The sequence below is a fragment of the Miscanthus floridulus genome, chromosome 17, assembly GCF_019320115.1.
Source record: "Miscanthus floridulus cultivar M001 chromosome 17, ASM1932011v1, whole genome shotgun sequence".
Classification (NCBI taxonomy): Eukaryota; Viridiplantae; Streptophyta; class Magnoliopsida; order Poales; family Poaceae; genus Miscanthus; species Miscanthus floridulus.
In genome coordinates, this window is record NC_089596.1 from 60,599,163 (window position 1) to 60,671,251 (window position 72,089).

At 43.9% G+C, this 72,089-nt stretch overlaps 1 protein-coding gene, 1 non-coding gene and 2 pseudogenes across 4 annotated transcripts; all 4 read right to left on the bottom strand.

Annotated features, from left to right (window-relative positions):
- Window positions 1–24,735: 24,735 nt before the first annotated feature.
- On the bottom strand, window positions 24,736–24,844 carry LOC136519191 (small nucleolar RNA R71). Its single transcript, XR_010774752.1, has one exon. It is a non-coding gene; the product is annotated as a small nucleolar RNA R71 (small nucleolar RNA).
- A 12,539-nt stretch (window positions 24,845–37,383) lies between these two features.
- Window positions 37,384–46,126, bottom strand: LOC136518581 (putative E3 ubiquitin-protein ligase LIN-1). 3 transcript variants are annotated; one of them, XM_066512252.1, is made up of 18 exons: window positions 45,224–46,126; window positions 44,135–44,195; window positions 43,785–44,027; window positions 43,364–43,446; window positions 43,150–43,231; window positions 42,050–43,062; window positions 41,831–41,972; window positions 41,319–41,564; window positions 40,923–41,220; window positions 40,622–40,743; window positions 40,207–40,326; window positions 39,441–39,572; window positions 39,241–39,363; window positions 39,041–39,151; window positions 38,767–38,913; window positions 38,563–38,688; window positions 37,965–38,081; window positions 37,384–37,873 (listed from the first exon to the last, which is right to left on the bottom strand). In XM_066512252.1, exons 1-18 carry the CDS (start codon window positions 45,925–45,927, stop codon window positions 37,856–37,858), a joined length of 3,888 nt encoding a protein of 1,295 aa, XP_066368349.1. In that variant the 5' UTR covers window positions 45,928–46,126; the 3' UTR covers window positions 37,384–37,855. The 3 variants fall into 3 exon arrangements, with proteins under 3 accessions (XP_066368349.1, XP_066368346.1, XP_066368348.1); XM_066512249.1 differs by having other exon boundaries at window positions 37,386–37,873; window positions 42,050–43,231; XM_066512251.1 differs by having other exon boundaries at window positions 37,388–37,873; window positions 42,050–43,231; window positions 43,364–43,443; window positions 45,224–46,125.
- Window positions 46,127–47,756: 1,630 nt separating this feature from the next.
- Window positions 47,757–49,507, bottom strand: LOC136515676 (uncharacterized; annotated as a pseudogene).
- An 11,679-nt stretch (window positions 49,508–61,186) lies between these two features.
- Window positions 61,187–72,089, bottom strand: part of LOC136518743 (mitochondrial zinc maintenance protein 1, mitochondrial-like) — a 12,389-nt pseudogene continuing 1,486 nt past the window's right edge.

A 72,089-nucleotide genomic window follows, 5' to 3' on the forward strand; every position in this document is an offset into this window, starting at 1 on the left:
AAAGGATTCCTCTAACTTCCTATATGCCTCATGAGTCATCTCAATATTCTTGATTTGCTCAAATGTTCTCTCATCCAATGCATCATGAATAGCACTAAGAGCAATGTCATTGTTTTGGAGCAATACTTCTTTGGCGGTGGTGGGAGCTTTGGCATTGGCAACCTCAATCTTGGTCTCCACCACCTTCTAAACCTTGCTATTGATTGACTTGATATATGTTCTCATCTTAGCCTTCCAATAAGGATAATTGGAGCCATCAAATTTGTAACATCCCGGCCCAGGGCTTAACAGGATTAATAGGATACTCATACCAACAAGTTGCAACTTCTTTTCTAGAAGACCATCTCTAAAGAACTCTAAGGTTAAGCGTGCTTGGCCTAGAGCAATTTCAATATGGGTGACCGATTAGGAAATCTTTTCTAGGTGCGCACGAGTGAGGACAAAGTGCGCAGAAAAGACTTGTGTGGGTCTATGAGGGCAGTCTATGTCCTAGAAAAGCTGCCAGATGTAAGCGGGCCTAGCCTCATAGAGGCGGGACATTACAGAATGGTATCAGAGTCGATTCTCGCGGTTTCACAGGCGCGTGTGTCGTAGTTGTGCAGGCATGGTGCACATGGCTGGAGTGGTCCTAGAGTGGTCACACAGCATGGCACATGCGCTGGCACTGGACACACTGATGTGGCCAAGAGGGGATGTTCCTGGCTTGGGATTGATTGACGAGGACGTTGGTCTCTTAAGGGGGTGAGGATATAACATCCTGGCCCAGGGCTTAACTGGATTAATAGGATACTCATACCAATAAGTTGCAACTTCTTTTTCGGAAGCCCATCTCTAAAGAACTTTGAGGTTAAGCATGCTTGGCCTAGAGCAATTTCAAGATGGGTGACCAATTAGGAAATCTTTCCCGGGTGCGCACGAGTGAGGACAAAGTGCGTAGAAAAGACTTATGTGGGTCTATGAGGGCAGTCTATGTCCTAGAAAAGCTGCCAGATGTAAGTGGGCCCAGCCTCATAGAGACGGGATGTTACAAAATTGGGGTGGCTTCTTGGTATTGTTGATTTGAGCCATTTTGACACCGAAGGTTGTTAAGCCTCAAATCACAGTGACCACGGCTCTGATACCACTTAAAATGTCCTAATGGCTAGAGGGGGGGTGAATATCCTATAAAAAATTCTACAACAACACTTAACAAGATGGTTAGACAATTATGAAGTGAAGCGAGTGTTACGCTAGCCTTCTCAAAATGCAAGCCTCCTATCCACAATTCTAGTCAATATGATCTCTAATCCACACAAGAGGCTATGTCACTACCACTAAGTTAGTGAGCTCTCAAAGACTAACTAAAGAGCCTCACTAACCACTAGACCCAATACAACCTAGCTCTCAAAACAAATTACACTAAAGAGCTTAGCTTACACACTAGGAATGTAAATACAAGGGTGAGGTAGTGAGATTATACCGATGTGGCAAGCGATGATCAATCAATCATAATGAATACCAAGAAATCCTTAGGATAAGATGACACAAGATTTTTCACCGAGGTTCTCTTTCTTACCGGCAAGCTAGTCCCCGTTGCAGCGATACACTCACATGGAAGTTCACGCGCTAATTGGATTCACATGCCAAACCCACAACTAGGTGCCACACAACCAACACGAGATGAGGATCACACAAGCCACGAGAAATCCACTAGAGTACCTTTTGGATCTCCACCGGGGAAAGGTTAAGAACCCCTCACAATCACCATGATCGGAGCCAAAGACAAGCACCTTTCTTCGCTCGATGAACCTTGCTGCACTAAGCCATCTAGGTGGCAGCAACCACCAAGACAAACAAGCAAAACCCATAGTAAAACACAATCACCAAGTGCCTCTAGATGAATCACTCAAGCAAAGCACTTGGATTCACTCCCAATCTTACAAAGATGATGAATCAATGATGGAGATAAGTGGGAGGACTTTGGCTAAGCTCACAAGGTTGCTATGTCAATGCAAATGACCAAGAGGTTGAGCTAGAGCCAGCCATGGGGCTTAAATAGAAGCCCCCACAAAAAGATCCATTGGACTCACACTGCATTTCACTACGCAGCGACCGGATGCACCGGTCGGGATGACTAGACGTGCATCACCCTACGTCCGATCACAGGATGACTGCCACGTGTCCCCCACTTCAAATGCCAGTCGTTCAATCTCAACGGCTAGTAAGTTCTCCCGTGCATTCTAAGTGATGACCGGACACGCCAGTCACAAGACCGGACGCATCGATCAGCGACAGATTCCATGCGTGCATGCCAAGGCCAAGCCTTGACCGGATGCGTTGTTTCCCATGGTTGCCTGGCATTAGGTCATTTCCAGTAAGCTCCCTGAGCGATAAAACTATGACCGAACGTGCCAGGTCGACAACGACCGAACATGCCCCAATGTCCGCTCTTCTTAGCCTCAACTTCATGGCCCACGTCACCATATGTCACACATGACCAGACTCAAGCTCAGCGTGTCCGATCATGATCTTGCACCAGTGTCCGGTCGAAGGCTAAAGCCGCACCATGGCTTCCACTACTGAACGGACATATAGGACATGCGTCCGGTCACAAGAACTAGCGCCTCCTCAACTCCAACTTCTCCACCCTTGATCAAATGTGTCAACCACCAAGTGTATCACCTTGTGCATGTGTGTTAGCATATTTTCACAAACATTTTCAAGGTGTTAGCTCTCCACTAGATCTAAATGCATATGCAATGAGTTAGAACATCCAGTGGCACTTTGATAACTGTATTTTGATATTAGTTTCACCCCTCTTAATAGTATGGCTAACTATCCTAAATGTGATCACACTCGCTAAGTGCCCCGATCACCAAACCAAAAAGCTCCTATCAAGTTTCACCTTTGCCTTGAGCTTTTTATTTTTCTCTTTCTTCTTTTCTAAGCCCGAGCACTTGATCACCATGGCCTCTCCATCATTACCATGATCTTCTCCATTTGCTCCATCACTTGGAATGTGCTTCCCTATTCTCATGATCACAAGAGTAATAAGTTAGCACCTAGGGTTTCATCAATTCACCAAAACCAAACTAGAGCTACCCTCGTGTTGTGGTTGGATCATGTGTCACTTCTTCATTGGACCAAGTGTCATATTTTTATTAGTCACATGGCGTGACCACAATACCCTATGTGTTTTTCTTTTACTCGACCATGTGTCTCGATGTTGTACATCCGCGTGTTAGTATTTTATTAGGTCATGTGTCGCGCCCTGAGCTACCTAGGTTTCTTTTTCTAATTCAACCATGTGGTAGAATGGATTTGTACCACATATTTTGTTTGTATGGAATCACGTGCCCTATCATGGCTGTTACACGTGTCATTCACTGGTTCATCCACGTGTTAGATTCTCATTTAACAATGTGCCTATGCCGAATCTACCATGTGCACACCAATTATTACATTAGAGAAAATGATTTTAGATCTACACTGTAGCACAAAATGGCTATATGCATAGTTATATTGAACCTGAATCAAATAATAGTAGTTTAGCTCAGCAGCAAACCACTGACAGAGTTCACATATCAAGACACCAAAATTTCACATCAAAACACCAAACAAACCACATGTTCACTGCATCAACAAGACTGAGAGTTACCAGCGCTTAAGAGCATAATATGCTCATGGAGCTTATTATACTCCTCCTGTTGTTGTTTCTTGAACTTCTCAAACTCCCTGTCAGTGTTTTCTGCCTTCCTCTTCAGTTGATCCACTTGTTCAGCGAGGAGAGCTAAACTTTCCTGATGAGCAACAAACCATTCCTGAAGTCTAGAATAGCTTGTCCTGATACCAGCATTCTTCAAAGAAAAGGTGTTGCAGCTGGCCTAGGAGAGGACCTTGGAAACAACATTAGCATAAGTAATGCACAGGTTCTGCTCATATAGTTTTCATAGCTTCTTGCAAACACCAAGGAGTAAACATTAGGAAGAGGACTTAAATTGTAGAACCAAGAGATTATTTCAGTATAAGTAATACATAGGTCTTCCTTAGCCTACTACCGATAGAGATTCATAAGCACAATGCATAGGTAACATATTAAATGTTGTAATATTACAACTTCAAAATGATGGTGACACTTTAGGCTCCTACTTTTTCTTCTTTTATGCCAATGGCTTTAGTAGATTTCAAGGAAATCAAATGAAGTTACTTACCACTGCTTCTCTTGCAGCATCGCTCAGTCCCGTGCTGCTATTGGTATGAAAGTTGTTGAGGATTCCACTACATTAACATCTTCATGAGGTCGATCATGTTCTTCAATGAGCACTTCTTGATCGTGTCCTGCGTCCTTCCTGTTTTTGTCCTTCTATTAAAATTGCACATGGCTTTCTGTTGACACAAAAGGCATTGAGTATTTGATATAAAAAGAGTAATACAACCATCACTTACTTATGCTTGCAGGTGGGCAATATAGGAGCGAGATCCTATAACCTGGTGGCACTTGACTTTCGCACGGTTTCGCTTGTTCAGCTCTGAGACTGCCTATACCCATAATTGTGTTAGATTGCACCACAAGTAGACCACATAAAGACTAGGCAAGAAATAAATGAGTTCACACACACACACCTTGTTCTTAGAACTTAACCACATGTGGCCAAGTGCACAGTACTGTGTGTCATTCATGCAAGACACATAAGAGGTCTTTCTAATTTCATCAGCGGGGACACCGTTGAAGTAAGATTGCTTGAACTTGTACCATGTCTATCGTACAATAGACTGTAATACACTCGTGCATGCTTCTTTTGTTGCTTCATCATTGTCATCAGTGGCTAGCCTCAACTGCAGAAGTGTGAATACAAATTAAATCCATTACTAAGTTGCTCAAGGCAAAGTTGAATGTCAATAGAGGATATACATACTTACAGATAGCTTGGCCACAAATCCATTGAGAAGTTCGATTCGTTGCTTGTAATGTTTCTAGTGCGGGAAAATTGGTACCTGAGACCTGACTACTACACCTGCCTCTGAGGCAAACTTGGCAGCTTGTAATGGATCATGTGGCCTTCTGTTCCCCTTGACAACCGAGATGGGCATCCTTGTTCCCATTGATTGGGTGGTTTTGTGAAACCTAACCCCCTTAGTTGCTTGCCTCGACTTCCTTGCTCTTCTTTGCAATGGTACTACATAATTTTCATACATTCAAATTATTAGAAAAGTAACATGGATATCAAATAGTGTGACTTGATTTATAGACATGTCTAAGGTAGTACCAACCTTCGTAAGTTTGGTCATTCTATTGGTGGGGAGGTGGAGTCTCCTCTTTGGCATGGCTAAGATCATCTTCACGCGACCAGTCCCTCGCATGGCTTTGTTCGCCTTGTGCATGCTGACTTTTTGACCTAGTTGGAACTACAAGATGCTGCAACTCTATTGGACTAGTTGGCTTCACTCTCTTGGATTGCCATCCCCTAGGACCCATATCGGTGCTGCCATTTGCCCTGCTAATAGGGACTTCTCTATGGCTTGTTCAACCCACAGCCTGAAATTGGAGAAACAAACTTAAGCGGCAATCATGTAAAATTGCATTGCTATCCACACAGCAAAGAATTGAATTGCACTGCTACCTAAACCAACCACCCTCCCATCCTAACATGACAAGATATAACAATCACCTCAATTGCAAGGGGTACTCACTCTTATAAATCTATATCTATATCACCATATCCCTGAACACACTTCCCTGCTTCAGGGAGATATTCCAAATGTCAACATGTAGATCACAAAGGCATTTATTGAGTTAACCTTGCGCCTAAACTACAGCATATACGGAAGCCATTACTTGAATAAAGCACATGTGAACAACAGCTTATACGGAAGCTATTATACTCGAATAAAGCACACGCGAACTACATCTCAACTAAGAAACATGTAACCCCATCACTATATATCTACATGTCCTAGGTTCAACCACTAGAGTATAGCACGCATCATAAAAGGAATTTAGGTACCTCTTCCTATTCCTAGCTATGCTGCGTCGTTGGCACCATCCTCTTGTCATCCTGATCATGGAAGTGGTACGGCCAGCGTCGATGAAGGGGTAGCAGATCCAGTGTGGCGATCATCAACGATGATGTTGGGGCTCGATCATGATAGGTGTCGACATAGGGGGTCTAGATCTAGCGTGCACCGCCACTAACGGCGGTCCTTCCACCATCAGTGGACCTGCTGTTGACGAAGGGGATCAAATTTGGCTCTGGCTCTGGCTCTGGCTAGGGTTCGGAAAGGTATGAGATATGGTGCGGCTAGAGAGTGGAGAGGGAGTCAAGCTGTTGTGCCGATACGCCTAGCTTGGGTTTGGACTGGGGTGGTAGAGGGGGCTAGGCTTTGGAGCGGGAGGAGAGATGATGCGACCAGTCCAGCTGGAGAATGGAGATGGAGGCAAAAACGATGACTCCTTATGCTTTTATGTGGCCATCACAATACCGCAAATACCCTTGTCTGCAATCGATGGCGTGGTAAACAAATTTTCCACGAGGAGGGAAAAAGAGAGAGAGATCTAATTTTTGGTTCATGTTGGCGGCACTGCTGGGTGTGGGGATTTTATTTTCGCTCAAAATCAAATTTTCACGAGGGCGGATTGCCGCCCCGTCTGGCGCCTTGTGAGCAGAGACCAAATTTGATATGACAAATAGTGATGATATATAGTACAGAGTAATACACTAATGTGTATTAACCATCAGATCACCAATATTAATCCCCCAAGTTTCGGTGGATGGTGACTCTTGACAATGTTTATGTGTCCGTGATGCAATTACGCGACACGTGGGATAGTCCGACAAGGCATTCTCTGATCAGTACCCATCTTTTCCTCTTTTTGCGCATCATTTCCGTCGCCATCGCCCCTTCGGCGGCACCCACCCTGCGCCACCTCCCCCCTCCCCCTCCCCCATCCACCAACCCCCCTCCTCGCACACTGAAACATCTTGCCTAGATCCTTCTGCGCCATGGGGATCTACTACGCCACGATGATCTACCGCGCCATCGTCTGTCAGTGCGCCACTCCTCCTACGAGCAAGCCGGTCGAGATCGCCTTCTCACCTCAGCATGATGAGGCCATCTACAATCTCCTCTTTTTTCTTCATGAATTTATGGTGTTTGATGAAATGCATGTGTAATTTTTTTCTGATTGTTGCAGATGGCCTGAGTTAAATCAAAGCGGGTAGAATTACCACATCGTAGAAAGAGCTAGAGGTAGGCAACCATTCTCTGAGAAGCAGAGGAACATGCACCACCATAGCCTAGAAAGAGCTGGAGGAAGGCTCGTAGTGTCCTAGAAGTAGAGGAACAAGCACCACCACAGCCCAAGAAGAGGCAGAGGAAGGCGAACAATATCCGAGAAGCAAAGGAAGAAGCAACCAAAGCTATGCTAGCCCTAGAGTCTGAGAATTCTCATAGGGGACTCAAATGGCCCACCCATAGCAGCAGCATGAGAGTGCTAAAATGGAACTCAGGGAGGAGGAGCTCACTGAGGAACAACTACAGCAAATGATTGAGTTCCACTCAAAAACTAGACCAGTTGCTTTGCACCTTCTTGGATCAAATCTATAGCTACTCATGGGGGCGCGGGCGCTCGCACTCATGGAGGTTCAATGTGTTCCACAATTGGTGGTACGAGGAGGAGTTGAGGAGGTAATTTGATGTGTGCCACAATTAGTGGTACAAGGAGCAGTCAAGGAGGTAATTTGATGTCTGCCAATGGTGGTACAAGGAGCAATCGAGGAGGTTTGGTGTCTGCCAATGATGCTATAAGGAGCAACAATATTGAGAGAAAGAAAGAGGTGGTTCAGTTCTATAACTTTCGATATTACAGCTTAAAGAAGATACGAAGCATCAGGTTCTGCGATATTGAGTTTTGGTTTCAACTCCTCAAAGAGCCTGGCACAAAATCATAGTTCTGGACTATGACTTAGGAGAATTTCTTCAGGAGCTACCATGCTAGAGGGACGGCACTAGTAGACCATAGGATACTGGTTGGGATGAGCTTGAGAGAGTAACCGGTATACCCATCCGACCCCTCTTTGAGCAACTCCTGGGCTTCATTCACCTTTTCAGTGAGGTTGATCGAATTGTGATAAGTTGGGTGCGTCAGTTCTATGCAATAGTGTGGATTAATCTAGAGCATGACTTCATTGCTTTTATGATTGATGGTAAGTTAGAGTGAATGTCCTATAACCACCTGCAACAACTCCTCGGGGTTGACACTTCAGACAAGAAGCTCCACTAGATATTCTATGGAGATGCTCTTCCTCCGCGTCGTAGCAGGGCTAGAGGTACTTTTCCTATAGACCAGGAGATTTGGCCACTCTTCATGGAGCCCTTCACCAATGGCTCCTTGTGTATGCCGAATATACTACGTCTAGAGGCTTATGTTCTACACATGGCTCTAAGGAAGACAGTCCTGTCCTGTGGTGGCAACAGGGAGTCATTGACCAGCTTGTAGCAGTGGCTACTACTATCAATATGGAGAGGCGAGCAGTTTGACCTCTTACACTTTTTCCTATCTAAGATTGAGGATGTGATAGCTAACACTATTAGTATTGGATGGCAGCACATGTACCCTCACATCATTAGCTATTTGCTACGCTCAATTGACTCTAAAAGGAATGGGCCAATGTACAACGAGTTGACCTACGAGGTTATGACCTACATGCCAGCTATCCAGATGATCATCGTCGTGGACAATGTGCCCTTAGGTTTGTTCAAGAGCTGTTACCCATACAGGACAGAGAAAGACATGAAATGGTGGATGTAGCCCAAGAGCAGGCAGAGCACCAGTCTGGGATTGGAGGAATCTTGCATGTACGAATGCAAGATTTAGACTCTGATGACAGCGACTACTGTGACCCTATGTTAGATGACCATGATGAGGGAGGGTTGTCCTTTGGTGGTGTGGCCGACAAAGAGATGGATGATGTTCCACCTACTATAGAGATGTTAGCCAAGCAGGCACCGCCTCCAATGTCCGTTCAGCAATCGTCGAAGCTTGGACTGATACTTGCTAGGCTAGTTATTGGTCAGGAAGAAAACCAAAAGCATATGGAATGACAAGAGAGGTGTTCGAAAGCAAGTATTGATAAGCAAGCAGAGAGTGTGGTCCTTCTCAAAGAGCAGATGAGCCAGCAATCATCTGTTTTTTGTGAGGCTATCAACCAACAAGGCCAAAAAATTGACCTGATGTGCAATGTGTTCACTGGTTGCTTTAATCAACTGTACAGTTCCACAGGGGTTAAGGCCCCTAACTTTCAGATGGTTCAGTTACAATGTGGTAGTCAAGTCAACCCCATTACTGGTTATCCGACTAGTCCTAATAATACAACTGTCCACACAGAGGTACCCATTGCAATGACACCACATAAGCAGAGTTTAGCTTCAGGTCCTGATCAGGCCGGTGATTGACCTTCCTCACCCCCTCAGGTCGAGGTGCAAGTCACCATGGAGGCACATACAGAGCCTCTCAGGGCTTCTCCAACGCCTGAGATACCTGAGCCAGCTTTAGGTTCTGATGAGGCAGGTGATCCACCTTCTTCGCCCCCTCAGGTTTAGGTGCAAGCTACCACAGGGGCACATACAGAGCCTCTCAGGGCTTCTCCAACAAACAAGATGCTTGAACCTGCTAATGCTAGTATTACTACAATCGAACATAAGTAGAGTTTAGCTTTAGCTCATAAGGTAGCTGATTGACCTTCTCCACCCAATCAGGTCGAGGGGCTAGATATTGCGTGCGATGCCACAGGGGCACATACAGAGCCTCCCATAGCTTCCCCAATAACCACAGAGCCTGATGCGACCATCGAGCCTACTAAACCTACCATTAATAGAGCTAAGTCAACCCTAGGGTCTGACACTACTACTTTAGTTCAGTAGACCAGAGAGTCCACCATTCGTCCAGGTAACCACTTCACTGAGCATGATGAGACATCAGATTTGGACGATGAGATTTTAGCATACTCACCAGAAAAGATGCACTCACCAGGCGAGTTTGACCTCAAAAACACCATCATGACTTCGATGCCTGCTTCGTCATCATCACCACATCCTTTGGATGCATAGTCACCTTGATTCCCCACCGAGAAAGGGACGTATAAGAGATTGGTGATAGTTTGATAGTCGAAGGGAGGGATGCGGTAGAAGGTGAGGGAACGGAGGCATCAAAAGTTGGATTTAGAACGATTCTTGATGTAAATAATTGAAGTATTGCTTATGACACAATGTCTATTTTGTGGTTTTGTAGTAAGTTGTATATGTTGAACCCTTTTTATCACTATGTTGCCATGTAGGCATCGAAATTTGGATTTAAATAATTCTTGATGTAATAATTGAAGTCTTGCTTATGACACAATATCTATTTTACAGTTCTGTAATAAGTTGTACATGTTGAACCATTTTTATCATTATGTTGCCACCATAAATTAAACCTAACATCTAAGTGCGATATGAGCGACATCTATCTAGTCCGACTACCTCTTGCAACTCGAGCCGTTCCTCTTAAGAGAGAACTATAGGGTCAAACAACCCCATTGCAAGTTGAGGAGTCACCCGAACACAAAATCCATTGTCGAACACATTACAATCATAGAGTAGGGGACTTTCTTTCGTGCGCAATCAAATCTTGCTTGCGCATTCAGAAAACAGTAATAGATATTGTCCGGTGCATTACAATCGCATAGCATCAGACTTTCTCATGTGTGCATTCAGAAAAGAGTAATACACATTGTGCCGACGACTAACATTTACAATGCCTAACATAGGTGGAAGCATTCAGAATAGAAATATGCGAAGTTACTAAGTTACCTACGGTGTTTCATAAGAGGGAAGGAAACTTCCCTAAAACCTAACTCCTTTTGAGAGGAGAGGCCGGATTCGGCCCATGACCTCCTAATCACCTCATCTAAGCATGTCGGCCGCACAAGCCGATCGCATCCAAGCACAAGAAGCAAACATCGTGAAAGACAAAGTGATGCGCATAAGTTGCTCTTCGAATTAAAGTAACAAACTAGCCTTTCATTAAGATTAGAATGACCCTAGATACAATCTATGGCTCAAAGAAGGCAGCGAGGATGACGTCTCCCGCATGCATGGCCACCACGATGGCCTTCTTCATCATCGACTCCGCGACACAACTGGCTTTCACCTGGTGAGGAGCATGTCGAACACATCGTACCCTTCATTCGATAGGATGACACTAATGGCAACTAACTAGGACGCCAAGCATGGTACAACAAGCTTGTCTATGAATGATGTCCACCAATTGGTCCGACTGAAAGTGAGCTCATACTGCAGCACCATCATGTCGTCGTAATCTGCTATGAAGAACCACCTGCACAGAGCACCCTACCAATTTTTTCTAGGGAACTCACCTTATAGGAGGTCAAGCATTTTCTAGGGCGAAATCTCAGACATCCACCTCATCAGGTGGTCAACCCGCACATCCGTAGCTGCCATTCCTCCCGACGGCGGCTTGTTGTGGACATTTTGAAAGGTCCTAATGGCTAGAGGGGGGTGAATAGCCTATTAAAAATTTCTACAACAACACTTAACAAACTGGTTAGACAATTATGAGGTGAAGCAAGTGTTGCGCTAGCCTACTAAAAATCCAAGCCACCTACCACAATTCTAGTTTATATAGTTTTTATCCACACAATGGCTATGTCACTATACTAAGTTAGTGCGCTCTCAAAAGCTAACTAAAGAGCCACACTAACCAAACTAACAAGCTCTCACAACTAACTAAACTAAAGAGCTTGACAACTAGTTTGCTGTAATGTAAAGAGAGTGATCAAGATGGTTATACCACCGTGTCGAGGAAGGAGCAATCAATCACAAGAATGAATACCAATAAAGACCAATCACCTCGGAATCAAATGATGACACAAAGATTTTTTTACCAAGGTTCACTTGCTTGTCGGCAAGCTAGTCCTCGTTGTGGTGATTCACTCACTTGGAGGTTCACGCGCTAATTGGCATCACACACCAAACCCTCAATAGGGTGCCGCACAACCAACACAAGATGAGGATCACATAAGCCACGAGCAATCACCATGATCGAAGTCGAAGACAATCACCAACCTCCACTCGACGATCCTCGCTGCTCCAAGCCATCTAGGTGGCGGCAACCACCAAGAGTAACAAGTGAATCCCGCAGCGAAACACGAACACCAAGTGCCTCTAGATGAAAACACTCAAGCAATGCACTTGGATTCTCTCCTGATCTCACAAAGATGATGAATCAATGATGGAGATGATTGGGAGGGCTTTGGCAAAGCTCACAAGGTTGCTATGTCAATGCAAAATGGCCAAGAGAGTGAGCTTGAGCCAGTCATGGGGCTTAAATAGAATCCACCATGAAATAGAGCCATTGTACCCCTTCACTAGGCATTGCTTAGGGTGACCAGACGCTCCGGTCAGATCGACCGGACGTAGGACCCCAGCGTCCGATCATCAGATACTTGCCACGTGTCATCGGCTTCAAATGTTGATCGCCCGATCTCAACGATCATCAGTACATTTAAGTAGTGACCGGACGTGCTGCTCAAAGTGACCGGATGCACCACCATCAGCGTCCGGTCATTTCCAGTAAGGTACCAAAAGTGAAAAATCATGACTGAATGCGTCTAGTCATGACCAACCAGACTCACCCAGCGTCCGGTCACTCAACGTCTCACCTGTGTGTTGCATATGTCATCATACATCATACCGACCGGGATCAGACCCTGAGCATTCGGTCATGAGACCGAAACCGCACGCTCATTGCTACCACTGACCGGATGCACCGGTCCTACCAAGACCAGCGTCCTGTCACTTACAGTGATCTCTGTTCACCTAGGTTTAGCCACTAGATATGTCCGTTACGCTCTGTGAAACCCTATCTTTTCTGTACAGTGCGTCAGTGAAGTTCCTAACCCTTGCTCAAATGTGCCAACCACCAAGTGTAACACCTTGTGCACATGTGTTAGCATATTTTCACAAACATTTTCAAGGGTGTTAGCACTCCACTAGATCCTAAATGCATATGTAATGAGTTAAAGCATCTAGTGGCACTTTGATAACCGCATTTTGATATTAGTTTCACCCCTCTTAATAGTATGGCTATCGATCCTAAATGTGATCACACCCACTAAGTGTCTCAATCACCAAAACAAAATGGCTCCTACCATTTATACCTTTGCCTTGAGCCTTTTATTTTTCTCTTTCTTCTTTTCAAGTCCAAGCACTTGATCATCACCATCATCATGTCATGATCTTCATTTGCTTCACCACTTGGAATGTGCTGCATATCTTATGATCACTTGATAAACTAGGTTAGTACTTAGGGTTTCATCAATTTACCAAAAACAAACTAGAGCTTTCACATTTCCAAGTCCATGCTTTAGGTAAGGAATGATGACACCATCAACAAACTCATTCCAAACGTCTGGCCAAGCCGCTTGCTTCCATGGTAGCATAATGCCATAATTTTTGTGCGCATTTTCACTAGTACACTTCAATAGGAACTTCTAGACTGTGGTTAGCACCTTGGTGAGCATCGGCTATAGCAAGTCCCGGTTGATGGTCGACATCCACGGATGCATAAATACGTTAATTGGAACAATCTCCTAGGAAGCATCGTACCTGTCGGCAGCGCCAGACAGTCTAGGCAACACTACATCATGTAGGAATTCCCTAGCATGAGGGAACTCTGGCGGTAGGTTGTGCAAGAACTGTACCAATTGTTCCTGCTGTGGGAACCTGGTGGGAGTCCACGTCTCCTTCAACCATTTCATAATGGCGTCGACCACCAGTTCAATGAGCAGCCCATCATACCACGAGGAGGTAGGCCCATCATCCAAGAGTATGTATTTGAACTTGCTCACCGCCTCCATCTTCCTATTCGGCTACTCTAGCGGATCATACCACATCAACTGCTTGAACATCTCCTATATGATAGGGACCAACATCTTGCGTGTTGTGTCCATTATGGACATCTCCTTGTAATAGGAGGGATACTTAGTCAGCAACTTCATGAACTCATTGATAACCATATCCAAGAGGACCTCGGTGTGGCTCTCCTATGGGCTTGGTGGTTGCATGACCTCGTCATCATGAGGACTCAAATTGCTTGCGCCCTCGTCATCAGATGAGGTTGAATTGTTCGAGGGATTATTGGCTGTAGGGATGATATAGGAGGCATCGGTGTGGTCGGTGCCAAGGCCCAAGAACCTATGGCACAGTCGCACCTAGATGAGGTTGACATCCTCTTGGTGGTGTAGTTCGAGGCTATGGCCAGCACTATAGCCCATGTGTTCCATTATCCGGTGAACCGCTAAGTTGTTCATAGCGGTCAGCATCGGTGCCGTCGGATAGGGCGACACTCGATGCACGCCTAGTGGAGCAGAATGGCTAGACCATGACGCTAGGCCCTCAGAGACAAATGGCATGGGTCGCCTATAATCAATGGCAGCAATGGGCATGGCATCCTCGTTGGCAACCACAGCGCCATCAGCATCGACAACCGTGGCACCACTAGCATCGACAACCACTGCGCCATTAGCATCGACAACTGTGGTGCCAGGGACAGCGCCAGTGTTGTGCTCTGCTAGCGCTGTATGCTAGATGTTGTCGCCAGTGGGCTCATCGGAGCCATGGGAAGCGGTGACAGTCGTGTGGATGGATGTCACAACAAAGTGGGAGGCAAAAGAAGTTGTGCACTACTAACTTTTTCACTTAAGTATAGGAATGTGTTGCGATAGTTCCGAACACTGGATGGAGGATGATCAGTAACTGCTGCATCAATGTGGTTGAATTGAGATTGGGCCATGTCCGTCGCATCGCCATGGGCGTCGCAACTGTCAAAGTTCACCCTTTCTTATCAGATGACATGGGTGTATGGCTGTTGAGATTATCGGGACATAAGACAGTCCGACCCTACGAAATATAGATGCTCTGGATCACTGTGAGTCAATGAAGAATGAAATACAATGTTGGCAACTATCAGGGGCTATCCAACTAGTCCATAGAACCCAACTATCAGGGGCTAACAACTAGTTCTAGTCTATAGAACCCAACAATTAGTTTGCTTTTTTTAGCCATGGCTAACTAGTCATAGTCCATCCAAATAGGGCATAAGACAATCCGATACTAGGAAATCTTAATAGGCCGAATAATAGTTCTAATGAAACAACAAAATACAGATCATGTCAACTCTTGCGCCGAGTTCACCGCAACCATCCACCATTCATCTTGTGCATCTCCACCTTGAGCTTAGCTTCATCATACTCCTGCTCCTCCTCCCATTCCTCATCCTTATCATTGCTGCGGGAGGCCTCGTTGATCACGCTAAAAAACCAGGTGTCGCCGAAGTTGAGGTGGTTGCTTGCTCGTCCCACCTGTACTTGAATGACGTGTGCACTTTGTTGTTCATGCGGGTCCTCTCCAAGGCCATGAACTAGCACTACCCAGCCATCTACAACTTGACGGCTTGCCACTGCTGGTAGCGTGCGCTACCTTGAAGTCCACTGGCATGTTCTTCGCCTCGCACAAAAAAGATTGATGAGAAAGACAACACTGGTAACTTGCAACATCGGTACGTTCTCTGTCTCGCGTGAGTGCTCACCATATACTTTGCTTTGAGGTGGTACTTCTTCAGGATCACTGCAAACTTCTTGGCTCTACGATGGGTAGGGAGAGCTAACTACCACTGGCCTTGAAGTCATGTGGGTACTACTTGCGGCAAGTGGTAAGGTCAAAGACCTTGACGTTAATCTATGACTAGCCGTCATACCGCAATACAAGAGAGAACCTTTCTTGGAGGTTGAGGGCACGGGTGAAGTGCTTCCATCCTAGGGGAGGTACAAGTGATCGCCATCGGGGAACACCTCCACCTTCCATCGGGCCAAGCTCTACTCGTCGTCTAGACAAAGCTCGAGTTTCCAGTGACCTCCGATGGCCCGGGCCATTGCAGCCGGCAGTTTCTACATGCACAACGATCAACATAGCCAGATAGAGGGACAAATTCATTCCCAAAGGCAAACCCTAACAGATCGGATTTAGAACACAGAAAATGGGCACTTACCAATGTTTCTACATACAATCCAGGAAGAAGGATCTTCATGCACTCTAGGTCACTCTGGCTCGGTCCTACCATGTCTCCTTGTAGCCCCGCCATGCCAACTAGGGAACTTGACAGTCTTGAGGAATCCTTGCTGGTATGTCTCAGTTCTTGTTCTCCTCTCGTGGGGTGGCTTTCTTTTTCTGTGTTTCTGGTGTTGTCATAAACGCAAGGAGTGCACATAGTATTGGTGCATCAGTGGAGGAGCTAACATCTACAGTAAAAACCAGTGCTGAGACTGACACCATCTCATCGGCGTAAATGGAGGAGACATGCTCTGTTTTCATCAGTGTATGCTTGGGAATGTCAATACTCCTACATCTCCAGTCGAACACGCCTTCTGCGGTATGATTGGTTGAGGTTCCTGAGGAAGTGCGACAGCCCACGTGGGGTGAAAAGACCTATCACCACTGCACCAAGCTTTCAAGTCTCAACCATGTCATGGTGGTCAATTCACTCCTATCCAGCTTTCATCCTACATTCACTTCGCTCTCAGCAACCGCGTAAGGTTTCTTTGAGAGGAGCAAGTCTCGGCAACCAGAAAGTCCTACCACCATATATTTGAACATGTTAGATAGTATTTGTGTCGTACGTATTTGTGCAAACATTTTTGCTCACAAAGGAACATTTACCATTATCTCGTTGAACACATGATAGTCCAAGCATTCTAAATCTAACCGGGCCAGACACATCTCACTCTTGCCAACTGCACCATGGTTGTTTTGTGCCTCGGTTTGGTGAACCAAACATGTATTAGTGGTGGTAGTAGTCATGAGTTGCTCTGATCATGCTCAAAATGAGTGGCTCTGATCCATTGTGAACCCAACTTGTCTTATTTGCATGTGCCTGATAAAAATTGTTGAACTTGTAACAGCCATGCAACGAGGAGTTCATATAAACAAGTCTTGTCTTGATCTAATGAACAACGGTGGAAGCATAGATGCTGCATTTTTACTGCACACGCCAAAAAGTCCCCTGTTGTCCATTGGATCTCTCGTCGAATAGTAAGTGTACCCATCTCTAGCTAGCCGATGCATGTCTCTTCAAAAGAGAAATTGCTTACCAAAGCAACTCCTCTTCACTCTTCTATCTGCCCCTTAACAGTTGTGACTACTTGGATAGGAGTGAAAAGACCTATCACAACCGCGCTAGGCTTTCAAGTCTCAACCGTGTCATGGTGGTCAAAATCTCTTAAATTTCCACTCCTGTCCAGCTTTCATCCTGCATTCACTTCGCTCTCGACAACCATGCAAGGTTTCTTTGAGAGGAGCAAGCCTGGCCTAATGCAGAATAGATGAGCCATAGGTGTTGAAAATTCTACTGCACACACAAGAAAGTCATGTCACCTTATATATGAACACGTCGAATAGTATATGTGTCGTACACATTTGTGCAAATGTATTCCCGGCCCCATGTCATAGATTATTAAAAATGTTACTTTCTTTTAGGAATTATTAAATTAAAAGCCAAGGAGAACATGGTCATGTGACCATGCCCCTACTACTAGTAATAATAATATTGGATGAAATGATGAGTGAGTGTAGTCGATCACAAACTATGAAATTCTACTGCGCATGCTAGAAAGTCCGCTGGTCGCACAATTGATGTCACCGTGCCAAGACTCACGCTGTCTCATTAGCGTAAATGGAGGAGATGTGCTCTATTTTTGCAACCACCGGTGTAATACGGTTGTGATTCCTGAGGGAGCGCGATGACACCCACCTTCGGGAAAGATAAATCTTCACGGAGTATCTTGCCTTAGAAGCCATAGCATCTCTATGTATAAATAAATCTTTATGGAGTATCTTGCCTTAGAAGCCCTAGTGTCCCTGTGTATACATAAAGCCTGGCCTTGCCCCAATTCATATTGTTTACCATTCCACATTCCACTGTGCAAAATCCCTCTCCTCTGCCACCCCATCGGTTGCCATGAAGGCTGTCGGTGGCCTGGCTACAGTCCCCGCTTCCTCTAGCGGTTCAGCGAAGGAGGGGCAGATGGTGCACCTCGGGTTGGTGTCGGCAAAGGCAACGGCGATGTCCAATCCCCATAGATTGGTGTTCCTGTTATCAAGACTCATGCCATCTCCTAGGCTGCTGCTCTCCCTGTCGCCCTCGGCGACGACGCTGACACCACCAGCACCAATGGTTCGCTCGCCACGTCGACCCAGGTATGGTCTCATTTGCCATCGCTAGGTCCACTCACCATCACCAGATCCGCTCCCCATGTGGGTGGGTCACCTGCACCATCGTGGTCCCCCTCACCATCCACCGAGGCCGATGATGAGGCTGACATCTTGGCCGAGGCTAAGGCCATGACCGACATCTTGGCCAATGCTGAGTTCAAGTCTGACAGCTCTCCGGGCTATGTCATGATGGACTCAAAGGATGATCGTCTGTAGGGCTACGCAATGCCTATTCTCCTAGGCCTGAATCTATTCTTGCGCATCAGCCCGTATGGTGGCCTGGTGTGCCCCGTCTGCCCCAACCATAAGACCCATGGTTGGATCAAGGCTGACGCTAGGGTGCATGTGCTGGCGAGGGCACACGCCCCCCTAGATGGCACCTACACCAATGACAAGAACATTGCCTGCCATTGCGCCCTGGCAAGGAACCAGGGCTGGATGACCTAAAGGGATTGTCTGGCCACATCGGTTCACCATGGTAGAGAGGTTTTTGGCTTCAACCAAGGCTGGTTTACCTTGCAGGTGTTGTATTTTGTTCACACATGTTGGTGCCCTTGTTGCATGACTTGCGTAGAGGTGTGGGATGGCACTCCTCATTAGTAATATCAAGTCATGTCAACATATGTAGTCAGGACTAGTTTGCTGCTAGGTGCCATTAGAATTAGTATGAAGTCATGTTAATCATCTGTAGTTAGAAATAGTATGTCTAGGTAGTAGTGGGATGGCACTGATGTCCTCTTGTTATTATGGTAGATGAAGGCATGGTTATGTAGGCTGAACTCGTATCGTTGTTGTAATCCACATATATATGAAGTCTGGTTTGTCGTTATCTTTCTATCTAGTAGCATTGATATCCTCTTATTATGCATGTAATGTGTGCATTTGTGCAAACATTTTGGTTCACAAAGTATCGTTTACCATTATCTTTGTGCGCACGTGATGGTCCGAGCATTGTAAACCTGAATGGGTTGGACATATCTACCACACAAGGGTTGCTTTGTGCCTTGGTTTGGTGAACCAAACACGTATCAGTAGTGGTAGTAGTAGTCATGAGTGGCTTTGATCTGTGTTGAACCCAACTTGTCACTTAGCTCTCGGCAACCGCGCAAGGTTTCTTTGAGAGGAGCAAGTCTGGCCTAAATGCAGAACAGAGTAGCCATAGGTGTTGAAATTCTACTGTGCACCTATCTATGGTGAACCCAACTCATCTTGTTTGCATGTATCTGATAAAATTTGTTAAACTTGCAACAACCATGCCGCAAGGTGTTCATTTGAACAAGTCTCGCCTAGATAGAAAGTTCGATGGCCATACATTTGGTCTCATCATGCCGGTTCGCCATGGCGGAGTATGCTGCCTCGTGTGAAGTCATGTTAATCATCTATAGCTAGAACTAGTATTTCTAGGTAATAACTAGATGCCTTTGAGTAGTGGGATGGTACTGCTCTCCTCTTATGGTCAGATGGCACTCCGCATTTGCGCAAATATTTTGGTTCACAAAGTAACATTTACCATTATATTCATGTGCACTTGATGGTCCGAGCATCATCCATCTAACCAGGCCAGACACTTCTCACTCTTGCCAACCATGCAAGGATACCTTTGTGCCTTGGTTTGGTGAACAAAAAACATATCAGTAGTGGTAGTAGTCATGAGTGGCTTTGATCTGTGGTGAACCCAACTCATGTCTTTGATAAAATTTATTGAATTTGCAAGAACCATGCAACGAGGAGTTCATCTAAACAAGTGTCGCCTTGATCTAATGCACAACAAAGGAGGCATAGCTATTGCATTTATTTACTACACACGCCAGAAAGTCCACCACTGTCCATTTGATCTCTCATCGGATAATAAAAAGTGTAGCCCTCTCTAGCCGGCTGCTGCATGCCTCTACAAAACCAACCAAGAGAAATTGCTTACGAAAGCAACTCCTCTTCACTCTTTAGTCTGCCCCTTGACTATTGTGACTGCATTTTTGGAGTGAAATAACTATAGAGGCTTTCCTCCTACATCCAATTCACTATTGGCAACCGCGCAAGTGTTGCTTTGTGCCTCGGTTTGGTAAACTAGACACGTATCAGTATACGTACTTGGCATGCTGGTCAAACTGATTAATGATCTCGCCATAGTGGTTGAAGCATGTTGTGTGAAAGGAATGCTTTATGTCAATGGCTTATGCAGTGTATATGAACCTATAGCAAGTACTAGTTGCAATTGAATGGAATAGTCATGTACACAACAAATAGTCTGCATAGTGCAGTATTGACCCCGGTGGACAAAGCCTATGTGTTCTCTGAAGCACAAGTTTATAACAACTGAGCATACAGAATACAAAGCCAGAAATCCAAAGCAAAGTGTAGTTTTAGAATACATGTTCTCCCAAAGATTATACATGAAATCTCCTACAAGTCATCGTCATCTCTAGACATGTGATCTCTGCCGCCATAGTTACTGTCATCACTGCAATACTGGTTTCCAGTATCATCTTCATCCTCATCTTCATCCTCGCTGCCTTCAAGTATGCCAACTGCTTCCCTCTTATCTCTTAGAAGGTCTTCTAAATTGGCTTGAATGATAGTGCCTTCTCCTCCATGTCTAGCTTCATGCATAACCTGATCACTATCACCCAGTAGGACTTCATGTTCGTTATCAGAACAGTGATCATCTTGGTGCACTACAGGCTCTATTTCATTCATGTCATACATATCCCTATGTTTAAACTTCTGCACAACCCACCAATCTTTGCCCAAGGCGGTGCCCTATAGATAAAAAAATCTTCCTTGCCTATGTCGCGAGAATGAAAGGGTGGTCATCCTTATACCAAAATGATTTAATGTTGATGGATCTATAATGTCTGTCATCATCAATGCCCACAGACTTCGTAGTGCCATCTAGATTGTACCAGTCACAGCGAAGAACAACCACCATCCAATGGCTTTGTACGCTGGAGTTATACATCAACTGAATAACTTCTCTAAGGACACCATAAAATTTCACTGATTGGCCATCATTTATGATGGCGGTCATGACACCACTGTTCTATGTACGTAGGGATTTCTCACAGTCAACAGTGCTATACCTGACTCCATTAATACTGAAAGCTACATAGACCCAGACTCGGGTATTAGGACCACATGACAGTGCATACAAACCATCACTAACCTTTGTTGGTTTCTCTCTATGTAGCTCCTTGATCTGCACACAAACATGAAACCATTGTCACCACTAAGTTGTGGTATAATTTTGCCAATGATCGGCCTAATAGAACTAAAATATGCTAATCACATATATGAGACTTAAACCACGCTGGAAACTCTGCTACTAGCCTACTATCAACATCATCACTTGCCCCTTATTCCTCTAAAATTTGTTTGTATATTCTGTAGTAAATATAAGCATTATTATTGGTAACATTTCGTACATAATATAGGAAACAACAAATTAGCATATAAAAAATCATACTTACTACACATATGGTCCAACCTCATCGCAGTTATTAAGCACATACCAAGCTAGCTTATTGATTTTGGCTTTATCCTTGATGTCCTTTACCAAATTCTAGCAAATGGGCTTGACACCATCATGTGATATAGTGTCATCCCGGTTATATCTTGTTTTAACATCGTCCATGAACCTCTCCCAAAATACCAACGTCTCACTTTCTAAGTAAGCCACCGCAATTGATCCTTCAGGCCTGGCCTTATTCCTTAATAAATTCTTCAACGTGCCTAGTTGCCATTCTATTAGGTACATCCATCCATACTGTATGGGCCCTCTAAGAAGTGCCTCGTCAGGTAGATGGATAGCCAAGTGCACCATAACATCAAAAAAAGCCGGTGGAAAAATCTTCTCAAGCTTGCATAAGATGAGTGGGATGTCCCATTTCAGCTTTTCCATGACTTCTTTCCTCAGAGTTCTACTGCACAGTTGCCTAAAGAAGTTCCCAAGTTCTAAAACAGCTTCATATACATCTTTGGGAACAAAACCTCTGAAGCCTGTAGGTATGATCCTCTGGAGAAGAACATGGAAAGTATGCATTTTCAGCTTGCCAACTACCTTGGGACCATCTGCACTTATGGATTTTGCTAGGTTGGCTGCATAACCATCTAGAAACTTGACACCTTTAAGGAACTTGCAAAATTCTACTGTGTGTTTTTCCGTCATGACATAGTGAACTTACGGGAATTTAAGCGAGGTGCCTTGCTACATGCCGTGATATTGAGGCCTTATCTTCATATCATGCAAATCTAACCTAGCATTCGTTGTGTCATTTGTCTTGCCCTCCACTTTCAGCAATGTCCAAAGAATGCTTTCACATATGTTCTTCTCAATGTGCATGACATCAAGATTGTGTGGTGGCAACATGTCCTTCCAATATGGTAGCCCCCACTATTGATGGTCACTAACACCCATTTTGATCATCAACATTCCACCCAAAAGCATGGTAAAGTGAGATAAATCATCATCACATGTGTAGAATTTTGTGTATAATTCATCTAGTTCTACTTGTGCTTATAGAATTATTTGTATGCAGGAAATATGACAATTTTTTGCCAAAATGGTGACAAACATGGACATACGGAGCAAGTGGACATGGCAGGTGGCCTTAGGCCCATAGGCCAGCATTGCTCGGCCCCACTTAGGTGTCGCCCGGTGCCACCTTGGCACCTACCACGTTACTGATCCATGAGAGTTGCTCCTAAGCCAATCACAAGCCTCCATTCAAGTCGGTTTGATCAACGGACAAGATTTGTTCACAGTAGATTCATGGGTCCATTGTCATACACTTGGGAGCCTCTAACCGCCTTCCAAACTGACCTACTACAAGAATTTTGACATGTGCTATATTGGTAACCACCATTGGGATCCCACCAGAGCTGGAGGATCAAGAGGCGGTGGATCCAAGGGTCGGCCGGCGCCCTCCTACCGCCGCCCTGCGCTCTAGGTCCTCCACCGACCTCCCTGCTGCCTACAAATACCCCTCCCCCTCACTATACACTATAAATAGTGGGTGTGGAGCTCGGTGGAGAAGTGTCCCATTCAATTCCAAGCTTCTCTTAGCTTTCTAGCTTAGCATTAGCTATAGAATAGTAGTCTAGTAGTGGAGTAGAGCAAGAGCGGAGCTTCTCGGAGTTCGGAAGAGTCTTCTGGGTCTGGTATAGCTCTTTTGTAATTCTTTCATTTCTACATTACTTTATTTAGTATTTATTTCAGTACTTTATTCTAGTATTGCTTGCTTTACTTTAAGTACTTAGTCATTAGTGTTCATCATTAGTGAGCTTAGGTGCTTGTTGTTTGACATTAGTAGCATAGATTATCTTATCATTTGTAGTCTTTCGTTAGTACCGGTTCCACCGTCTGGTTAGGGTGCTTTGATCTCATTTCATCGGAGCTTGGATCGAAGTAGTAAGCCTATAGATTAAGCATGGTGCTTAGGCTATAGATTACCTGTGGATACGGCTAGGCCTCCGGATAGATTGTGGTAGGTGGCAAGTGGTGACAGCCTTGTCCATCTTCTGTATTCCACCATGATAGGTCTAGTTATTAAATCGTAGGGCTCATAGCAGACCTTGTCTATTTAACTCTCCTAATTGGTAGGCGGGCTGTGCCCTGAAGTACTATCGCATTTCTCCTAATTATTTGTTTACCCTTAGTTACTAGAAAGGTATATCGCTCACTCTCCCACCTAGCTATCTCTGGTTAGCTTGTATTTAGTAGTTAGTTTAGGTAGTTCACACCCATCCTTCACTATCATTCACCTACCTAGGATCAACTTAAAGCTTTCCTCTAGCAAATCCTAGTCCTATATAAATTCTAGCCTTCTGCCTTCCTGTGGGAAAAAATATAATTTCGACACTCGGTACTCACCAAGCGAAGTGCTTCACGATAGTTCTGTGTGCTTGTGGAATCCTCCAATAGTCATTAAGAAATATCAACAAGCATTTCTTGCACCGTTGCTGGGGAAGGCAACTGGCCTCGGATTTATATTGCTAGATTCGCTAGCTAGGTTTTTAGTTATCCTAAGTAGTTTATCCTTTTTTCCTCATATCCTATCACTACCCTATACGATCATGGGCGATAAGTCCATTCGTGATTTTTCTGCACCCTTGGCTGCTAATGTAGCAACCGGACCCAATGTTATCAATGGGGTGCTGACTTTGAGCTTAATCCAGTGTTAATTATGATGGTTCAAGCTAGTCCGTTCTGTGGGAAAGCCCTCGAGGATGCAAATGCTCACCCTCAACATTTCTTGGAGATTTGTAGCACATTCACCATTAAGGGAGTGAGCCAAGAGGCTATACGTCTTCACCTTTTCCCCTTCTCTTTGTTAGGAAAGGCTAAGCAATGGTTTTACTCTAACCGCAATGCTATAGATACCGGGGACAAGTGTTCCAACGCTTTCCTAGTTAAGTTTTTCCCCATGGGAAAGACTAATGCTCTGTGTAATAAAATCTCTAGTTTTCAACAACTAGCAGATGAATCAATTCTTGAAGCTCGGGAATGAATGCAAGAGTACGTCTCTGCATGCCCACACTATGGCATGGAAGACTAGCTTTTGATCCAGAACTTCTACCATGGATTAGTGCCGTTAGATAGGAGCCATTTAGATGCTGCTGGTGGTGGTGATTTATTTTCGCTAAGTGTTACAGATGCAAAGACACTGATCGAGAAGATGGTCTCCAACCAAGGATGGAGCGACGATCGACTCCAACTTCATAAATGAGATATGCATTCAATTAAAGAAATTAATATGCTTGCAGCTAAGATCGATCTACTCGCGAAGCAAGTGGAACATTATGAGAAGGTGAGTGCCCAAGAGACACTCAAAGCCATGGATTCCCACATGACTTGTGAAGTTTGTGGAGATGTTGGACATTCGGGCAACTCCTACCCTAAAACCCAAGAGGACCTCAACTTTGTCAACACTGACAACGGGGTCTGTCCACAACATCAAGGCTGGAATCAGTGCTCCAACAACCAGGGAGGTAACAATTATTCTTCTTCTTCTCATTTGAATAATCAAGGTAATAATAGTTATGCTTTCGTTTATAAATCACTGGCTATTCTCCATGCTTTCGTCTCCTTTTTCCACCGTGCTTACCTAGGCAGAGATCTTTCACCTTCTCGAGTTCCTCAAGGACCTCCTATAAGGTGAACTTTTTCGGCGCATCTCGGTCCTCAGTTTTTCCATTAAAATCCAAGCTCTTCCTCCTAGGAAGGTAACGACGGTGTCCAAGGTAGCCTAGCTTCTTTCTTAGGCTCCTTAACAATGGATTTTTGTCACAATAAATACATGCATAATAACCATTTGTAGTTTGGCCTGACAAGGTGCTCAATGCTGGAAAATCATGTATGCACCAAAGCACGGCAACACGCAGACTGAAGCCTTTCTTATCATCATGATGTAGTACATAAAAAGTGCTGACACCCTTCCATAGTTCTTTCAGTTCATCTATAAGAGGCTCCAAGAATATATCAAAATCCTTTCCTAGAGAGGTTGGGCCCAAGATCAGTAGAGACATAAAGCAATTCGATGGGTTCACACATTCCCATGGTGGTAGGTTTAGAGGCGTTACAAGAATAGGCCACATACTATATGTCGAGCTAAAGTTGCCAAATGGATTGAAACCATCTATAGCAATGGCAAGCCTCTAGTTCCTTGGATCATCTGCAAAACTTTTGTGCTTTCTATCAAAGTCCTACCATGCGTCACCGTCTACTGGATGGCTCATTTCACTGGTATTCTTCTCTCGCTTAGTTTCATGCCATTCGATGTCTGCTGCTGTTCCTCGAGCAGCAAAGATCCTCTACAACCTTGGTATTAGAGGAAAATGACTCAAAACCTTATGAGGAACCTGCCTGCTACCATCTGCATCCTCCCATCTAGACTCTTTGCATTTTGGGCATGCTTGCAATTCCTCATGATCACCCCAAAACAACACACAGTTGTTCTTGCACACATGGATACTTTTATAATCTTGTCCCAATTCTTGAATATATTTGTGGGCCTCCTCACATGATTTTGGTACGTTGCTACTAGGGAATGCATCTGATAGCAACGCCAATAGTGCATCAAAATAGTTGTTGCTAACTTGATAGTGGGACTTGATATAGAGCAACCTAACAAGGAAGGAGAATCTTGAGAAGGTAGAACTAGAAGAAACTGAGTGCTTCAACTCATCCAACACTCTTTCAAACTTTGGAACTCTTTTAACCCGCTCTTTAGATGTCAACAGGTTTCGAACTAAATCATCAAAATATAGTAATATGTTATTGTCGTGGTCCTCCTGCTCCTCCTCCACAATCCAATCATCATGATGATATCTATGCACATTTGATGTCTCTATAATGTTAGTACCCCCTCCCTCTTCCCCATGATGAATCAATGTGGTGTATGTGGGTGACATTCTATTTATAAGTAAGTTGTCCTTCACCACCTGCCAAGTTTTAACCACCTGGTTAAGACAATGTGTACACGGGCAAGGGATGTTTTGCTCTGGGTATTTTTGTTTAACCATATCCATGAACTCTTCAACTCCTATGATGAACATCGGCGAGAGTGGTCTCCCATTAGGAATCCAAGATCTATCCATCTGTTGCAGCAAAATTATGCAAAGTCCATTAGAGTTTCGACCATTGGGTGGACAATGGCAAAACTAGCATTAGAACAAAACATACAGTGTTCGAGAGCACTAATCTGTGTATTTGTTCATATCATACTATGGGATAGTCTGGTTTTATATTTTTGTGTGACAAAAGCATTGATTTCAATTGAAATTCATACAGAATAGCATTTCTTTATGTGTTCTTTACTTTACCGTGTACAGAAAATGGAGTCCTATAATCACGGAAGAAGGTACTCATACCTTTGTTCTATGAACTGGCATGGCGCGGCTGCAATCCGCCTCTCCTGTGGCACACACCTGATCATGCGGACACCAATGCCTCCACGCTCCACCGAGAGAGCCCCGCCATGCCACCAAAAGGATGGCTGAGCCACCACAGCAGACCAGGGATCCTCCGCCTTCGCCTTCGCCACCGCAAGTCTAGCGGGCATAGATTTGTTTTCACTTGCAGGGGATATATCCAATTTAGGTCAACCTATAATACAGCCAAAAGGATACAATAGCGACTCCAAAGAGATGTCAGCACAGCCAGGCGTCTAGCGCAATGGTAAAGACCGCTCCAATCCTTGGTATAGATCCTATGTTTGACTCCTAGGTATCAGACCTTTTTTGAGAAATTAAACCCTGACAGCACACATGGTACAAGTGACACGCAAACCGTCGGGTCCATAGGTCGGATGGAGATGGAGAAAGGTTACACGTGACACATAAGCCGTCGGGTCCCACAAGTTAGATGCAGAAGGACCGAGTGGAGACTTTTATGATGAATTGCAAGCGTGAAGTGACACGCAAGCCATCGGATCCCACAGGTCAGATGGAGATGGAGAACCATCTCACAGGTACACGTGACACGTAAGCCGTCGGATCCCACAGGTTAGATGTTGAAGGGTCCCGTAGGTACATGTCGGACGGAGAAAGCACCGAGCGGAGACTTTTATGATGAATTGCAAGCGTCACGAATGAGTAACTATAGGTCCCACAGGTACACGTCGGATGGAGAAGGGTCCCATAGGTACACGTCGCATGGAGATATGATCGAGCGGAGACTTTTATGATGAATTGCAAGTGTCACGGATGAGTAACTACATGTTCCACAGGTACACGTCGGATGGAGAAAGTACCATGTGGAGATCTATGACGAACCCATTCATTACAGATCGAATATTGTTCGTCACAGATGTGTAATTAGTTCAATGACGAAGCCATGTTCGTCACAGTTTTAAAGGAGATCGTCACAGATGAGTCGCGCGAGTGATCTGTGACGAAACCTTGCGCTCTTCTGTGATGTTTTTTTGTGACGATGCCTGATTTCGTCATAGAAAGGGAGGGTTGCGGGATCATCACCACCGATCTATGACGAAAAAGAAATATTCGTCATCAAAAGCGCTCTTCTACGACGGTTTTGGATTCGTCTTTAACATTTTCGTCATAGAAGTGGATATTTCTAGTAGTGTAAAAATTAGTTTCCTAGCTAGTTCTTGTTAGTAGTAATTAGTTGTTAGCTAGCTCACTAGCTTAGTGGAGTAGAGACTTAGACATTGTGTGCCTAAAGATTTTAATCAAATAGAATTGATTGGATAGGTGGCTTGCAACCCTTGTAGAGCTAGAGCAAAATTACATTACGTCATTTGGTGTACTAACCATTTGCTCTAGTGAATTTGTAGATAAATTTTTATAGGCTATTCACCCCCTATAGCTAGGACCTTTCAACTTGGAGATCAAGATATACTATAGATAACCGATTTTGTGCGATAGATTTCCTTGTAACCGAATAGGGAACTTGCACATCAATTGAATGGATCCAATCTATAACCCTACCTCCCAAGCTATATAAGACGATGTAGGGAGCCCCCATTCGGCACCTGATCATTGATCATAGCAACCCTATGCAATTAGTCATTAGCACCCCTATAACACATGGAGCATACGAGATAAAGAGGTCTGCTCTCCACTGGACGTAAGGTACCCTGTACCTAAACCAGTTTACATATGTGTCCTGTGTGCTAACCACATAATTTCCTATACGTGATCTGCTAGTCTACATTGCCAGAGCCGATACAATTTTTTCTATTTTATTTGAAGTAAATTATTGGAGATTATTAGAGACGTGTGCAAAAATAACCTCTCTACTTTTTTGTATTTCGAATAGTCATTGATTTATCAAATGTATTTTTTAGGAACTGGGGGAGGTGCATAGGCGCATAGCGTGTGAAAAGAATGAACATATAGGTATTGTGTTGTACATTATTTATGCTCTAAACAATACATAATTGAATCCACCAAAAGCATAAATCCTTAATACTTATCTTTTTTTTTTAAATGGACGGTTGTCCAATTTTTTGATGCCACTACTTGTAGTTCGCAAGAGTAGCTGTCAGATTGCCAAAGTGACAACAAGGACCGGTTTGCTAGAGCTTCCTTGCAAATGGATTCACCTAAGAGGCTAGAGAAACTGGAGAAGCCATGTTTAGATGATTTTACCCTTTTAATAAAAAAAAATAGTTTCTCTCCTCTACAGTTTTACAAAGAAGATATGTAGAGCTAGAGTCTCAAAAAACCGTGCAAAAGAAAGGCCTAATAACTAACCGCGTGTACACAACACGATCAGCCAACCATGCAGCTCACTAATGTGCCTAGCACTCTTTAGTTTCTTTTCATGATTTTATTTGGTAATTCCCTTCTAGCTTGTTGTAGAATTGTCTGAACGAACGTTTGTTAAAAAAAACTAACCGCATGTGAATGAATAGAAGGAGCCTCTCAAATAATGAAATAGGTACTGTACTGTACAGTATTTTCAATAATCGAATAGACAATACATAACTGAATAGTACTAGACAGGAAGCATAAGTCCTTAGTATTTTTAATAAGTAATTATATGAATAACAAATAGTACTACTGCCTGTGCTGCTGTAGTAGCCGGGACCGGGGGAGGCGCCGCAATGCGGGCCCGGCCCACGTGTCGCGGCACGTGCGCACGTGGACTTATTCCGCGGCTTGATTGTCCCGCTTCCATTATTGGCGTTTGAAAAGGTCAAGGGGGGTTTCTTTCCTGCAACGTTGGACTCCCTCGCTGAAAACGTCCAGGCTCAGACACCGCACTGCCTCCTTCCTGCACTGCACGTCTGCACGCCCTTCGCGGAAGCTGCTGGCCTGCTGCTGCTGCTGACGACGACGACGACGAGTCCATTGGTCTTGTACGCTAGTGACTGGTCTTTTGTCTCCCGTCCATCTCTTGTAGTAGTACCAAATCAATACTACCATGCTCACGTATAAGGATGGCAACGGGTATATACCCGTTGGGTATCGTCGGAACGTTCTCTTCCCCGCTACGGAGAATTCATCCCGTCCCCATCCCCATTAACTGTCTCGGGTATAGATTCTTGCCCATCCCCGTACCCGTCGGGTATCGGTCGGGTAACAGATACCCGACGGGTACTGCATACCCGATAAACAAGGACACTTGGGGTCGCAGCTTTGCAATCGGAGACGTTTTTTCTTCACCCGGGTATAAGTGTTGGAGTCTCGGAGATGCCGAGGAGAAGGAGCGAGGTTGCGAGGAGGACGAGCAAAGGTGGCAGAGAGACCGAACTGAGGAAGCGAGGGGCACGAGCGCTCGTGAGACAGGCATGCTTGTGCTGCTGGCGGAGATAGTGAGGAAAAATTGAACGAGGGTTCCTAGAACACACAAATTATATATATGATTGTTCAGATTTGGACCAAAATATCTATGTTGAGCTTCTTTGGGCCTAATACTCGCATGACAGCTCAAATAGTCGGGTTCCCCAACGGGTAACGGGGACGGGTAAACAGAGAACGTTCCCGTACCCGCTATACCCGTCGGGTATGGATTCTTGCCTATTTAGATCCCCGCGGGTAAAGATATGATCCCATCCCCGTCCCCTAATGGATCAAATACCCGTCGGGTATCGGGTATCGGGTCCCCGTTGCCATCCTTACTCACGTAGGAGTACAGGCCGGGGCAGGTGGGCAACCGCGTTTTGAGATCATCCGCCTGCCGCCCGGTCAATCTCACCCTTTGCCTTGGTCTCCCTTGTTCCGTTATTCCGTTATTTGTGGCGTATTCGTTGGTTGGTTTCTGGACTGATAAATTCGACTGGTGCTGATTTGTTGTGAGAGAAAAATACTGTTAGCTAACTGATAAGCCCTGGCTAAAACAACAAACGAACAGGCTTCTGGTGTGTGTGTCTTCAATTGTGGAGTTACTCTGGAGTTTGCAGTCAAGTACCTTGGATGTCTTGACCAGACGAGTCGGCGGCGTCTGAGCCTGGACGTTTGTTCTTAGCCTGGCCAGCTCAGGAGAGCCAGAGTAGCACGGTACAGGCTTAACAGGTGCAACACCCAGTGACAAAGCCAGAAAAAAATTTAAGAGAGACTGAACAAAAGAATAGAGACTTTTTTTATCTTCTTCCTCCTACCTAATACATATATGCATAAAATTTCAAGTGAAAGCTTAGGGGGCTCCACGTGCCCAGGATCGGTAGAGGGGTTAGCCCCACCGCTGCCTCCGTCGCTAGCGACACCTGCTTGTGTGGTTTATTTTTTTCAGTAGACCTAGGCTAGGGCGGGATTGTGTTTGTTTGCCTGCGCGCTGTGGTATATGATCACCTTGGACTAACATGTGGTGAACATACCCATGCACTAGTCTCGTAAGCATTGCATCAAGCACTTGGTTGGCATCCACCATGCACGCGCAGGCTGCATCCACCCACCATGTCGAGCACGGGTACGCCGTTCAGGTGGGAGATGGGTAGAAACAACCACCCCTTTCGTTTCTCTGGAGCCGGGCTCCCATCTGCTTTAAGCAACGTGCTGGCCAAGCTCAAAACGTATCTAGGCAAACAAACAAGGCTGACACCACCCCATGGATATGCATCTAGCCCTCATTCAGGCAAACAAACACGCCTGATTTTTCGGGCCCTTGTTTTAATGGGTTATTTAAGTTGTTACTTATATTACATTAATAAAAAGAACCTACTAGTACTAGCTAATCCTCCTTTTTGTGAGCGGCAAAGTTATTACAAGTAGTGAGAGCAACATCAATAATAGAGCCAAATTGTTTGGCTCTAAATCAAGTTACAAGAGCCAAGTTAAACAATGAGCGTCTCCTATTTATCTTAAAAAAGTCTCTCTCTCCTATTTCTTCTCACAACATTTACTACCTAGGCCCACTAATGCATATGTTTTCGTGCCTTGGTGCTTTTATGGAAGCCAAGCTCTCATCTCTCCTCTCTTCTATCCTTCATATCAGCGTTAACTTGGCTATAAGTCCATTATTATACCTACTCTGTTGGATTGTTATTTTTTCTAGAAGGGAATCAAGTGATGGATTACTATTTGATAAGATGCCCTTGAATCACAAATAGCTAGCTGCGTTCCCAGTGGCCACTCGTCTTTGGGGCAAGCAAAATTAAAGCAATGCTGATGACCGACCGCCGTGCCCCGTGCTGTCTCTGCATAACAACGCTGTGGTCTGGCTGGCCAGCGAACAGTTCCCTTGCAGTCCAAATAAAACCCATCCTACTCTACTCTTTTGCGTAGTAGTACGTGGTTTGCTACCTAGCTACAGTCCATTCACTCACATAGGCCTAGTTTAGATGTTGTCGGATTCGCCTTAACCCACATGTGTTGAGATAGATTAGAGTGGAGTTTAGTTGAAGTTTCACTCCAATCTATCTTAACACATGTAGATCGATGTAAATCCAATTACATCCAAACAAGACCTAAGCTAGTTCGCTCTCTTTTCAGCACTATCTATCACCAGCGCAAAGCCCATGCTTCGGTCACCAGGCGTGTCAATGTCAAATAACCACACACTATACGTATGCTTGCATCGTTTGGTGTATAGCTTATAAGCCGTTTGTGGCTAAAATAAGCTAAAACCAATAGTAAAATGACATGCTTTTCTATAGCTTATTCCGGTGGTATGTATTCTCACAGATCCCATTTGTACAAAAAAAAGAAGAAGTTGAATCAAGCTAGCTTAGGGCTAGTTTGCCGGAGCTTCTCTTCTTAATTCTTGAGCTGTACTTCTTGATTCTCCGATTGAGTGATTTTGATGGAGAGTAGGTGAGAATCGATTCTAAAGTGATTCTAGTACTAATTGAACAGGAAGGAGTGATCGAGGAGCAGTGGAGAGCAGGTTTTTTTTTAGCTCTTAGCTACATGGGCGAAGCTTGACCTTAAAAATAGAGGGGAGGGTCACTTCATAGAATTGTAAAACAAACAATAATGAACATATACTAATTTTACTGTTTAACTAGTGCAAAATTGCATTGGCAAGGGTGGCCTAACCCATTTTAGCCTTAACCAAAGCTCCGCCTTTAGCTAGATTGTCGTGTAAATGGATAAGTGATTCTCATCAGCTCTGCACCAGAATTCAATTGCATTTTACGCGTCTGGGAGAGATTCACAAAATCCGCTTCAAAAAATCTGGCAATAGAGCTGCCAAACTATAGCATGCACTTATTTTGACTATGTTTTTTTTACTTTATTTGTACGGCTTATCTGAAAATTGCTTTCTAACACGCGCAGTATATATGCCACGATGTTTCAAAAGTTGTATGGACACGGGATGACAGCACACAATAATTGTCGTAGCCAATACCGAATAAACTTAACAGTGGTGCAAGAAGCAGGACCCAACCAGTGCGTTCCCTCTAACCAATTCCCTAGCATAGTTGGGGAAAAAGAAATACTAGTAATATACATTTCTCCAAATTAAATAGGAGTTGTCAAAAAGACGGAGCATAACATAATAATTAGTAGCAATCTGGGCCTGCTCGCAGGCAAGCTATGTTGGGTGATGATTGAACAGGGCAAATTAGTGTGAGTGACTAATAAGGCTTCCGTGCGAACCAATCACGCCGCACACTTGGTGGACTTAGCAGCCAGTGATTGCGGAAAAGAGTTAATAATACAGTAATTTGGTAAGGAAGTCTCGATCGGATCAAGCATCATGCACCCAACCCACACAATACGTAGTCAATATAAAATAAATAAGTTGGGTAGAAGAATGAAATAGCTAGCTATAGAGCGCTTTAATTTCAGCTCATCCAGCTAATAGAGCAACAAAAGCCAGCCAAAGAAGAAAGACGACAAGAGACTGACTAGCTATATATATTCTTTTATTTGTTGCATATACTCCTATACACACGAACCTTTTTTTTTTGGGTACGATGCATGCATATTCATACATGTGAAGCTTTTTTTTATCACCATACATGTGAAGCTTTAATTGAATTTGTGCGTGAATTGTGGGGGAACAGATGCCAAGTCGCTCTCCAGTCCCGTCTTTACAGCTTTTACACTATCTCCAACGGCAACACCTAAAATACAAGACTCATTTAACATTTGGGTAGCGCTACAGCTAAAAAGTTCGATACTCATTCGACATCTTTTCTAACAACAGAACAAAAAAAATCATTTCTGCAAATGGGTTTTCAGAAGAGAAGATACTTATATTTGGGTTATGCCTCTCAGGCAATCCAAAATGAGTCTTACATATAGATATTCTGTTGGAGACTGATTTTAGATCTCCTGCTACTCATTTTAAGTTTGGATGTTCATATGAGTTATATATTGGAGACAGTCTTACGACCACAGGAAGAGGAGGCACTACTTGCACCAGAAAACTAATAAAGAAGAGAAAGCAGGCAACGGCAACAAGACCGACGTGGGCATCTCATTTCACCGTACCACGTGGGCCGCTCATGGCTGCTGCCTTTATTAACACTTTCACTAAACCACGTTAACGTGTAGTCCAAAACGTAATTCTACATATGTGGCATCAAAACCAAGCTATATATAGTATATATATCTTTTTGTTTCTTAGGGATCCATTGTTCATCTGTCTAGCTCATTTCAGGATATATGTTGGTAATAAGTTCTTTTAGTAATCAAGTTTTTATTGGTAACATGATGGTAATTAGCAAGTTCATCATGAAATTTCATATTCATAATATATATTTCTTAATATGCACTATTGGAAACTAGAATATCGATCACTGTGGTCTGAATTTTTTAATAACTATTGACAAAATAATTACTTATTGCCCCAATTTTTAAAAAATAGGTACTCCCTCCATCCATGAAATAAATACAATTCTTACTTTTTAAGTAGTAAAACGATTCGAAGTTTGATCAAAGTTATATAAAAAAATATAATTGTAAATATTCATGATGCAAAAAAGTTATCATTAAATTAATTATAAAATATACTTTTTCGTAGTACACCTAGCCGGAGACCTAAATGTTAATATTATTATTCACTAATTTGACTTACACAAATCTTATAATATATATCAAGGGAGTACGTAGCAAAAATAACGAATGCACTCTGCCTGTAGCAGTATTTTGGTGTTGACATTCTAGCAGGAGTACTACTGCTCAACTACAGCAACATTATCGGTACAAACTTGAGAATATGTAATTATGTACTATATGTGGGAATTACTTATGTATTAGCAGGGGGTTGGCACTTTGACGCAGCTCGATCGGTAGCACCGACAGCTGATACATCATCTTCCACCGGCAAACAGGCAGTCATGCTGTACTGTAAGCAACAACTAGGAGTAAGCATATACCTGCACATGACATGTACGGGGGAATATTGATATTGATCCAAGTACGTGGAGCGACACTGCAGTTGCAGGCAGGACATGCATGCGCCTAAATCTGCCAAACCAGGCCTGGCCACCACGCAAGAATTTCAGTTTCAGCAGCAGCAGGCACAGTGTCATCGTCGTCGTCGTCACCGTCAGTTTGGTGAGTCGTGCTCCTACTGTTCGGTTGATGATGGTACAGTCTTTGACTCTATATATACATTAATTAACACGGGTTGGGTCGTCCCGCTGGCACCCTGCACACCACACGGACTACTGACCAAGCGTCCAAGCCGGAGGAAATTCAGGCAGGAATCAGGACAAGAGCTGTCAGCTTCAGCTGTACTAAAGTAGACGGAGACATGCGGCCTGTTCGCTGGTTGGTTTCAGCCAGCCAACAGTGTTTTCCTCTTACAATAAACCAGCACCAGCCAGCCCAAACCAGCCCAGAAACTAACCAGCGAACAGGCCGATGGCAAGGTAAGGCCTCGCTTGCTGACCATCACACTGTTCACTCGTTGATTAGTCATCAATAGTATTTTCTTCTTACAACAGTCGAACTTATCAGCATAGAAACCAACCATCGAACATGCCGCATATAGCATACCATGTATGCACACACACTACTCTACATCGATGTCTTGCGCACATCGTCGATCGCTGGTCGTCGCTAGGAAGGATGAGCATGGATTTTTGAGAAATAATACTACTCATACTGTATATGTAATCGCCGTCGGTGCCGTATTCGGTATTGCCCATGCCTAACGCAATTGAAAGCAATCAGGAAAGAAAGCACACAAGTCACAAGTGGACAGGTCCTGCACTGCAGATCTGCCAGGCGTACTCCTATCATCATTCACCAACCGCAACCAGTCAAGTCACACACAGGAAACAACGAAACCGACTCGGCAGGGCAGCAGCAATTGGCAGCGCATGACACACGTTGTTGCATTGCACGACAGGCAGGCAGGCAACCATATGCGTGCGTGCAGCTGCAGCTGCAGCGTGCGCCTCCTCCTCCTCCCCCTCCTACACGCACGTTTGCTTGGTCACTCACGGGCCATCACAGCAAGCTCATGCCGGTCCTCCGTCCTGTCTGACAGCCTCTTTGCCGTCCGTGTTCAGACTCAAGGAATGGAGTCTGATTGTTTCTTTCCCAGAATCTGGCCCAGTTTCAAAGGAACGCGCGCGCAGGCATTGGGCATTGACAAGATAGTACCGACGAGGCAGCCCCCGCATGGCCGCATGGCCCGGGTGCGGGTGGGAAACAACCGTGCCCGCAAGGTGCTCGGCCAAATGCGCCGAGGGGGCAAGACCGTTGTTGCGGCAGCGCGCTGGGGGCCTCAGCTCAGGTTTGTGCCGTCCCTTCAACCTTCTTGTCTTTGTTGTAAAAAAAAAAAACTTCTTGTCTTCAGTTTGTTTATGCTCATTTCATGCCACGTGAAATTAATCCCCCCCCCCCCCCCCCCCCCCCAAAAAAAAAATAAACCCTCCTCTTGGTCTTGAGATTCCATTCTAGCACTACATCTGTACCTGCACTCCCGCTTGCTTGGCCTGTGGGCTCCCTGCCACGTGAAATTAATTACCCCCCAAATTTTCACCTTACAATACGTATGCCCCTCATGAGTCTAGGCGTAAAACCTTGCAAAAATTGGACCTCCTCCCCTTCTTTTGTTATATGGCAGAGCTGCTGCTAATGTTTCAAAACAGAAAAACTATCGTCCCACAACACTTTTAACAGACTACACACATTTCAACATAGTATACTTCGTTAACATTGTCCAAACAAGCACAACACAAAGTTAAATATTAGGAATGGAAATCATATGCTAAGTGTTGTTTCAACAATTATTCCATGATTACGTATTCCAATATAAATTAATGGTAGCCAAAAGAATAAAACTTTGGAGGCTTGTCATTGCCCAAAATGACATCTCTTTTTTGTCACCCAAGGTAGTATATAGTGTTTTCTTAAAATTCCAATTCTAGGATATATAGTATTGCACAAGTATATATGTAGATCTAAGAAATTTACTCTACCCTTTATTGACATTCACAACTCACCTCTTCCCATAACTAAAACAAACACGCACACACACACTAGTTAGTATTTACATTATGAACCTACTACTCATTATTTTGAACAACTTGCTGATCATGGAGTTTATGCACGAACTGCGCTGCTGTGTTGTGTCCTGAGGGCTTGTACAATGGTATGCTCCTCTTTTTCGTGTTTCCTGTACACTCTAGCTTTCCTTTGATTTACAAGATGGGGCCTTCCACCTGCTCCTTTTTGCTTCTACTCTTCACAACGGTATCCATGCCTGTAGGTACATTTGCAAGAATTTTTTGTTTCACGTTATCCTCAGAGAAGCATAAATCTTAGTTCTCAAGATTAATTTGGTTGTTACTGACCTTAATTAACCCAGTTTCTGTACCACAGAAAATCATGTCGTTTGCAGTGAACAAGCTCGTTATCTTGCTTTCTGCAGATAGCCTTCCTACTTTCTGCTGCTTCTCCCTCAACCATATCTATCATAAATTCAGAAGCAGAATCAGGACTCGTGAATCCTGTATTTTCATTTATGATCCTAGTGACAGCTTCTATTTTGGTTGCCTCAGTGGTGTTGTTGCTAGACCCTTCGAGGTCTTGTTGTTTCGTTGTATTACCCAGTCTGGTGGCAGCTCTCCTACTTGGTTGGTTTCAAAAAGAAAAAGGGACAGCTTCTATACTTTGACTAAATAAAAAGAAACTATAGATGGCCTTCTCGAAACGTAAGAGTATTTGGTTCCTGGTTCTTGACAGTGAGACCTAAATGTTAGTTCCATTAGGTATCAGGCATGCGATCACAATGGACCGGCCAGCAAATTTCAGCGAGTTCAGACTGAATTTTGTAATCAAATACAGATCTTCTGGTAGTATATTGTGCTCAAGCAGTGGAATTATCATGCCTTTTTCTTTTCCATAAATTAGTGTAGCTGACATGGAAAAAAGAAAAACAATTCATGTCACCTGAATGATACTAGGGCTTCTACTGCAGTTCAAGTAGATGAAGTCTTCCACCACTGCCATGGCCTCTACACTTGTTCCCTTTGGTATTGGCATTGTCATATTAGGTTTGCATCGTTTCTTCCAATCCTGGAAATGGTTCAAAAAATTTCACATTTCTTTTCATCTCATAGCTTAAAGCGGTCAAGTTTGATCATTTCATTTTACCTTTAAGGCTGATCCTTCGACCTGAGCACTGGCACAGTACATCCAATCTCTGTATACAACAATGGAGCTAATGGATTGCTTGCTAATCATCCAGCTTCTTCTAGGTGCCCTTATCTCAATGTTGGATTCAACTGACACGTCTAGTTCCTGTGACAATCGTTCTTATTAGAGACATATATGTGTTGTACACGTTTCTGAATTGTAACACAAGCCATTCTCTTTAGATATAGTGATCCAAGATACTATTACGTGCTTTTGTAACCAAAAAACTAACCTGTATACTTGAGTCTTTGCATCCAAGGTAAGCTTTTCCCTGATATACAGCTAGAGATTTGACATGCTTGCTCCTGTAAAATGTTTGGCTGCTTCTTGATGCACAAGAGAACTGTGACAGAATCAAAGTAAAAACACCATTATTGTTATGTGTTCCATTTGTTGAGACAATCACCAAGTGCATAGTAAATCAATAAGTACCTTGAGAACGTTGTTCTGTGTAAGTACAAGAACTTTGTCACCACAAATATCAACCTTTCGTACAGCCTCTCTTGTCTGAATCATCTCCACACACTCTAGCTTGTGCTGTGCCATTTCCCATACCTGCAAATGATCTTTTAATTTAACATCCCGCAATTAATTTTCTTTTGTGGTTTTAGCACTGCAGTTGAATTGGTTACCCGAATAGATTTGTCTGCTGATCCACTCAGGAGGTTCTCCCCAGTTTCTGATAGTGCAAAACAAGTCACCGCCTTCTTGTGCTCTTTTACCTCCCTGATGATTACTGCCCTCTGGCCTTTTATGTCCCATGCCTGCAGAGAACACCTGAGTATTAGGAATTCTTTAGTTATGTAAATATTACTGCATGAACTGAAGCAATGAACTTGCTGTATCAGTACAAGTTTCTACCATTTTCCTAGTCCCTTAAGTCTTTCTAAAAAGAGTGCAGATTTGGTGCCCAGGGGGCTGGCGCCCTCCTTAGCTAAAATACCATGTTGTAATGTTTCAAAAATCATCACAAGAATCATGTATGTAGTACACATAAAGTTAAGTATAGCCGCAACAATTCAGTTTGAAATTCATCATAGATGCCAAGAAACAAAATAGACAAGCAATCAACCTGGCACTATTCATCATGTGCTGACAGTGACACTTCTGCGTTTTTTAATCTCAGCATCAAAGATGAATTCAAATCTGAATTGTTGCGGCTACACTTAACTTTAGGTGTACTACATACATGATTTTTGAAACATTTTAACATGGTATTTTTGTCCTTTAGCTAACGAGGGCGCCAGCCCCCCTTGCCGCCATATGATTTACCTTCTAAAAAAGGGTCCCTTCTAAGTAACTTCTTTTACTCAAGAGATTTTGAGCTAATTTTGTAGGTATGGGAAATTTGAAACTATGGTTATGATTTTAATTCACACATATGGAATGTATCATTACCCTGATGGTGCCATTAGAATAACCAGCAAAAAGCTTCCCTCTGAAGAATGCTATAGCAGTTGCTGCGCCATTGCCTGGTTGACCAATTTCTAGAATTTGTGTATGTACACATGATACACGCTGCACTGACAACATCAGATAATTATTTCTTATGTTTAAGAAACATTTCTCACAAAGGACTAGCTAGAAATGTTGTTATAATGATCTCAGCATAGCTTCTGAAATTAACAATAGCAATCTTAAAGAACTTTTGATTAGATCAGATATAATCTTAGGCTCTTAGCTCCCAGTATAAGAAGATCTACTTGATGGTCTGTTCTTGCTGTTACTTAGGATGGCATGCCTTGTTTTCTGGAACAGGGGTAGTATGAAACAAACTAGGAAAGTGAAGGAGCTCAATTCCAACAATACTCACTGGTTTGCTGGAAAGAAAATAATCTGTAACTTGAAGTAACTCCTCAGCCATCCATGTGAATGATGAAAGCCTCCTAAGAGATTCTCGGGAACCCTCTGACAAGCTCATCAACATTTGCTTTCCTGTTGTTAAAAAATGGTAACTTGTATAAAGTATAATGCTTGGAGCTTTCCTTCAGCTTTAGATTGGATGTTTATGTTCCAAAAGTCTTTAAGATGTGCAAAATACCTATTGAATTGTCCTAAATACCAAAACCATTTAATTGTAACTGGATAGAAGATAGTGATGATGTACTATTTACCTTTTCCCGAGGTGTAATTATAGAGACACATGCATGCTAGAACCCTTTCGTCAAGCTCATTTCCTGGATGAAGGTGACTTGCTATGTCATGCAGCAAGATCTCACAAGCAGAATATCTTATGGCATTTTCACCAAGGGCAGCCAGCTCGCTTCCGAGCCATGCACTGCATATGAGGCAATCCTGTGAGGTTCCCTTCACCTTGCTTTGCATTCCTTTGGCTAAAGCGCTGATAAACGGTACTCCTATTTTAATAATCGCTCGTGCAGATTTATTGCTCCATGTGCTTATTTCTGTATCCTGCATCATGTATCACCATTGTTATTATTATGTTCCTTACCATTAAGTTATGTTTTTCTCTACCACTTTCCAAATGAAAGAATGTTTTCATACTTAACCTGCAGGCAAGAATCAAGCCAGTCGATGTTCCTGATTGTATTTCTTTGTGATGTTGATGTGAGACCGGCTTTCTTTGTGAGCCATGCTGCAGTGTACGAATCTCCTGACCAGGAATAAGTCCCTCCAAGGTTTGAAAGAAAACATGCTGATAATGCCTGTACTCTACTATTTTCTTGAGATGATAGAGAGTCCAACAAGACTTCCATCGCTTCGTCTTGGAACACACTCCTTCCATCTGATCTCTCCTGCCAAAAGGAATATGAAACCTGCTGCTTCAGATATTGTGAGGTTACTTGCAATGTTAATAATAATATTAAATAGTTAACAATAATACCAATGATGAATGCCTTTATGTTGTGTTTTTTAAGTATTGGTGAAACCATGAAAAACATATAGGTATGTGGGTCAAACAAAAATATTTTTGCTTTTCTGTTTTCAAAATTTATTTGTGGTTTATAAAGTAAATGCTTATTCAGACTAGGGGTATCTGGGTAGCGAACAGTGTATGTACCATCATATCCAATTGCAGGAGAAGGCTAGCTGCTAAAACCCGATGTTCAGGTTCAGTTTGATGGAGGCTGACCATCAGTGTGTGCATAATTGCAATGCCACCTTGCCGTCGTATTTCTTCAAGCAGAGAGTTTGCTGAGGACCTGGAAATTTGCACAATTCAATAAGTTATTCAGACTAGTATATAACGGAGTAATTCTTTACAGGATGTGCACCATACCTGGGAATCTGTAGAATCTCATGGAAGTATTCAAGTGCAGCACACTTGGCACGGTGCTCTTTTCGTCTCAGAAGGTGAAGGAATGGGTCCACTGGAGTAGCCTGTGACAAGAACTTCTTGCAGTTACCATTGAGACGTACACATCTGATGAGAATAGCTGCCAGGGCTACACCTTCCTCCAAGTTGTGGTTCTTTGCAACGTCTACAAGCTTAGACAGAATAGTAGGAGAGCTGAGGGAAGCCAAGTGGACATTATTTGTTACATAGTCGAATGCTGTCACTAAGATCTCAATGAGAGCTATTGATGCTGATGTCGGTGTCAGTGGAAGCATTGCAGGCCATTTTTGGGTGCCGGAGTTACAAGCAACATGTAGAAGCGAGGGCAACAGATCCAAGTTTTTTATCTCTAAAGGTGTAGGATCCAACAGATATATCAGAATGGCTGCTTCATGTACATCTCTCTTCAATGCAATGGCTAAGTTGGATAAATGGAAGTCCTTCCTCTTGATGCCTCTCATCATATTTCTATCTTCAGATATCATGAGCAGCAGAACATAGACTGATGCCCTGACCACTTTGTCCTTTTTTGATGTGGAAATGCTGTCAAGCAGCTGGTCAATGATATCTTGCCTTACTGACGACTTGTGTCTCGCCTCTGAAGTGTTGTTCAGTAATTGCCATATAGTTGTGACTTCAGAGCCAGCATCTAGGCAGCTTTCTAGTCCATCTGAAATCAATAGTTTTGATACTGCCTTCTCGAACCTCTCAAGAAAATCTACCTGACTGTCCTTTCCCCAGCGCGAGCTGACATCACTCCAATCATCACTGGTTGTGGAAGTCTTGAATTTCCTGCTCATGCTTCCTCTGGAGGCTAGATCGGACAGGGAACTTTTCTTGATGAATTTGGTTGAGAAGGTGCTGAAGCATCTGAGATCGTACCTTGGCGAGCACTGCGGAAACATGGCATCCTTGGCGGAATAGTTGGATGTGGAGTATGAGTCAGCATTCTTCAGCTCCAGGACCGAATTTAATAGATTATTCAGTGAGCCATGAGATCTGTTTGATTGCAAGCAGTTTGATTTCATCTCATGGTCATCTACCTGGTACATTGGAGATTCTGGAGCGTATATCATTGCATTTTCAGGAGATGTGCACCACGTCAGATTCTTGTTGTGGTTTGATCTAAGCAAAGATGGTATCAAAACAAAGAAATTTGAGGTTAGGCAGCTCAAGAAAAAGTATCACAGACAATGTCGTGCTAGGCACTTTCGCAAAAGAAAAAAGTGCCACAGACAATGTCATCAAATGGAGTACCTTTCATGTAGTTTAGCTGCCAAGAAATCTGCATCTATGGGCATGATCTTTGCTGACCTTCCTTTGTCATATGGAGCTGCCTGCTTCAGATGGATTAAATGCCATTTAAATATAAGGGTTAAAGCCCACCACATATACAAAGTCCAGGCAACGACTTCAGTAAAAGTTATAAACAACATATTCAGTTTTTAGTTCTCCATTAACACAAATCTTTGGTCTCTGTAGGCATGTATCTCTAATCATTCAGATTTTCAACTTTGGTGGCGATAATTCACCTGGATGAATGATGTAAAACTGTACTGCTGATAAATGTGGTACAATAAAAAGTGAAGCAAAGTTCGTCTACTGAAAATGGCAATTTATCCCTTCACCAGTATAATTTTCAATGAAGTTTTGAATGCTAGAGTCGAGTTTGTTTTACCTCGCTATCACTTTCTTCACTAGAATCAAGATGTGAGTAGAAGGAAACGGGCGAATCGGACTGGGACTCCTGGAGCATCTCATGGAGGCACCTGCTATCAGAGCTCCCTTTGGTATCTTCCTGGAAATCTTGATCTGCAATGCTGAGAAAACCCTTCAGCTCGGCGAAACCATCATGAGCACCAAATTTTGATGCAGAGACCGTGCTAATTCCTTCACGATCAACCGAATGGTTCGTTCTATCCTGCAACAATGCCAGATTCACTGTCAGTTCTCAAATGCAGGTCATATCAACTCTTGTATGCACACACGACAACGTGTGAAGACATGTATACAGCATATGATACTTACCTCCGAAGAATTCAACCATCTCGAAATGGCAGGGCTTCCAGATCTTCCTACCTGAAGACACCTGCTCATGGAAGTATATATCTTCAGAGTTCTAAGAGTGAGACAACTGTGCCTTTCTTTTCTGTATACCTACAGATAGTAGCAGCAACTAGCAAACACTACCGTAGACAGGGTATATTGACAATGTAGCAACTACACTGACAGCATGATTTCATCTATTGGCTATTTAAGCTATATATAGCTGTAGACAATGTAGCAGTACAGAAGATGATCTCTCTAGATGGTGCTATCATTCTGCAGGCATGCACTTGCAGTGGACCAGGATGGTTTAGTGTACATGCTTGTCTCAAGCCGGAAGTGGAGAATCTTTGCCCCCCAGCTTTGCTTCAGGGATATTAGCCCAGGGGATGTGAAGATAGCATTGGCCGAAAAGGTGTGTGGCATTTTGCCTTTTGGTAAAGAGAGAGCGCTGATCTTTCCCTCTTTTGCTTAAATGGACTCTCTGGAAAGTGCTGACTTTTGCTTCACATGAATTTTGGGAAAGAGATTTTTTTTTTTCTGTTTCAGAAAATAAGAATTAATTATTCAACAAAAAGGGCACCTCTTGTTTTAGTTTGGATTAAGGAATTAGTGTAGCTTTTGCTCATAAATTGAGAATTTGCAACCTTTAAGATTTTCTTCGGCTATTGCAATATTTTCTCTATTATCAGCAAAATACAGCAATAACCTTTATATGTATAAAAAAAATACCCTTTATTTTTCTTTGCATGAAAAGCCATGTTGGAAAAAATAGAATGGAGAAAAGGTCCTAATAAAAAAAGATGAATGTGAGCATGGAGAAAAAGGCATGCCAAGCAAAAAAAGAAAAAAAAAGAAACTCAACAGAGAAAGAAAACTTTAGCAGCCCCTACTTCAGCACATCATAACCCTATCAGCCTGTCGTGAAAAGTTATCCCTTTTCAATTTCCAGTCGCCTCATCAGCGTGCCATGCTGCGTCACTCACAAGTATACCGTACAGACGCGTACAACTGCCGTTATAACTGCCGCGGTAAAGAGGAGTTCCCTGTTTTCTTGGATGAGTTACTCACCCGCCATTTTGCGCGCCGTCGGCGGCCACGACCTTGTAGTACATGAGCCAGTCCTTGTAACGCCTGGCCGCGCGGCGCGCCGCGTCGTCTTCGCCGGTGCCGCCGGCCCCGGCGAGCACGCCCTCGTCGAACAGCCCCTCCCAGAGCGCGCGGGGCGCGAGCCCGCCGGCGCGGTGGGCGCCGTCCTCGCGGGCGGTGCCGGCCACCACGGCGGGGCACACGGCGACGGCCTGGAGGAGGTCCATGGCCATCTGCCACGCGTCCCCCTGCGCGCACCGCACGAGCGCGAGGTAGAAGTAGGCGCACGCGGCGACGCGGCGGTTGTCCAGCCCCGCCGTCTCGCCGTGCTCCGGCAGCAGCGCGGGGGCCTGCAGCGCCTCCTCGACGCCCGCGAGGCAGGCAGCGCCAGCCGCCGCCGCGCCGTCGACGACGGATGGCGGGAGGAGCGCGTCGATGGAGCCGTGGAGCGCGGCGAGGACGGCCTCGTCGTCGTCGTTCTCCTCCTCCTCCTTCTGGCCGCCCCCGGAGAGGTTGTTACGACGACGGTGGCGCAGAGGGGGCGTGAGCAGAGCGAGGCAGCGGCGGCGCGTGGCGTGCAGCGCGGCGGGGTCGGCGAGGAGCGCGCGCAGGTGGTGGTGGAGGAAGGCGATGAGGGAGTCCATGCAAGTGCGCGGCGGCACCGCCGCTGGTGCCGTCGGCGGCATTGCGGTTTGTGTCGCCGCAATGCCGGTGCTCAGCAGCAAGCTCTTTCGTCGTCACCAGTCACCACGGCCAGGAACAGGATGTGGTGCCGTGAGTGAAGCCTCGTTGCAGTGGTTCATGGCAATCTTGGTTTGGTATGCGGAGCAACTGGTCCCTGTCCGTCCCCTTCCCGTGAGTGTGTGAGCGTTGTGAAGAAATTAATATAAAGTATACAAAGCATTGAATGATAAGTGGGGGTCGTTACACACACTCCTCGGACACTCCCCACGCACAAACTATTATCATATATTCTATGAGATTAATTGCACTGTCATTTAAGCGTTTTACTGATGTGATAATATAGTTATTGAAGAGAGAGAGCAAAAATCATAAAATCAGGTCTCAATTAGAAACCATTTCTACACGAGAATCAATACACGAAGGGATATGATTGGTTGAAAATAGAGAGAATAAATGTGATTGGATAAAAAATTATTCTGTGAAAACTATCTATTGGGACTCTGGTTTCTATATGTACTATCTCTAGAAATTAATAGGTACTCCCTCTGTACTCGTAAAGGATGACGTCCTGGGCTCTTGGCCCGTTTTCTCAAATGAAGTCGTCGCTCGCTCGGACGGAGGATTTGGACGCGATTGCCCCTACGTTTCGGCTTCTATCCGCATTAATCACGTGGCCGCCTCTTCGTTTCACTTGCCACCGCACGTCTTCGTCGCCCTCGCGTCGCACGCCTTCCTTCTTCGCCGCGTGCCTTCCTTCCTCGCCGCACGTCTTCGTCGCCCTCGCGCCGCGCCTTCCTTCCTCGCCGCTCGCCACACGTCTTCCTCGCCACTCGCCGGTCTACTCCCTTCCTTCCTCGCGCCATGGAGTCCGGCGCCATGGAGGTCGCTCGCGCCATGGAGGAGGCACTGGACTCAGAGATGACGCCAGACTCGGAGATGACGCTGGCCTCGGATATGGCGTTGGACTCGGTCGAGATGGCGTCGGACTCCATCGACGTGGTGCCGGACTCCATCGAGATGGTGCCGTACTCTGTCGACGTGGCGCCGGACTCGGTCGAGATGGCGCCCGACTCCGTCGAGGTGATGCCGGAGTCTCTGTGTGCTCGCTGCGGCACGTTCCATGCCGACAACGACGACGAAGGCTGCTACCAAGCTCGCCGTGAAGCTAGCAGGTGTGCACGTTGTGGTATTGTACACAGAGACTACGATCTCACAGCATGGATACTTGGTGGCATAGAAAATTTTGATTGTGAGCTCTACATTCCTGATATGGAGAAGCTTCAAATGGATGGTGACACAATACTTCTTCCTGAGCACGTTATCAATAAGTTGGACGAGATCTACAATATGAAGAAGTTGGAAGAAGCAAAGATGAAGCAAGATGCAAAGAAAGAACAGTAAGGTACATGTCTCATTCAATCGACCTAACAGGCATGCAAAAACTAATTTGCTAGTAATATTCTTGCTTTCGGCTAGCAATTGCTTCGGCTAGCATGCTGCAAAGACTAACATGCTTGCATCTTCTAATATTCTTCTTCTAATTTGCTGCAGGAAGGCTAGCAATTGCTTCGGCTAGCAAGGAAGATTCACAAGAGATTTGCAATGGCAGCCGATCTTCTTTCTTTAGTTTTTCTTTTTGCATGTGAGGAATCTTGAACTTGTTGCACCCTTTAACTTTCATGGCTTCCCTCAAAGCACTCTGAAGTGTTACAAAAATCATGTTTGCTTTCCATGGAGAGTACTCTAAGAATGCCTACAAAACATGTGTTCAAAAATTCAATCAATGAATATATTAGTTGTTCAAGAAACAATGGAACAAGTTAATAATTGATCAATTTACCTGTTGGACTGTTGGAACTAGATCTTTTATTGTTTTTGCATCCTTCTTGTATTGAATAGCTGGAATAGCTCAAAAAATCACCAAGTCTAAAATGTTAAAATCCGGAGAATTGGGTGGTTGACAAATGAGGCGAATGTCAAACCCTTCTTGCTTAGCAGCCTCACAAAAAATAGGATCATCCACTTTTAAATAGGAAGGTGCATTATCTTGTTGTATGAAAATTGTCTTGTTCACATCTTCTCTTGGTCATTTGGCTCGAATGGCAGGCAGCACATTGTTTACCATGAAATCTCTAATCACCTCTCTTGTGATTGAAGTAATTGGCTTAATTACTTGTTCTCCATGAAGACGATTGTGACTTCTTCTAACAGCATGCTCATAAGTGACAAGTGGAAAACAACCTATTTTCCCATCAAAAACACATTCTCCATTCCTAAACCTTGGCCGAGCACAAACACACAAGAACATTAGCCTAGGGATGTAATTCTTGTTTTTACAAGTGCGATGTGGTTCGCCTTCCCCGGGTAGCAAGTAATATTTTTCAGATTTTTGAGAGAGGTAGAACCATTTTTCATCAATGAACACAAAATCAAAAAAAATCCTTAAATCTTGGATCACCAAGCAAACCCTGCTCAATCATGTCAACACACCACTTCAACCTAGTCTTCTTGTTAGCATCTGTGAGGTATGGTTTGATGCTACTAGAGTGACGTCTAAGCAAACCTTTCTTCAAATACCTTTGTATCCTAGCTTTGCTCATACCAAGTTTACTAGACACATCTTCTATGGTCATTCTTTGTTTGAGAGGAATGTTACGCAATTGTTCCAAATCAAGAGGGACTGCCTTGCAGCCACATCTACCCTTCTTTTTACTTGCAACCACAACAGGAATGTTATGAGCAAGTTGGTGTTTACCTCGCTTCCATAAGCGCTGAACTGACCGAATGTACACTCCAAATTGATCAGCAACAATTCTTGTATCCACTAGCGGAGCCAAGGGGGGGCTGGCAGGGGCCATGCCCCCCCCCAATGTTTGACAACAACAAAAAATTAGTAGTATGACTTAATATTTTTTATTTATATTAAGAGGGAGATTATATAAAATTCTTGTCATATATACCTATTAATATCTTCTAAATAATATAATCATACAAAACACAACTAGATAATAAAATTATCGCAATGAAAAAGATCGAGCCGGCCCCCCCTAAGTATAATTCCTGACGGCCGGCCCCCCTGACTATAAATCCTGGCTCCGCCACTGCTTGTATCCTTCTTGCCTAGTGTCTCATTCTTGCTTCTAGCCAACAATGTTGGGTACACTTGTCTTGTGACTTCTTCTGTCATGTCCTTTCTTCTATGGTGTACTTCAACGGGAACCTCAACATCTTGTTTTATTAAAAAAAGAACATTCTTCTTGCTAGCCATGGATTACATAAAAAATAAAAAATAAAGAAAAGAACAAACTGAAAAAAATTACCAGCGAGGTTTTGTATGTAATCAAAGTCAACCGCACCATATTCATCTAATGGCAAGTTCAAATCAAATCCTGTCCAAAAATGAAACAAAAAATCAGAAAAGATGGCACTTGAGGGAAACAACAAACTCAAACAAGAGAGGTGATTACCATTGTCGTTGTCGGACTCCAATATTGGCTCGTTGAGATCGAAGGCAAGATTGTCGTTGTCATCTTCTTCTAAGCGAACGTTCAGATCAAAGGCAGCAACTCTAGGATCAGCCATTGCATGCGGTAGTGAAGAGAAGAGAGGGAAAGTGAGGAGATGAAGCACGATAATGGAAAGAGCTCAGGCCGGGGGAAAGACTCCGTTAAAATAGGCACGGTGGAACATGGAACGTCGGAGCTATCGGGCGCAAAAATTAGAATCCGTGGCGCCACCGCAAAAAATTGTTTACATGTGAAAAAACAACGAAAACATGGCGCCGGACTCACCCAGAAATGCGAGCACAAACGCGCTCAAGCGGCTCAGCGCGCGCAGCACGCCCAGCAGATTCAAAACCGCACGCCATGCAGCCACACCGCACGCGACACGCAGGGCCAAACAGTGCACAAACACGAGCGGAACGCGCTCAAGCGGCTCAGCACACCCAGGAGATTCAAATCCGCAATCCATGTAGCCACACCGCACGCGACACGCAGGGCCAAAACAGTGCCATGCAAAATCGTAACAAAAAAAAGGCGTCTGCTAGGTTTTGAACCTAGGTCCGTAGGGCCAACACTTGTTGCACTAGCCGTCTAAACCATGGTTGTTTCTCGTATGGAATGCATCCGCAACCGTTTTTAAATAGGGGTAGACATGGAAAAATACCCCTAATTAATCATTTCTTAGTAAGCACAATCATGTCATAAACGTCTTCCTTTACGAGTACGAAGGGAGTATAGCATTGGGACTGTCCTTGCATTGTACTGTTAGTTGTGCTGATTGTCTTCAATTGGAGGGTTTATTTTCTCCCCCACAAACCAAAGTTGTGTGAAAAAATGTAGGAACAGAAAAGACATACACTAGCTATACAAGCACTCCTTCGGTTTATTTATAGATCTTTAATTCTTTATAAATTATTATGGCTAACAGTTAATCAAATTACATGCGTGCTTAATGCAGAAAACTTGTATAGATGAATCCACGTTTCACAGGTGCTTTAGTACTACGTTTAGTGAGTCTGTCTACCCAACAACCATCAGCCTGTTCGTTTGGCTGTGGCTTGTCGTAAACGATCGTAAATTTCCAGCCGAAATTGTCTTTTTCTTTCACAAAACCAGCCAGCAGTACTTCTTCACGAACCAGCAACGATACGAACTAGCCAACCGAACAGGCTGCATGTGTTTTATGCAGTTTCAACACATGATTTTTTTTCACCATAGAATTAAGATCCAACAGCCTCCACCCCCTTCCACCTCCAGCCTCCAGCCTTCTTATATCTCCAGACAATCACAAATCATAAGATCACAGATCCACAGATTACAAGAAACAATTTTTTTCTATGGAAAGACAAATCACAGCAGAGGAGGAGGCAGCAGCACTGCACCAGTCTGGTGTCAGCAGGCAGGGCCACGCACGCACGCACCGCCTGGGCGCCCCGGTGCTTTTCCACTCCACATGCTGCCTCGGCCGCCTGCGCCTTGTCTGGTGCGGTGCAGGCAGGCACTGGAGGATATTGTTGACATGCGCTCTGCAGCAGCAGCAACAGCTAAAAAAATTTATGTGTTTTTTTTGCTAAAACACATGTGTGTTGCATAACATTTTTATAAAAAAAAACTCTTGCTTGCTACATTTTCCTACCGAAATGGAGGTTGTTAATAATCTTATCAAATACATAGACCCTGATTGAATGTGCAGACGTATATATGCCTAGACCACGCACCAAAGTCCAGATCGTTTTTGAATTAATTAACACATGACATAGCCATTTGAATTATGAGGGTTCATCAAATCCCATTGCCACTTATCCAAACAATCAAATAGACATTTTTCTTACATAATAGAGTATTTAATTAACAGCTAAACTGCAATGATCGTATATGTGCTTGATCTATTGTCAAGATAAGGTTCTTTAATACTTTGGCTCAGATTTGGTTGCTCTGATTCTTATACATCACTACTGGTAAGGCCTGGTTTAGTTTCCAAAAAATTTCACCCCAAACTATCACATCGAATCTTGCGGCACATGCATGGAGTATTAAATATAGACGAAAAAAAACTAATTGCACATTTTAGTTGGAAATAGCGAGACGAATGTTTTAAGACTAATTAGTTCATGATTAGCCATAAGTGCTACAGTAACTAGCATGCGCTAATGATGGATTAATTAGACTTAATAGATCCATCTCGCAGTTTCCAGACGAGCTATGTAATTAGTTTTTTTATTAGTATCCAAAAATCTCTTCCAACATCCCGAAACATCCGATGTGACATCAAAAATTTTAATTTCGCGTGTCCAGGCTACAATATCCAATGGTTAGTCCAAAGCTGCAAATATGCTGGAGTACGTCGCAACTGCAAGACTACAGATGAGACATTCCACATCTTTACCACGCAGTTAGTTATTACAAAAATACAAACACAGTCTGTTAAACTACAAAAGAAGTTGAGACCACCAACTTGTGCTGTCAGACTTGTGTCCAGCGTGATCAGAGTCAGATTGAAATTTCTGAAATCGACTCTACTTCATGGACGCGGAGTACATGCGGAGTACATACATGCGTGATGCCTCGTCGTTGCAGTATTTAACACCTCACCGGGAAAGGGACGGCACAAGCAGACAATCCGGGCCATCAAAATGACGCTCCATCGAATAGGTCCGTGAAATGGTATTCTTTACCACTTATTAGTACTTGGTTGGGATCGTCTTTTTTTTTTAAATAATGGCGGTAGCTCTGCCTTTTAATTAAGGTAGGAAATATTTGACCCACTTTAAAGAGAAAACTGGGTCCGAAAACCTTAACACTTTCAAGGTTAATTAAAGAAAAACCCGCAAAAACCCTAATATCGACAACATGGCCGAAATGACCAACCCAAAACGATGCACAGCCCACCACCAGTCATCGTTGCCGAGCTCAAAACCGTATCCGAGCAGCTCCGACTTCCTGTGATGGACGGCCCAAGCCTCAGAGTTACGACAGAAGCCCCAATAATGAAGGTGCGAGTGTATGAGAATGATAAAACAGTTCTTCATAAAGAACTAAGCTCACATGTGTCTATGTCCACACTTTTTGTATATTATTAATATGTTAGGTTACTCTATCTTTATCATTTTTATTTAACTTCATATTAGATAGCAAGTTAACTCTATTGTTGAGGGTGGCCTTATGGCTCTCTAACTATGTTCTGCCCAGCAACTTTGATGGAGAAGTATTTATGCTATGCTGGTTTCATATACCCAAATTAAAGTCCTCTTCAACAGCCTGGTCAAATGAATTCTCGATATTAGTTGGATAAAACCAGAACCCAAAAGGTCATGCCACTATAATGCAACGCAAGAGGTCAGATCAGAAAAAGGCTTGTATAGTACAAAATGACCCCAGGGGCACTACGATTTGCAATTGTTAATGACCAAAGGGAATAAAGAAGAAGAATTCAAGCAAGGTCCATAGCTAGGATCGGAGCCTAGGACTAGGATGGTTTTACATGCACCTTCACTTTGCCGTGGTGTCTTGTTGCAGCTTGTCTAGGAGTGCATGCCCGCACGGAAAAGGTGGCCTGAAGCCCGATTTTTTTTTAGCTCTTTTTTTTGAAATTTTTTCATAAATATGCTTCTAGAGGTATGCTTTCAAAATTTAGACTCTTAGCTCGACGTCATAGATTTTGACACCTATGTCTTAGGCTCGGCGTAGACGTGGCGGTGACTTGGCAGGCACCTTGGCGTCGTAGATCTTGGCGCCGAGTTTGACGCCGTAGATCTTGACGCCGAGCTTGGCGCCGTGATTATTGGCACCAAGCCCAGTCTTACGTATGGGCCCTCCCTTCCTCTCTCTACCGCTCCCGAGCCAGGGCAATGTAGGTACTTAGTTAGCTTGAATATGTAATGTAGGTACTTAGTTAGCTTGAATTGTAGTGCTACTTTGATTATTTGGTAGTTTCTAGTAAATTTGATAATATAGGTAGTTGATTTAGTTAGTGAGATGGATATAGTTAGATAGCTAGTGATATAGGTACATAGATATAGTTATTAGATATCTAGTTGATTTAGTTAGTGAGATAAATATAGTTAGATAGCTAGTGACATAGTTATTTAGGGTATAGTTGGTTAGTATCTATTAGAGAGGTACTATATAGCAGCTACTTTAGACTAAACGAATGGTATTTTAATTTTTGTTTGAACTACTAGATGGATAACTTAGTGAGCATATATCATGAGGCACCGTGGAAAAAGATCGCTATGGATATGTTGAGTTTGTTGAGATGTAAAGCGTGCCTATGTTATTCAATGAGAAGCCTTCATTTAGTGAGTTGGTTGCAAGGGCTCGAGAGGAGCTACATTGCCATGAAGCTGATGATGATGATGGCATCGCAGTGGAGGGTGTACTTCACCTAGGTTCCACTCCCAATATCCTAAAGAAGATGATCCTAATTGGGTGTGCATATCAGTGGGAGAACTATGTGAGATCGGCTATGAAGTGCTAGTTCTAAAGTTTGGACGTGGTTGTGCGTCGGGTGTTTGTTGATCCCATCCCTCATGGGTTTTCTCCACCAATGGGTTAGCAGGCACACTTCGACCCTCCCATCCCAGAACCTGATATGGATATGGAGGTTGCACCTACCGTTTCCGATGCTCAATCTACCCCTAATGAGCTAGTTGAAGATGCTTGTCAGACTCATGATGTTGTGGCAGATCCTCCTTATGAGATCCCTTTGACACAGAATCATCCGAGTAAGTGTCTTATCCGCATGGTTATTGGGAGCTTACCCCATTTCTTACATCTATTTTTTTTCATTCTTTCCTTATTTTTCTACTTATGTTGCAGGAGACATTCCTGACAATGTGGATGTGCCCACTGTTGCTGCGCAAGTGCACTGTAGAGATGGATTCCGTGGCTCCAATAGTGTTGAAATTATAAATGATTCAGAGCCATATGAGATGGCAAGGGCTCTTGATTCTGACGATGATCGTCCTATTGGAGATCTGACAGACAGTGATGTTGAGATGCTGAGGCGTATCTTTTTCGGCCACCGTGATCCAAGAGTTCACGAGTTCAGCGATCTTGCTCATTCCGATCAGGCGTGTGCAGAAGAACATGATGATGAGCACCTAGAAGCTCTTGAGGCCGACCCTAACATGGTAATTGAGCTTGTTGTTCTCGCATGCCATTTCTTATGCTTGTTGTTTACTTCAATTATCTAAGGCATGTTAGGTTTAGTTCGGGACCTCTGTACTCTAGTTCGGTACATGTTCTCACATGCCATTTCATGTGTTTTGTGTACTGAATTATATAATGCCCTACTTTGTTAGGTTTTGTTTGCAGCACGTGATCACATTTCACTACATCCGCAATATTAAACTGAATATTATGACCACAAATAATAAAAACAACTACATAATAAAAAGTCCAATACTATAACACATTAAACAACACAATAATACTAAAAGTACGTGCTGACAAACTAAATAACACAGTATATGACCTAAGCATGCCTATACTTAAAGTGCATTATATGACAATACAATGAAAAGTCCAACAATAGACAACATTGTTCATGAATAAACCATAGAACTAGCAAGTAATGGAGACTACTGAGTGCAACGAGACCACTTTCCCTTCCTCGGGGTATCGGAATTCTCCTCCATCGCTGCTTTCGCTCGGCGTGCAGCTCAAGCTTCTTCTCTCTCTCCTCCATGTACGCAGCAACACGCCTCATTTCCTCCTCTTTCTTGTGCTCCTTTTTTGCAGCCTCCTCTCCATGTCTCTTCTCCATCATCTCCTTGTCCTCTGCCTCCCACCGTAATAGTTTCTGCATCCATTCCTTGTCTTCAGGCTTGATTTCAGTGTCGATCTACTGCTCAAATCACAGAGCGATGGAGGGGTCTGCAAAAAATGCAATTGTTACAAAACAAAAAAATCATGCAAGATGTCATATGACATAAACATTAATTCATCACCATCTTGTTAATGCGGCGCTGACGAAGTGTAGGCTCAAACATAAAATTAGAACACATCTAATACTTCTGTCTATACGTGTACTCTTCATCGGACTTGCCTACCTTACAAGGATGGCCGCAAAAGCACATGGGCACTGGAACACCACTAGGCAGAGGCAATGGGTCGAAGGCATTTCCGGTCATCTGGCCATAACTACAATTTAGCCATTTTATTCCAAGAACCGAAAGCAATTAACATTAAACCATACACCTATGGTTTCCCATTTGATCCACAACAATGAACTCATATCATAACAACGTGCGTTGAGGTTACCTTGGTTTGGTAGCTTTTTCACGCCTTGGCATCCTACGGTTGTATAATATAAATATTAAAATTGCATGAAACCCTAAGTAATGACGATTCTTAAGTTGAAAAATCTGACTAATATATACCGAATCGATTTGAAAAAAACTAGAAGGGAGCGAGGATACCTTGCTCCCGAAGGTCTACGGATCAAATCAAAGTTTCCAAGGTCCAATATGCCAATTCGTGAGGTAGAATGAAGTGGGGAGAGAAAAAACCCGAGAGGGATGAGAAAGAAGAGGAAGAAGGCTCGGGCAGGAAGGTTGGTGAAAGGTCCTAATGGTTAGAGAGGTGTGAATAGCCTATTAAAAATTTCTATAACAACACTTAACAAACGGTTTAGACAATTATAAGGCGAAGCAAGTGTTGCGTTAGCTTACTAAAATTGCAAGTCACCTACCATAATTCTAGTTTATATAGTTTCTATCCACATAATAGCAATGTCAATACACTAAGTTAGTGTGCTCTCGAAAGCTAACTAAAGATCCACACTAACCAAACTAACAAGCTCTCATGACTAGCTACATTAAAGAGCTTGACAACTAATTTGCAGTAATATAAAGAGAGTGAGCAAGATGGTTATACCGACGAGTCGAGAAGTGAACCAATCAATCACAAGAATAAATACCAATGAAGACCAATCATCTCGGAATCAAATGTTTACACAATGATTTTTTACCGAGGTTCACTTGCTTGTCGGCAAGCTAGTCCTCGTTGTGGTGATTCACTCACTTAGAGATTCACGCGCTAATTGGCATCACACGCCAAATCCTCAATAGGGTGCCGCACAACCAACACAAGATGAGGATCACATAAGCCATGAGCAATTTACTAGAATACCTTTTGACTCTCCGCCGGGGAAAGGTCAAGAACCCCTCACAATCATCACGATCGGAGCCAGAGACAATCACCAACCTCCGCTCGATGATCCTTGTTGCTCCAAGTCGTCTAGGTGGCGGCAACCACCAAGAGTAACAAGCAAATCCTGCAGCGAAACACGAACACCAAGTGCCTCTAGATGCAAACACTCAAGCAATGCACTTGGATTTACTCCCAATCTCATAAAGATGATGAATCAATAATGGAGATGAGTGGGAGGGCTTTGGCTAAGCTCACAAGGTTGCTATGTCAATGCAAATGGCCAAGAGAGTGAGCTTGAACCGGCCATGGGGCTTAAATAGAGAGCCCCCACGAATAGAGTTGTTGGCTCAATTATTGGGCTGACTACGCATCGACCGGACGCGCAGGTTGTGTGCACCGGATGCATCCGGTGGGTGACCGGACGCGTCCGGTCGCCTACGTCCGGTCACTGCTAGACCGCCACGTGTCCCATTCAAACGAAGTAGCCGTTGCTGCCTCGAGTCCCACACTCAACTACGACCGGACACGTCCGGTGTGGATAACCGGACGCTAGAAACTCAGCATCCGATCGAGTCCAGAGAGCTCCCAGAGCCGCTCTGGGCCGACCGTACGCTCCCAGAGTTCGATCAATTTTTACACTGAAAACTCGAGGCACGCTGATTCACACCGGATGCGTCCGGTCGCTCTCTGCAATTTAGTACCGAACCACATCACTTTGATCGGATGCTGAACAGTAACTCCTCAGCGTCCGGTCGCTCCACTGAGCCAGAGTCCGGTCATTAATACCGGACGCGTCCGGTCGCCATACCGGACGTGTCCGGTCACTCTGTGACCAGCGCGACTAACTACTTTTCAACTCTATTTTCTTTACCCTTGCTCAAATGTGCCAACCACCAAGTGTATCACCTTGTGCACATGTGTTAGCATATTTTCACAAATATTTTCAAGGGTGTTAGCACTCCACTAGATCCTAAATGCATATGCAATGAGTTAGAGCATCCAGTTGCACTTTGATAACCGTATTTCGATACGAGTTTCACCCCTCTTAATAGTACGGCTATCGATCCTAAATGTGATCACACTCGCTAAGTGTCTTGATCACCGAAACGAAAAGGCTCCTTCCACTTATACCTTTGCCTTGAGCCTTTTGTTTTTCTTTTACTTCTTTTCCAAGTCCAAGCACTTGATCATCACCGTGGCATCACCATCATCATGTCATGATCTTCATTTGCTTCATCACTTGGAGTAGTGCTACCTATCTCATAATCACTTTGATAAACTAGGTTAGCACTAATGATTTCATTAATTCACCAAAACCAAACTAGAGCTTTCAGTTGGGCGTTGGGTTAAAACACCACCTCGGCGCCACAGATCTTGGCGCTGTTCTTCGCGCCAATAACCACGATGCCAAGCTCGGCGCCAAGATCTACGGCGCCAAGGTGCCTGCCAAGTCACCGCCACGTCTGCGCCGAGCCCATGACCTAGGCGCCAAAATCTATGGCACCAAGACGTGTAAACTCGGCGTCACCAACGTTGACGCCGAGCTAAGGGTCCAGATTTTAAAAACATACGTTTAGGGACATATTTATGAAAAAATTTCAAAAAAAAGCTAAAAACAAAAAATTCGGTCCTGAAGCAAGCTGGCCACCAGGCTCCAATCTTGGACGCATGTACAAAGGGCACGTGAAGACTGAAGAGCGAGCTTCTTGAGCCACTGAATTATTGTTGGTGCTCTATGCTAGGGTCCAATGCTGAGAGGGGGTGGTTAATGTATATCCTAACAACCTGCTGGCTGGTGTCGTGGTGTATGTGTGCTGGTGGGGATGTACACGGTACACTATGGTAATGTTTAAATTTAAGAGCTAAAGTTTAAAGGTATCACGTCGGATGTCACATGGAAGGGTTTGATAGTAATAATAAAATAAATTATATAAGTCATCAGAAATCCACGAGACGAATTTATTAAGCCTAATTAATCCGTCATTAGCATTGTCAAATCATGGACTAATTAGGCTTAAAAATTCGTCTTGCAAAGTAGTCGTAATCTGTGCAATTAGTTATTTTTTTATTCTATATTTAATACTCTATGTATGTATCTAAACATTCGATATGATAGGGACCAAACTTCAGGGAAGGAAGCCTATGTCTGTTTTATGCTCTGTGAAGATCTTGAGAGGCCACCAACTCTGTTGCATCCTATATATATATATGCATGTATTTCTTTTTCCAAAGTCAGTGCCATTACTCACCGTTCTTAAGTGTTGAAGACCTTGATGCTGGCTTCACCCCTGTAAAAACACTACTATGATCACATAATAAAATCCTCGATGAGGTATATTTTGCATTGCCTTGAGCAGTAAAAGAACCTTGATATATTTTGCATGTATGTATATATATGTTTGAACGAACCAACAATGAGGTGATTGATGATACAACTGCACGTACTACAGAAGATCAAGGGAAGGGGTAGGGCGTGCACCGGCCAGCATCTTGGGCTGGCACGGCGGCATGCGTCACGAGCCTGATGTCCAATCGCAGAGAGCAACAAGAGGCCAAAGGACTGGATTAGTTTACACGGCGCAACATTCCAAGGGTCACAAGACCAACCGATCGATCGATCCACGCCCACCTTGCATTGCACGGAAGCATGCATGCATCTCACATAATAAAATGCAGACAACGGCTCTTGAAGATGCATATATGGATGTACTACCTTACTACCGGTAAACAATCATGTATATATGCAACAGTACACGGTGTTAACTGGCAACTTGGCAACATGCAGACAGAGAGCTGTGACATGCTATTGCTACGCACTTCGTTCAGAACCACATGCCCTCCGTGGCTGATGGTTCCATGCGTGAGAGTGGATGCGGCAGGCAGGTGAATGGAGCTGCCCGGTGGCATCTGCAGAACAGCACACATGACTGCCGACGAGGAGGGATGGATGAGTCACTCTCTGTCCCGTGTGGTTGCGTGTGAATGAATGGTTCACGGCCGGTGACAGCGACTGCACAGCAAAGATGCATGTGTGTGTACAGTACAGTGAATCACAGCAGGAAGAAGAATGCATGAGCAGTGTCGTACCATGTCTGCGCTGGAGGGATGTAGAGACAGGGCGGCGGCGGCAGTATATATACCTGAGCAGGTGCTACCTGGCAGTCAAATCCCCACCATTGTAGTAGTAAAACACAGCACGAATCATCGATCATGCATGTACATACAGGGAAAAAAAAGACAGTCTTCCTGTTACTGTTGCCTGAAACTGAGGGCTTGTTTAGTTCGCGAAATTTGGATTTTGGGACTACTGTAGCACCTTCGTTTTTATTTGGCAAATAGTGTCCAAACATTGACTAATTAGGCTTAAAACGTTCGTCTCGCAATTTCCCACCAAACTGTGCAATTAGTTTTTCTTTTCGTCTACATTTAATGCTCCATGCACAGGCCGCAAACATTCGATGTGACAGGTACTGTAGCAACTTTTTGGATTTTGGGGTGGAACTAAACAAGGCCTGAAGAACGTGCATACAGTACTCCTATACCTCAAGATTGTTTTAGGCGCATGAGACCTAAGGAAACGACCAAAGGCTCCCGTCATTCAGAGATCATAAAGCCGACTGCTCAGGCTCGTGACAGCGTCAGTTTCAGGGAAGCAGCAGTGTCCTGTGCAGTGAAGAACTGAAGATGGCAAAAGCACGGAGACTTGCAGAGCAGAGGCAGAGCATTTGTTGTTGCTCCCGCGTGCCATGATTCATGAATGAATGAACACAGTGTGAGTGCAGGGTTCCGAGGACAGCCATGCATGGAGGTCATGGGCTATGCCTCTATTTCTTCAAACCCTCCTGGCCTGAAATTCTGAATGCTCCAACGGCTCGAGTTCCCTGGCAGCAACGGCACTAGAATCAGGGAAAGAAAATGGAACGGAATGCATGCGCCAAATCATAATGAATTTATGAATGGCTGCTTCGGGTCACTGCCGACTATACAAGTCATCAGGTGAGCCGTCTTGGCCGATGCCTGGCCTGATGACAACCAGAAACACATGGGACCTTAATCTTCTGTCTAGCAGAATTTTTGGCACTGGTCAACGAAAACTGGAAGTAACATAACATGGGATGGAACCCTAATCTTCTTGTACGCCCGCTCGTCGTTTATCTTTCTGTTTTCTCCCTTTGGTCTCTAGTGAAAAATACGTGCTCAGCACCTTCTCAAAAAACATATACAGATTTGGCGCATGAACGTGACGGCTTTGCTACCAGCTACCACGCTAGCCTGCAATCCTTGCCAGGTCCAGCCGTGCAAGAGCAGTGCGCTACACAAAAGGCGCAGCGTAGCGTAGAAACCTACAGCGTAGGCGAGGCGACAGATTCACGTAGCATGATAGGAAGAAAGGGCGAGACGAATTCTGCAGATGCATACAAAGCTCAATTGTCCTTTGGATGGGCCCGCCCCCTTTGCCATCGTTTCAACGTCCGGCCACAGGATGCAACAAAATAACAAAATGAGGACCCGTATTTTCCGTGTCTCCAGCCTCTCACGCTCTCACGCTCTCGCAGACAAGATACCAACAATGATCAAGTCCATGGCAGCACAAGTCCAACAAACCAGTTATTTTCCTTTTCAGTCAATTTTCAAAATCTCAAGGGCCAGTCAACTTTCAAAAACTACTTCGCATCAAAGGCACCGTATCTTGGCGCCGCAAAATTCTGTTAGTAAAAGAATAGAAAGGCAAAAGTGCGAAGCTACCAAGTGCACCAGCATACAACACAAGAAGCAACCGCTGCAAACTGATCTTATTTTACTAGCCTGGAGATGACCTACTTCAGCAATGCTTGTACAGCCGAGCGCCTCCCCTAATTCAACTTTGAAAGGATCTCCTCGGAAGGAACCTCAAGTGTAGCTCCAGCATGAACACTCTCAGGCTTCACAACTGCAAAACAGAATTGTACAGATCAACGATCATAATGGACTGGACAGCTTTAAAAGCCAGTACAAAAAAAAAACAAAGATGCAAACATGAAAGTGAAACATTTTTTTTACATCAAATGTAGGCAATCTTCACGGTACCTCCCATATAATAAAATATAACAAGATCTAGTTTTGAGGATCAGCGTACTAATATTACTATTATGTGATAATAAGGGTATCATACTTTACTTCAGTATACACAGCATAAATTGAAATCAATTGAAAGACTGTTTTGGCAAACCATGAAGCTGTCAGTGACATAGTTCTCTGGACAGGCTAACGCTGCAATGATGCTGGTATGAGAACGAGACCAGACTTTCATTATTAGTCCCCTTCCAAAGAAATGGACGGGATGAGGTCTAGTGGTCCACCTGGGAGCACATACAACAAGCATTAGTAATGTCTAACGGATTGCTTGTTTGCTAAAGACAAAAAAGGGCTAAGGAATACGATGAATCCATCAACAGATCTTGGATTCTTCATCTTCAACACTTAGTGCAACTCTTGCATATTCAGAAAAAGGTGGCATGCTCCAACCTGTCATCCACACATTGGTGACAATAAATTTACAGTACCCCATTTGTCACGAGACTAAATAGTACACTTCCTTGAAAAAAAGGGTTTGTGTTTCAGTAGACAGAAACTTGATCTGCTTTACTCTTTCCAAAAATTGTTCCAGACAATAAAATGACAGGAAGTTCATACTTACAATTTACAAGAACGGGAAAAGTCAATTTTAAAGCCCCAAAGTATTGCATGAGTGAATGCCTCCCTAGAGTAATTGTTTCGTCCATTTAATCCCCTAATGTTGCAATATTGGGCCACTTTAGTGAAAAATGGATTTTTCTTATATAAAAATAAACATCCAAAAGTTCATAAAACATCAAAGGATTGAAATACATAGAACATCGTTCAAAATATGCAAGCATATTCCAAGCACTGAATGCCTTTTCAAGGGCAAGGAAACATGTAAAGTAACATATTCTATCTTGAGCAGTTATGAAGTGTTGTAGTATAGCAAGGATTTATCCTAATCAAGGAATAAAATAATCAAACCATTGAATAAATTGTACCTAGAATAACTGTAATAGAACTGACAGTCTGACACACTGGTCTTTAGTTAAGAGCTCAATTTTTATCTACTCTGTATAACTCTTGCAGTCTTGCTATACTTTAGCACTCGATTAATCAACTCAAAAATTTTGTTCGAAACAAATGCCATTGGTAAGTTGACAGCCACTAAATGGTTCTCTTCATTTGCCGAACGAAAAAACTGTGGCTTCCTCTTTCCTTCTATAGGATAAAATCTTTGAATATAACGATTGCGCCAAAATTAAAATACATATACAAGTCCTTGCGGCAAGATAAGAAGGGATATATATACAAAATCTGGATGGTGTCCTACAGGAGGAAACAAATCTAATGTTATTGTGTGGGCATTCGAGTAGTGACCTTCTCTGAAACACTAAAAAGGGCATTTCAATCAGTTACATGACAAAATGCCGTAGACAATGCTGAATGACTTGTACTTTTAAATCATAGATGCTACACAGATAACATGTAAAAAGGGTACACAGGAATCCTTTCTCGCGCGCGGGGGGGGGGGGGGGGGGGGGGGACTTTCAGTGATCCATCCATTTTTTACACTCAAAGCCCAAGAGATATGTGTTCGCACTAGTAACATGTTGGTGAATTAGTTTCTGCCAAGGAGTCTTCATGGCACTTTATCATGTGGGGAAGTTGGAGCATACAGTACACAGTAAGATGGTGTGTTGGTTATTGAGAACACTCAGTAGTTGGGGGGACCAGGGACTTCCACAAAAACATGGTATACCTACAGAAGTACAACAACAACAACAACAAAGCCTTTAAGTCCCAAACAAATTGGGGTAGGCTAGAGTTGAAACCCAACAGAAGCAATCAAGGTTCAGGCACGTGAATAGCTGTCTTCCAAGCACTCCTATCTAAGGCTAAGTCTTTGGGTATATTCCATCCTTTCAAGTCTCCTTTTATTGCCTCTACCTAAGTCAACTTCGGTCTTCCTCTGTCTCTCTTCACGTTACTATCCTGACTTAGGATTCCACTACGCACCGGTGCATCTGGAGGTCTCCGTTGCACATGTCCAAACCATCTCAACCGGTGTTGGACAAGCTTTTCTTCAATTGGCGCTACCCCTAATCTCTCACGTATATCATCGTTCCGAACTCGATCCCTTCTTGTATGACCGCAAATCCAACGCAACATACGCATTTCCGCGACACTTAGCTGTTGAATATGTCGTCTTTTCGTAGGCCAACATTCTGCACCATACAACATAGCAGGTCTAATCGCCGTCCTATAAAACTTGCCTTTTAGCTTCTGTGGTACCCTTTTGTCACATAGGACACCAGACGCTTGCCGCCACTTCATCCACCCTATTTTGATTCTATGGCTAACATCTTCATCAATATCCCCGTCCCTCTGTAGCATTGATCCTAAATATCGAAAGGTATCCTTCCTAGGCACTACTTGACCTTCCAAACTAACATCTTCCTCCTCCCGAGTAGTAGTGCCGAAGTCACATCTCATATACTCAGTTTTAGTTCTACTAAGTCTAAAACCTTTGGACTCCAAAGTCTCCCGCCATAACTCCAGTTTCTGATTCACTCCTGTCCGGCTTTCATCAACTAGCACTACATCGTCCGCGAAAAGCATACACCAAGGGATGTCCCCTTGTATGTCCCTTGTGACCTCATCCATCACTAAAGCAAACAAATAAGGGCTCAAAGCTGACCCTTGATGTAGTCCTATCCTAATCGGGAAGTCATTCGTGTCTCCATCACTTGTTCGAACTCTAGTCACAACACTGCTGTACATATCCTTAATGAGCCCGACGTACTTCGTTGGGACTTTATGTTTGTCCAAAGCCCACCACATAACATTCCTTGGTATTTTATCATAAGCCTTCTCCAAGTCAATAAAAACCATGTGTAGGTCCTTCTTCTTCTCCCTATACCGCTCCATAACTTGTCTTATTAAGAAAATGGCTTCCATGGTTGATCTTCCGGGCATGAAACCAAATTGGTTCATAGAGACCCGCGTTATTGCTCTCAAGCGATGCTCGATAACTCTCTCCCATAGCTTCATAGTATGGCTCATCAACTTAATTCCCCGGTAATTTGTACAACTTTGAATATCCCCTTTATTCTTGTAGATCGGTACCAATATACTTCTCCTCCACTCATCAGGCATCTTGTTCGATCGAAAAATATGGTTGAACAGCTTGGTTAACCATACTACAGCTATGTCCCCGAGGCATCTCCACACCTCGATTGGGATACCATCCGGTCCCATCGCCTTACCTCCTTTCATCCTTTTCAACGCCTCTCTGACCTCAGATTCTTGGATTCTCCGCACAAAGCGCCTATTGGTGTCATCAAAAGAGTCATCCAACTGAAAGGTTGTGTCCATATTCTCACCATTGAATAATTTGTCAAAATACTCTTGCCATCGATGTCGGATCTCATCCTCCTTTACCAAGAGATGCTCCCTTTCATCCTTAATGCACTTAACTTGGTTGAAGTCCCGTGTCTTTCTCTCACGAACCCTAGCCATCCTATAAATGTCCTTCTCTCCATCCTATAAATCGAGAATATGGCATAGGCAGGCCAATCTAGTATGAAGGCCCTCATTTCAATGAGCAATGTACTGTGCTACTGTAAATGCATGTGATACATAGAGAAATTGTCAGAGCTCTCTGTAACTACTCAAGTACTCCCTTAAGTAATATGTCATCAAATGTTGCATGTGAAATCCTAAATAGTTAATAATCCGTGGAGTTAGACTATTGTTTTATGTATATGGTGAAAACTGCAATACAACAACAACAACAACAACAAAGCCTTTAAGTCCCAAACAAGTTGGGGTAGGCTAGAGTTGAAACCCAACAGAAGCAATCAAGGTTCAGGCACGTGAATAGCTGTCTTCCAAGCACTCCTATCTACGGCTAAGTCTTTGGGTATATTCCATCCTTTCAAGTCTCCTTTTATTGCCTCTACCCAAGTCAACTTCGGTCTTCCTCTGCCTCTCTTCACGTTACTATCCTGACTTAGGATTCCACTACGCACCGGTGCATCTGGAGGTCTCCGTTGCACATGTCCAAACCATCTCAACCGGTGTTGGACAAGCTTTTCTTCAATTGGCGCTACCCCTAATCTCTCACGTATATCATCGTTCCGAACTCGATCCCTTCTTGTATGACCGCAAATCCAACGCAACATACGCATTTCCGCGACACTTAGCTGTTGAATATGTCGTCTTTTCGTAGGCCAACATTCTGCACCATACAATATAGCAGGTCTAATCGCCGTCCTATAAAACTTGCCTTTTAGCTTCTGTGGTACCCTTTTGTCACATAGGACACTAGACGCTTGCCGCCACTTCATCCACCCTATTTTGATTCTATGGCTAACATCTTCATCAATATCCCCGTCCCTCTGTAGCATTGATCCTAAATATCGAAAGGTATCCTTCCTAGGCACTACTTGACCTTCCAAACTAACATCTTCCTCCTCCCGAGTAGTAGTGCCGAAGTCACATCTCATATACTCAGTTTTAGTTCTACTAAGTCTAAAACCTTTGGACTCCAAAGTCTCCCGCCATAACTCCAGTTTCTGATTCACTCCTGTCCGGCTTTCATCAACTAGCACTACATCGTCCGCGAAAAGCATACACCAAGGGATGTCCCCTTGTATGTCCCTTGTGACCTCATCCATCACTAAAGCAAACAAATAAGGGCTCAAAGCTGACCCTTGATGTAGTCCTATCCTAATCGGGAAGTCATCCGTGTCTCCATCACTTGTTCGAACTCTAGTCGCAACATTGCTGTACATATCCTTAATGAGCCCGACGTACTTCGTTGGGACTTTATGTTTGTCCAAAGCCCACCACATAACATTCCTTGGTATTTTATCATAAGCCTTCTCCAAGTCAATAAAAACCATGTGTAGGTCCTTCTTCTTCTCCCTATACCGCTCCATAACTTGTCTTATTAAGAAAATGGCTTCCATGGTTGACCTTCCGGGCATGAAACCAAATTGGTTCATAGAGACCCGCGTTATTGCTCTCAAGCGATGCTCGATAACTCTCTCCCATAGCTTCATAGTATGGCTCATCAACTTAATTCCCCGGTAATTTGTACAACTTTGAATATCCCCTTTATTCTTGTAGATCGGTACCAATATACTTCTCCTCCACTCATCAGGCATCTTGTTCGATCGAAAAATATGGTTGAACAGCTTGGTTAACCATACTACAGCTATGTCCCCGAGGCATCTCCACACCTCGATTGGGATACCATCCGGTCCCATCGCCTTACCTCCTTTCATCCTTTTCAACGCCTCTCTGACCTCAGATTCTTGGATTCTCCGCACAAAGCGCCTATTGGTGTCATCAAAAGAGTCATCCAACTGAAAGGTTGTGTCCATATTCTCACCATTGAATAATTTGTCAAAATACTCTTGCCATCGATGTCGGATCTCATCCTCCTTTACCAAGAGATGCTCCCTTTCATCCTTAATGCACTTAACTTGGTTGAAGTCCCGTGTCTTTCTCTCACGAACCCTAGCCATCCTATAAATGTCCTTCTCTCCTTCCTTCGTACTCAAATGTTGGTAAAGATCCTCGTACGCTCTACCCTTTGCCACACTTACAGCTCGCTTTGCAATCTTCTTTGCCACCTTGTACTTCTCTATGTTGTCCACACTCCTATCTTGGTACAAGCATCTATAGCATTCTTTCTTCTTCTTAATAGCCCTTTGGACTTCCTCGTTCCACCACCAAGTATCTTTAGCCTCGCGTCCCCTTCCTTTGGTTACTCCACACACCTCTGAGGCTACCTTCCGAATGTTGGTTGTCATCTTGTCCCATATATTGTTTATGTTGTCTTCTTCCTTCCAAGAGCCCTCTTTGATAACCCTTTCCCTAAATACCTCTGACGTCTCCCCTTTCAGTTTCCACCACTTTGTTCTTTCAATCTTAACTTGTTTATCCCTACGAGCACGCACCTGAAAACGAAAATCTACCACCAAAAGCTTATGTTGAGAAACAACACACTCCCCTGGTATCACCTTGCAATCCAAGCATGCTCGTTTGTCCTTTCTTCTTGCAAGGACAAAGTCAATCTGGCTACAGTGTTGTCCGCTACTGAAGGTCACTAGATGAGATTCTCTCTTTCTAAAGAAAGTGTTGGCTATCATCAGGTCAAAAGCTACCGCGAAGTCCAGAACTTCCTCCCCCTCCTGATTCCTACTACCATACCCAAAACCTCCATGAACTGCCTCAAAACCTGCGCTTGTAGTACCTACATGCCCATTAAGATCTCCTCCTATAAAAAGCTTCTCACTACTAGGTATAGCTCTAACCAGGCTATCTAAGTCTTCCTAGAACTGTCTCTTAGCACTCTCGTCGAGGCCTACTTGGGGGGCATACGCACTAATTACGTTCAAGACCATATCACCAACGACAAGCTTGACTAAGATAATCCTATCTCCTTGCCTTCTCACCCCCACCACACCATTCTTGAGGCTCTTATCAATCAAAACTCCTACTCCATTTCTATTCGCGACTGTCCCTGTGTACCAAAGCTTGAAACCTGTATTGTCCACCTCCTTCGTCTTCTGACCCTTCCATTTAGTCTCTTGAACGCATAATATATTTACACGCCTCCTAGTCACGGTATCAACTAATTCTCTTAACTTACCTGTAAGTGACCCTACATTCCAACTACCTAAACGGATCCTAGTTGGTTCGACTAGCTTCCTTACCCTTCGCACCCGTCGACTCTGATGCGAAGACCCTTGCTCATTTTTCACTACACCCGGGCGCCGATGTAGCGCGCCACTAAGAAAGCGACGACCCGATCCTTGGTTACTTGACACCATGCCCAGATCATGACACGGCGCGTCACAGGGGTGACGACCCGGCCCTTGCCCATTTAACACCATACCCGGGTTCCGATATGGCGCGTCGCTAAGAGGGTTACGCCCCAACGATTTTCTTTCGGGTTTCATCTCCATTTAAGTGGCTAAGTTTTTACATTGGCTCGCCACGCCTAACACAACCCTCCTCCTTTACCAGGGCTTAGGACCTGCTATGCTGGGACACCAAAGGCGCTCATTGAATTCCTTAATGATGGCTTCCAGCACCAAATTCATGCTTTGTTGTAATTAATCTAATAAATAACAGCATTATTAAGCTGAAGCAGTATATAACAATAATAGATCAAGTTGAAGCACCTTAAGCCCTGCTCTTCTTTTGCAGAATGACATGAGTCAAGCCTTTTTAGAAAGGCAAAGCTACAACTATCCCTTACATCTTTAAGTCTATTGTGTGATTGTGTAATTTTGCGCTCCATGGCTCTAAGGCTTTAACGATGCCAAATTACTTAGGCCTACGATTGTGTTTTCCCTGTGGGGCTAGTGTTTACTGTTCAGATAAAGCTAAAAGCTGTGGAGTTGTAGACATAGCAAATATTGTGTAAGCAACATGTTACATAGGTTTTTGAGTCGACCATTGTATCCATCATACTGAAATTTACTAGCCAGAAGTGAAGCAATAAATCGAGAATATGGCATAGGCAGGCCAATCTAGTATGAAGGCCCTCATTTCAATGAGCAATGTACTGTGCTACTATAAATGCATGTGATACATAGAGAAATTGTCAGAGCTCTCTGTAACTACTCAAGTACTCCCTTAAGTAATATGTCATCAAATGTTGCATGTGAAATCCTAAATAGTTAATAATCCGTGGAGTTAGACTATTGTTTTATGTATATGGTGAAAACTGCAATACAACAACAACAACAACAACAAAGCCTTTAAGTCCCAAACAAGTTGGGGTAGGCTAGAGTTGAAACCCAACAGAAGCAATCAAGGTTCAGGCACGTGAATAGCTATCTTCCAAGCACTCCTATCTACGGCTAAGTCTTTGGGTATATTCCATCCTTTCAAGTCTCCTTTTATTGCCTCTACCCAAGTCAACTTCGGTCTTCCTCTGCCTCTCTTCACGTTACTATCCTGACTTAGAATTCCACTACGCACCGGTGCATCTGGAGGTCTCCGTTGCACATGTCCAAACCATCTCAACCGGTGTTGGACAAGCTTTTCTTCAATTGGCGCTACCCCTAATCTCTCACGTATATCATCGTTCCGAACTCGATCCCTTCTTGTATGACCGCAAATCCAACGCAACATACGCATTTCCGCGACACTTAGCTGTTGAATATATCGTCTTTTCGTAGGCCAACATTCTGCACCATACAACATAGCAGGTCTAATCGCCGTCCTATAAAACTTGCCTTTTAGCTTCTGTGGTACCCTTTTGTCACATAGGACACCAGACGCTTGCCGCCACTTCATCCACCCTGCTTTGATTCTATGGCTAACATCTTCATCAATATCCCCATCCCTCTATAGCATTGATCCTAAATATCGAAAGGTATCCTTCCTAGGCACTACTTGACCTTCCAAACTAACATCTTCCTCCTCCCGAGTAGTAGTGCCAAAGTCACATCTCATATACTCAGTTTTAGTTCTACTAAGTCTAAAACCTTTGGACTCCAAAGTCTCCCGCCATAACTCCAGTTTCTGATTCACTCCTGTCCGGCTTTCATCAACTAGCACTACATCGTCCGCGAAAAGCATACACCAAGGGATGTCCCCTTGTATGTCCCTTGTGACCTCATCGATCACTAAAGCAAACAAATAAGGGCTCAAAGCTGACCCTTGATGTAGTCCTATCCTAATCGGGAAGTCATCCGTGTCTCCATCACTTGTTCGAACTCTAGTCACAACATTGCTGTACATGTCCTTAATGAGCCCAACGTACTTCGTTGGGACTTTATGTTTGTCCAAAGCCCACCACATAACATTCCTTGGTATTTTATCATAAGCCTTCTCTAAGTCAATAAAAACCATGTGTAGGTCCTTCTTCTTCTCCCTATACCGCTCCATAACTTGTCTTATTAAGAAAATGGCTTCCATGGTTGACCTTCCGGGCATAAAACCAAATTGGTTCATAGAGACCCGCGTTATTGCTCTCAAGCGATGCTCGATAACTCTCTCCCATAGCTTCATAGTATGGCTCATCAACTTAATTCCCCGGTAATTTGTACAACTTTGAATATCCCCTTTATTCTTGTAGATCGGTACCAATATACTTCTCCTCCACTCATCAGGCATCTTGTTCGATCGAAAAATATGGTTGAACAGCTTGGTTAACCATACTACAGCTATGTCCCCGAGGCATCTCCACACCTCGATTGGGATACCATCCGGTCCCATCGCCTTACCTCCTTTCATCCTTTTCAACGCCTCTCTGACCTCAGATTCTTGGATTCTCCGCACAAAGCGCCTATTGGTGTCATCAAACGAGTCATCTAACTGAAAGGTTGTGTCCATATTCTCACCATTGAACAATTTGTCAAAATACTCTTGCCATCGATGTCGGATCTCATCCTCCTTTACCAAGAGATGCTCCCTTTCATCCTTAATGCACTTAACTTGGTTGAAGTCCCGTGTCTTTCTCTCACGAACCCTAGCCATCCTATAAATGTCCTTCTCTCCTTCCTTCGTACTCAAATGTTGGTAAAGATCCTTGTACGCTCTACCCTTTGCCACACTTACAGCTCGCTTTGTAGTCTTCTTTGCCACCTTATACTTCTCTATGTTGTCCACACTCCTGTCATGGTACAAGCGTCTATAGCATTCTTTCTTCTCCTTAATAGCCCTTTGGACTTCCTCGTTCCACCACCAAGTATCTTTAGCCTTGCGTCCCCTTCCTTTGGTTACTCCACACACCTCTGAGGCCACCTTCCGAATGTTGGTTGCCATCTTGTCCCACATATTGTTTATGTTGTCTTCTTCCTTCCAAGAGCCCTCTTTGATAACCCTTTCCCTAAATACCTCTGACGTCTCCCCTTTCAGTTTCCACCATTTTATTCTTTCAATCTTAGCTTGTTTATCCCTATGGGCACGCACCTGAAAACGAAAATCTGCCACCAAAAGCTTATGTTGAGAAACAACACACACCCCTGGCATCACCTTGCAATCCAAGCATGCTCGTTTGTCCTTTCTTCTTGCGAGGACAAAGTCAATCTAGCTACAGTGTTGTCCGCTACTGAAGGTCACTAGATGAGATTCTCTCTTTCTAAAGAAAGTGTTGGCTATCATCAGGTCAAAAGCTACCGCGAAGTCCAGAACTTCCTCCCCCTCCTGATTCCTACTACCATACCCAAAACCTCCATGAACTGCCTCGAAACCTACGCTTGTAGTACCTACATGCCCATTAAGATCTCCTCCTATAAAAAGCTTCTCACTACTTGGTATAGCTCTAACCAGGCCATCTAAGTCTTCCCAGAACTATCGCTTAGCACTCTCGTCGAGGCCTACTTGGGGGGCATACGCACTAATTATGTTCAAGACCATATCACCAACGACAAGCTTGACTAAGATAATCCTATTTCCTTGCCTTCTCACTCCCACCACACCATTCTTGAGGC

Excerpts from the sequence above, each read along its gene's own strand:
- LOC136518581 (XM_066512249.1), bottom strand. The coding sequence starts at position 45,927 with ATGCCGCCGACGGCACCAGCGGCGGTGCCGCCGCGCACTTGCATGGAC. Across the intron at positions 44,196-45,223 it reads GACGGCGCGCAAAATGGCGG|GTGTCTTCAGGTAGGAAGAT; the intron begins GTGAGTAACTCA and ends TTCCATGAGCAG. Across the intron at positions 39,364-39,440 it reads CAGCAGACAAATCTATTCGG|GTATGGGAAATGGCACAGCA; the intron begins GTAACCAATTCA and ends GATCATTTGCAG.